Source organism: Mytilus trossulus, unplaced genomic scaffold (genome assembly GCF_036588685.1).
Source record: "Mytilus trossulus isolate FHL-02 unplaced genomic scaffold, PNRI_Mtr1.1.1.hap1 h1tg000062l___fragment_2___debris__unscaffolded, whole genome shotgun sequence".
In the NCBI taxonomy this organism is placed as follows: Eukaryota; Metazoa; Mollusca; class Bivalvia; order Mytilida; family Mytilidae; genus Mytilus; species Mytilus trossulus.
Genome location: NW_026963293.1, coordinates 312,715 through 384,803, shown reverse-complemented (window position 1 = coordinate 384,803; position 72,089 = coordinate 312,715). Strand labels below are relative to the sequence as shown.

The 72,089-nt window shown below is 31.8% G+C and overlaps 2 protein-coding genes and 1 long non-coding RNA gene across 7 annotated transcripts; all 3 read right to left on the bottom strand.

Moving 5' to 3' along the window:
- Positions 1-13,147: 13,147 nt before the first annotated feature.
- LOC134699405 (uncharacterized) lies at positions 13,148-37,554 on the bottom strand. 5 transcript variants are annotated; one of them, XM_063561009.1, is made up of 19 exons: positions 37,411-37,554; positions 36,132-36,214; positions 35,275-35,408; positions 33,449-34,250; positions 32,589-32,843; positions 31,798-31,960; positions 30,975-31,022; positions 30,554-30,598; positions 29,956-30,006; positions 28,628-28,672; positions 26,784-26,828; positions 24,313-24,522; positions 23,782-23,871; positions 22,897-22,947; positions 21,017-21,076; positions 20,718-20,774; positions 20,079-20,138; positions 18,333-18,845; positions 13,148-15,736 (listed from the first exon to the last, which is right to left on the bottom strand). In XM_063561009.1, exons 3-19 carry the CDS (start codon positions 35,337-35,339, stop codon positions 15,567-15,569), a joined length of 2,730 nt encoding a protein of 909 aa, XP_063417079.1. In that variant the 5' UTR covers positions 35,340-35,408; positions 36,132-36,214; positions 37,411-37,554; the 3' UTR covers positions 13,148-15,566. The 5 variants fall into 5 exon arrangements, with proteins under 5 accessions (XP_063417079.1, XP_063417075.1, XP_063417077.1 ...); XM_063561005.1 differs by having other exon boundaries at positions 37,321-37,446; XM_063561007.1 differs by having other exon boundaries at positions 24,313-24,495; positions 37,321-37,446.
- Positions 37,555-41,880: 4,326 nt separating this feature from the next.
- Positions 41,881-44,124, bottom strand: LOC134699403 (uncharacterized). Its single transcript, XR_010103573.1, has 3 exons — positions 43,541-44,124; positions 43,083-43,204; positions 41,881-42,556 (listed from the first exon to the last, which is right to left on the bottom strand). It is a non-coding gene; the product is annotated as an uncharacterized LOC134699403 (long non-coding RNA).
- An 11,995-nt stretch (positions 44,125-56,119) lies between these two features.
- On the bottom strand, positions 56,120-71,555 carry LOC134699404 (uncharacterized). Its single transcript, XM_063561004.1, has 3 exons — positions 70,989-71,555; positions 66,155-66,388; positions 56,120-60,815 (listed from the first exon to the last, which is right to left on the bottom strand). Exons 1-3 carry the CDS (start codon positions 71,506-71,508, stop codon positions 60,133-60,135), a joined length of 1,437 nt encoding a protein of 478 aa, XP_063417074.1. The 5' UTR covers positions 71,509-71,555; the 3' UTR covers positions 56,120-60,132.
- Between the last annotated feature and the right edge of the window lie 534 nt (positions 71,556-72,089).

Below are 72,089 nucleotides of genomic sequence, written 5' to 3'. Positions count from 1 at the left end.
CATTATAAAACAATTAAGTCTTCTGCATAAACCTATCAATCTTATTTTTTTTTATATCAGTTTGATTTACCATATTACATCAACACGAAGTGACATTTTCTAACATCGTTTTTTAAATTTCCTAAATTATTATTGAGGTGGAAAGACCTTCAATTGTTCTCTGAATAATTGGTTTTTAATTTTTTTATGTTGTTATAATTGTGTTTAAAAATGTTGCGATTCACAGTTTTACATTAATTTCAAACTAAACGTCTGCTGCTTTGTGTAATAGGTTTTCATTTTCATTCATTTGTTGCTACAGGTTCAGCAAAAGGTTAGTACAAATCACCTGCTTTTACCTCTTTTTTTTTACTATTAAGTCGAATATTTATAATCAAAGAATACCAAATGCACTTTTTGGATTCATGAATTCGTTATGAACAAAAATGTTGCAGCATAGTACATGAACGAGGTTAACCATCAACTACAGTTAGTCAGTTAAAAAGGCTAACCGATCACACATGAATCAATACAGAGCAATTGTAAAACAATGTTGAAGAAAAGACCAATATAATATATAATAGCAAACAGGTTGTTAATATAATTATCATATACTTAAGTAAATAACATAATTTTTATAATTTTACTGTATGATTGTAACACGCTATTTGCATGAATTCCATGTTTTCCGTTATCGCCTGGCATTCCGTCGTTACTAGGCACATTCCGGAGATCGCATGGCATTCCGTCGTTACTCGGCACATTCTGGAGTTTTGCACCTCAATGGTACGTTTTAAGATGTTGTATAATTTATACAATTAGCTTCTATTTTAAATACTCCGTCACATTCACATGTGAAACAAGATTATCACATACGATCATAGAAAGGAATAAAACAACTTTGAAATGGAATATATTAATAATCATTATACTTTATTATATTTTTATAACCAAGAAGATTTGGACTATTTGCGATTACAAATAAATTAAGATCAGACATTATATTTTAAGTGCTAAAGTGACAATTTGTTAATCCGTCTATCTAACCTTTTATATTTCTTTGTGTTTAATTAATTCTATTGTTAAATATATGTTTGTCGTGATGGAAATCACTCTGACCATGGCAAGTTAATCCGTTGGACACTAATCCTTTGCTATAGAAACTGTTTTTATATATGCTTTTGTATGTTATTTGGTAGTCAGTTTAGGTCTTAGGTCTGGTACTGTCCGGACCTTGCTAATAAAGTTTAAAGTATTGGTATTCCGTCTTTGCATTACTATAACACGGAAAACTCCCGGTTATATTTTCATTAACTTTGAAACGAATAAAGATACATTTTCTAGCAATTTTATTTTAACCATTGATATATATATGACGCCCGTCAAGCAAAAACCACCCTTATCGCATTTGACGTCGTTATCGGTAGTCAACGCTAGAATGTAACGTAGAACAAACCGATAAATTGCACGTTGAAATTGAGATATTTTTTCTAAACATAACGTTATCCATGTGAACTGAACAGTCTTTTCTTATATTAATACAATTAAATACTTCTGTAAAATAATGCCGTATTTACGATTTAAAATTTAATTTTGTGATAAATTTCTATTAAAACTTTTCAAATGCTTGTTTTGACACGCTGTATATTCGTACTGTCTTGAGAGGAATGATTTATAAACAATATAATAAAACCCCACACATCAGCAAGTCTCATTATGACATAGTACCACGATATGTGATGATTTACGTATTAACCTTCTACAATATATATAATACCAATGTTGTGTGAAAAAAAACACTTAGATATTTTCTAAAAAACACTAAAAGTTTTTTTCCGCAGCTAGATTTCTTTTATACTTTTTATACGGCAAGTTATTGTATGAAGAATGCAAGAAAATAATCTAATATTTGGCACAACATCATTATGCATGCCAACTGCGGACAATCTTATATGGTTAATCACACGAGAGAGTTTGCTTACAAGCAATTAAGTACGACAGAGAAGAAAGTCTGTCTGAAATTTTTCGTCTTTTATTTTGCCACACTTTAATCCGCAATATTGGCTACTGTACATAAAATGTTCAAATGAAGTATTTTATCAGAAAATATATCAAACAAGAATGTGTCCCAAGTACACGGATGCCCCACTTGCACTATAATTTTCCATGTTCAGTGGACCGTGAAAATGGGCTAAAAACTCTAATTTGGCATTGAAATTAGAAAGATTATATCATAGGGAACATGACTGTGTACTAAATTTCAAGTTGTTCAGACTTCAACTTCATCAAAAACTACCTTGGCCAAAAACTTTAACCTGAACTGGGACGAACGAACGGTACGACCGACGAACGAACGACGGACTTACAGACCAGAAAACATAATGACCCTCTACTATCGTAGGCGGGGCATAAAAATTTGCAATGCGTTTAAAACTGTAAGTATCAAACAAATATCAGTTCATAATTATATCATTCACTTTATAAAAAAAAAATGAGGGTATACTGTTTTGCCTCTGTGTGTCCTTAAGTGAATTCATCCTTAGTCCGTCCGTTTGTCCCATGAATATTTTCGTCGCATTACAAGGATTTCTATAATTCTTTTAATCTTTTATTCTTAAATGGTCTGTGTGGTAGGCCATGAAGAAACAAAACAACAAAGAAAGGAAGAAAAAACAACGAAAATAAAAGTGCTAGAGGCTTGAGCTTATTCGAAAAATGATTAACAATTTTGGATGCATACACGAGATTGCTTAAGCTGGTTAATCATTGTTACAATGTTGTATAATATATGTATACTATTTAATGGTCGCAGTTCAATTTCATTTGTCTTAATTTTCTTTGATTGTGAATAAAACGAGATGCGGGATATTGTTTAACTTAAATTGAGTTGTTGAAATAAATATGCAACTCCAGTACGAAAGGTTATACAACGACGAGAAGACAATTTTTAAATTGATGTTTTTGACTTAATGATCAGAAGTCACTGACTGTATCACCTATCGTGTAAATCTCTTAATTCACGGATAGATAAGGTTAACAATCCGATAATAAAATTTCAATGGAATTTTTAAACGCCATGTAAAAATCAGAAATAGAAACAGAAACAAATGCAATTTGGCAATGTTGCGTTAATTTTCAAAAAAGAAGATGCTGGATATATTACAATGATCTGTAAACATGAAGCAAGGACTAATTGATGCAGCGCAAGCTGAAAAAAACACCATATAATTAGATCACATCAAATAATCTTGTTGTTCTTCATATTTTTTGTCAATCTTGAAATGTCATACTTTAGATGTTAAAAAACGATCTATTTTACTTTTGCATAATATTGAAATTTTCAAGTCCACTTCGAATCCATGGAATCGATATCCAGCGAAACTTATTATAATTATAGTAATACATAAAAATAGTTAATATCTATTACGAAGACGGACAGATTGAAATTTCTCACTCGAGATATATTTTTAATGTTATTTAATAAAGTTTTTAAAAGTTATTTTTCATTTAAACCACTTTTAAATTAACGTGCGTTATAGTTTGTTTTGTAAACATTTACATGCGTATATATTTATTGCAAGAAATATATCTGAAACGGACGAAATTGCACATGCAGCTGCAGTTCTCATTTAACGATAACATTGAAGATAATACATGTAGAAATGAACTACCCAAACGAAGGCAAAGATACGTATTTATTGGGTAAATGAAAATAAAAAGGTGCAGATAAATCCCGTTCTAGATACGGAGAGCGAAAGCGAACAAAATTTTACATAAACTTTTGACAACAGGTAAGTTTGTCGAGATGTATTGCTGTTACCTATATTATTCGAGAGTCCCGTTTAAAATCATTGATTAAACACATCAACAGTAATAGAAATACAAAGAAAATATCAAAATTTTAATAGACATTTGAGGGATTTTTCAAATATGGTACAATATTTGAAAAAAAATAGGCTAGTCTGCATGGTTTACCATAAACAGTACCTCATAACAGACATGACTCTGAACCTCAGATTGTTTTATCTTCTTGGGAATCAAAACAGTCGGTTTTTGACACATATATACCAGCATTTCAGACAAATGGAGCTGGATGTAGATATAAGAAGATGAGCATGAGCATGAGTGTCAATGAAACAACTCACCATCCATGTCATAATTTAAAAAGGTAAACCCTTATAGCTCAAAGTACGGTCTTCAACACGGAGCATTTATAGACTAGATATGTCCACTGAACAGAATGAACACATGTCTGGTCGCCTTCCTGTCCGCACATAATGTTTGCATCTATATATTCTTATGTCGTAGGTGGGACTCCTATACTAGTATAATAGTCCCATGTCGTACGTATATGCCGTCCACATTTAGATAAAACATACCGTATTGTCGGCTATAAATGACCCCGATATGAAAAATCTGAAACAATTAAATTAATTACAGCCGATTCCATTGAGTGTGTAGGCAAGGGTAATAAATTTGGTTAGCTAAAGTATTCGACAATCCTTTCGGAGTAGCCTGGTCTTATAACAGACAGATAGATTGGTTATCTGTCGGATGAGTTTACATTTAAAGGAGTGTAGTTCACCAGAACTAAAAATGACTTCACGGTTAAGCTAGTCGCGAATCAAGATAACCAAAGACATTACCTTTGCCTTCACACTCAATAGAATCGGCTGTAAGTTAATACCAGTATTAAACGCCCTATTGGCAAAATGCATTCCACTCCTTTAGATTAAATGTTCAAAACACTGACCTTCCACGACAAATTCCCACATTGAGCTCCTTTAATCTATATTGTATTTTAATTTTATTGTCAATTTGATTTTGAATGGACAAAGTGTTTTAACTGGCAATATGAATTGATTCAATCTCAACCCGAGAAAGTTCAAATAAGAGAAAAAATAAGTCAAGTTGATCCTTAATATCAAATAAATATAAACATACACCACGCGTGCAATCATAAATTATAAACAGAAAACTCAGATGACCATGTCTTAAAATCAAACGAGTGATACAAAAAATAACACAGAGAAGTTTGAGCAACACGAACCCCATGAAAAATAGATAGTGCCCTGTAAGAATCAGGAGTTCACACTTCAGTGTTGTTGTTTTTATTACATTTTAGATAACACTGAAATTTCTACCAAAATAAAAAGAATTCTTTTATATTTGAATTCCAACAAATGAAAGTCTTTATTGTTCTGTTATTGTAGGAGAAAAAAATCGGTATATGACTGACTATCTTGCTTTGTGTGTGCTACATGTAACTGGACAATATTAGAAAAAAATAAGCCTTTGGTTATACTCAACGTTTGGTAGATTTTGTCAAGCTAAAAAAAAATTTGACGATCAAACTGTAATACTGTATCGCATATGACAGAATTCTTCAAAAAATCATCATCAATAAGTTAAGTCGGTTAACATTGTAAGCAAGAGAACGATGAAACTACTTAGAAAATTGATAGATTATAAACCAATTTTATCTGTTTAGATTAAACCTATTCTATGGTATCAGAAAGTACCATTATTTCATCGTTGCTCATGATAAATCAGAAATTAATTTTCCAAAAAATAATGCACAAAATAAAAGAAATAGATTCTCTGCATCGTCCTTGATAATAGTTCGATAAGTTGGCTCGTCCTGTAGATATTCATGCAGCCAGAACTGCACGTGTTAGGTAGGAACATCTATACATGTATAAAAAAAATCTTCCATATTCTAGGAAGGGATATCAGGTTACATTTTGTCAAGCACCAGCAGAAGAGTAAAGTAGTAAATTGCAGCAAACTTAAATCGACGTCAAAGTGTATGAATTCAACGTTACGTTGAAATTTACGTTAGAACACATTTCATGTGTTACCAAAATTGAAATTTCTAAACTAATTTTTCACCGATCGTTTTTAAATTTTTTACATTGTGTTGGCATAAGTATTCTCTGTTTAATTAATTAAAAATCTGATAATTCATAATTTTTGTCATAAGGGTCGTTTTTGCTTGTCGGGCGTCATATAGTAATCCTTTCAGTTTTTTTGCTGCACTGATATGATTAAAATAGTATTCTCGAATGTGAGAATTTCCGATATTTTTTACTGAGATTGTATTGCATTCTACTAGGTAATGGTATTCATCACCAATAACATTTAAAAAAACACCAATTGCATATCCTCTGGTCGTTCAGAATATTGTCCCATCTACCCATCTCTACTTGAATTTTCACATTACAGCATCTGAATTTGGAAATATATTCAAGTTCGCTTGGTGATAATTGTACCAGATACCTTTGTAAACCGAACATTGTTTGGCTTTTACTAAAAGTTATGTTTCAAATGACTTTTTTATGGTCAATATAAAAATATATTTTACTATTTTTTTTTTACTTCTGTTGGGCATACGATCGAAAGATTACATATCTTATGTATAACCTTTGCGTCGACGTCCGTAAACTTTACACTTTTTGAACTTCTATTTGAAAACCATTTAAAATGATCAATTTATCAAACCATAATTTTCTCCAATGTTGAAGCTTATAATTAAAAGATCATAGCAAGTCATTTTTCATATCAGACCACGGTCAATATGAGGCTTTCGGAATCTTGGGATAATATTAAACCTTGGGCTGTTAACACATCTGATATGAAAAATGCCATGTAGTAATCTGATAAAATAACCTGTCAGTCATTGATAATTAATGACGATGAGAGCAACGGTCACACTTGCAGCTACTTTAGTGTAAATGCATAACAAAAATGTTACCGGAGTGCAAACTATTATCGGCGAGCTGATGACAAAAATTTGCAGTTATTCTAGCATAGATATGTATTATATACTATCTGAGTGCTAATTAATTGTGGTGAGAACAGTGATCACACTTAAACATACATATCTATCCTCAATGACATCAGACGTTTGTATAACTGGTCTCTGAAACAGAAACAGACCCAACTTTAAAGTTATATATGAGGATTTTATCGCATGTGTACAAATATGGGCAAGCAAATAAAGTTTATGTCTGCATTTTACAAAAACAAATCAAGACGCTATTTGATTTGTTTAAACAATGAGAAATTATAAAATTTCGAAGTTTTGATATTGCCAGGAACGAAATGAAATCAAATTCTAAAAAGAAAATCTTTGAAAAATACCATTATTTTCAAAGTAATTTAAACTGATTAGTTCAAAAGAACAATTTACAGTAGATGGGCTATTAAATAACCAGAATGGTCCACTTATAAAAAGATGGAGGGGTGGGGGAGGGGGATGAATAATTATAACGATACGAATTCATTACGACAGTTTTGGAAATAGAATACAAATATGTATATGTAATTGTAGGCCCATTCTAACCTCAGGTTTTCTTAAGTTAAACAAAAAGTGACAGCCATTTCATGTTAAAAACAAATATTATCATGATTTTTGCAAAAGTGCAATTGTCTAAAAAAAAAAAAAAAAGGGAAGGACTTATCAAAAAAGATAACAAATAAAAATAAAACAAGGAATCGAATGGCTGATCTCTGAAATTGCTGTTAATGTTATTCATTTGGCTGACATTAAAAAAAGAATTGAATACTACTTTTTGTAAACTCATCGGGATGTAAAAGCGTTCACCGAGGTACATTTTGAATGAAGCTCGGAAAAGATTCTTTAAAATAATGTTCGCACAGTCATCGCTATTACAACCCTTTGAAATTACTAAAAGAAGTATTCAATACTTATAATTACCTTAAACGGACTGCAATAAATTTTGATTCACTGCAATTTTCATTCTCAAAATGGATTGTTTTGAATCATTGCAAAATGGCTAAAAGTTTAGGTTTTTTCGCTAAAAACCAGTGTTTTAAATTTAATATATGATTACTTACATATATCTTTTTAAATAACCATTTCATGGAGAGAAACAATTCGCAGCCATGTTGAAAAACCTTAATTTCTTTTGAGCCAGAGATACTGCATTCAGCTTTTTAATTATTCAGCTGAATACAATTTATCTATTAAAGAAATAAGATAAGAAAATTCCGAACTGGTTTAGTATCATCCTGCAATAAAAAGAAAAGAAATAACATCTTTGCTATAAATTTAGCAGTCCCTTTTTATATATAATACACAATACATTTATATATTAAAACTAAATTTTTAGCCTACCGAAAATTTTAATTCAAAACTCTTACGGCTAAAATTTTAGCTGCCAAAAAAAAAAGATTCACTTTATGAAACTAAAATTTTAGCATTCTTCGAAATTTGAACAAGTTCTTATAATAGTAAAGTTACATGATATAAAATGCTAAAGTTTTAGTTTTTTCACGAAATTGTATGATGATTCATTACATGTAAAATATTTCACATATGAGGTGTTATGTATATTATGTCTCGGCGGCGGATAAGGGAGGGGGTATATTCCTGGAACTTATGCTTTGACCCCCGTTCCCCCTTATGAAAATGGCTGGATCTGCCCCTGTATCTTGATTAAAGAATACTAAGTAACAGATACTTATTTACATGTAGGTTTCAAAGAAACACAATAGCTGCATTTGCATATTTGTGACACGGTATTATCGCTAAATGTTTGTTATCATCCTCCTTTTGTATACTTCAAATTCATATTGTATACTAGGCAATACTGTTTATTATATGTTGTGTCCACATATGTTATACGTTGTTTGTTTTAAAAACAATATATAAACCATTAAGATTAAGTCAAGACAAGACAAACCTAACGAGGAGTCCGTTTGGCTTTGGACCGGCGATTGAAGATGTCCAAAATATGAATAAAAGAATACTTGAAAAAAATGTATAACAATCAACAATTGACTGAGCTGTTTGAACATATATATCAGCTATAGAACTTGTACATGAGCATATGGGTCCAGTAGATACTTTGTTTACATTTTGTTATACAAACAAAAACTAGATAAACAAGTCAAATATAAGGAAATACTCACGTAAAAGATTCCTGATGTTTCCTCCTGTTTTGATATTATTCTTTCTATAAATAAAATTCTCATTGCAATTTATAAAACAGACAAATTTGATGTTTTTGCCATTTAACAATAAATAAAATATAAATTTGCGCCATTTTGAAGTCTTCAAAATTCGTTATCTTTCAAACGCTTTAGACAAGGGATAAATCAAGGACTTTTCAAACGTTCAGGTGAGTTCAGCATTTAAAGCGCTTTTATGTTTTGACTTTTGTCTCCTAAATGCTTGAATAATTGTATGACCTTTATATTATTTGTTTTTAAATGGTGTTTCAACAAAGAAAGCAATTATAATATATTTCCAATTTAATTTTTAATAACTGTTCTGATGTTAATACTTGATTTATTTCACTTGACTGGCGGTGTTTAACCGGTTTGCAGGAAGGCGTAACAGGAAAATCAAAAATAGCCTTTCTAGACGGCATAATCTTCTTCTTCTTCTTCTGTAGGTTTCTAGCGATCCTTCAATTATTGAAGATTATTCGCCGGGCGTCGACTATAAAATTTAGAATTTACATTTTAGCAGGAAAAAATCAAAAATAACAATATCAAGAAAAAAAACCAAAATAACGTATGTACATTCAAAAAAAAAAAATTTTGATAAAACTATATACATTTGATAACAGAATAGTTAGGGATAGAATATGGGGATGAGAGCAGATTCTGTGATCATACTCTTAAATCCCTCTACTGTACTGCATGATACTATTTGTTGTGGCAGATAGTTCCAATTTATAATTGTTCGTGGATAAAAAGAATATTTATAACTGTCTTTAGATGTTTGTATTTGCCTAAATGAGTGCGGATTGCTATGTCTGGTTCTATTGTCTAGTGGTATCAAAAGGTTATGTGTAGGGACTGCAACAATTTCATGAATAATTTTGTAGAAGAAACCAAGTCTGTAAAGAAAGCGCCTAATTTCAAGTGGGTACCATTTTAGGTCTGTCATCATTTCAGTAACTGAGCTGGTGTTATGGAAGCGATTACATGAGAAGCGTGCTGCTCTTCTCTGAACTTTTTCGATTTGTGTAATTTGTTGTTTTTGATGCGGATCCCAGATTGTTGAGCAGTACTCTAATTTTGGTCGTACAAGAGCTTTATATGCATGTGCTTTAACTTTTGGAGAGGCTATTTTTAGGTTTCTACGAATAAATCCAAGGGACTGATATTTGCTTTTGATGTCATGTTATCTATATGTTTGTCCCATTTTAAATTTGATTGAAGAGTTAGGCCTAAATATTTTGTAGAGTCAACTTTTTCTAGAGAGTGATTGTGTAATTTATAAGTGAAGTCTAAAGGTTTGCGTTTTTGAGTTACACTGAGAATGTTGCACTTATCAGGATGAAAATGCATGAGCCAGTCCTGCTCCCACCTGCTCCAATTATTTGGACTATCCGTATATATACAGGTGTTTTTGGATAAATTCTTCGATTAGTGTTCAGCTATTTGTCCCATACTAGTATCATACCGTCCGCTCTTTTGTATATCCGTTTTGTGACACTGATAATAATTAGAAATCAATTATAATTGTAACGGAAATCATCCTTATTGCACACATCTTCAAAAAGACTGTTTTATGTTTAACCCCGCCGCATTTTTTGCGCCTATCCCAAATTAGGAGCCTCTGGCCTTTGTATTTAATTTTAGTTTCTTGTGTACAATTTTGAAATTAGTATGGCGTTCATTATCACTGAACTAGTATATATTTGTTTAGGGACCAGCTGAAGGACGGCTCCGGTGCGGGAATTTCTCGCTACATTGAAGACCTGTTGGTGACCTTCTGCTGTTGTGTTTTTTTATTTGGTCGGGTTGTTCTCTTTGACATATTCCGCATTTCCATTCTCAATGTTATGTCCATATTCAAATTAAAGCGTAAGATCAGTTGAAATTACATTGGAAATAACATATATTATATCGACTTTTTTTATAAACCATGCCAGCAAAAAAAGGAGTTTTGATTATGCAATTCCTTCAAATTCCCTTCAATTGTCCAATTATTAATATTTAAATTAAAAAAACCTAAGATTTCAAGTCCACCAGGTGCAGCTGACCGTCAACTATGTTGTCTTATTTTTTGGTTCTTTTGGTCGAATAGCTCTTTAACTGTTTCTGTTGGGGTTTTTTTACATCCTCGTCTTTCAAATCTGAGGCTCTGAGCGTAAATGATTAAGATTAACCCTTAAGAGCTTTGGACGCATGCGATATATACCGTATTTTAATTTTTTCTAACTAATGCAGAAATTTTTGTTGTCAACAGTTATCTTAGTCTGACCTCAGTCTCAAACTGTTTTTTATTAATGCTGTTATATGAAATATATGACACAACGCAGAAGAGGATATAAGGTAAACTTTGTTTGGCAAAAGAGGGGCGAAAGATACTAGAGGGACAGTCAAACTCATAGATCGAAAATAAACTGCATTTACTGACATCGCAATGGCTAAAAAACGAAAAAGACAAACAGACAAACAATAGTACACAAGACACAACATAGAAAACTAAAGACTAAGCAACACAAACCCCACCAAAAACTGGGGGGTATCATTTGCTCCGGAAGGGTACGCAGATCCTGCTCCACATGTGGCACCCGTCGTGTTGCTTATGTTATTTCAACAAACCTGGTAAATAGTCTCATTCGGTAGGTCACATTCATGAAAAGGGAATGGGGTTGTAGTAACCACGTAAGGAACATATCTGATATCATCTGTGAAACTGTTCATCAATAGCGGTTATTAACCAGCTCTTGATATCGTATCAATTTGAAGATATATACTCCGTATGCAGGCGCTGCTGGAATGTTGCTACTTAGATCCTCATTGTCAATGTGTAGATGTAAGTCAATATATGAGGCCGACTTAACTGTATCTGTTGTATCCTTTATCTCGTGTTCGATGGGATGGATGCGTTCAACATAGTCACAATAGCAATTGCAATAGTGGACAAATTGATACAGTGGTATGTGTTAACTCGTGCAAAGTCGTGATTTTTGGAAGGAAATACCGATGCTTCAGTATGTATATATAATATGCATGATTATTTATTTGTAATTCCGATTCTTCCACTTAAGCATGTTAAGCTAACTTTCTCATTCATTGGTGTAGGAAGAATGTCAATCATTAGAGAAAAGTCCGAAACAAAACAAAAAAAATAAGTCGACATTTCAAAATCAGAGATCAAGCAGAAGCCGCTGAAGAAGCATTCACAAAAGTACTCCGAACACGCATTGTTTATGAATTGTAATGCAAGTTCTCCATGCTATAAATGCTAACAAACCCTTCAATTTTCGGCCAATGCTTTTAATTTTGTGTGAAGGTTTGTAAAGTGAGCTGATGTTTAATGCTAGTACCATATGGCTTATTTACTCGTTGAAATTTCTAGAGAACACTTGTATTGATGACAGAAATTATAGGGTTCTGATATTTTGTGTGATTTGATATGCTAGAATCTTAATCATTTACACTAAACTTGATCTCTGCTTTTGAATAATCTCTTTGAACTGTTTGGGAGGCTAAATGCTATTCCTGACTATACAGCTTCAGGTATGTTCAACTTGGCGTTTGTTTTCGTTGTAGTTCAGTGCTTTTGATGTTGTTTTCATCTTATAATTGATTGTTCTGTTTTGGTTTGTAACCCAAATTTGTTTTATTGTTTGATTAGATTAATGACTATTGAACAGCGGTATACTACTGTTGCTTTAAATACAATCAAAGAGTTTTTTCATGATGAAGACTATACTGTAATATTCATATCCTTGTGTCTTTGGCTAGAACATTATGGTAGAACATTGGCAATCATGAAAACTAATTACCTAAACATAGAAGTTATTCCATGTCTATGGTTAATGACTTTGTAAGGAGGAAAATAAGAAATAAAACTGTTACTTTGAGAAACTTTAAAATACCCCAACAGTTTTTGTTTGCAGCCTTGATTTGTTTTCTTTTTATCAAATTATGACTGTTGAACATTGGTTGCCTATATTTGGAAATTTATTAAAAAATTAAAAAACACATTCCCATGAAATATTAAATAATCAATAGACCTTGAGACCTTAAATGCTACAATATTTTGAATGTTCATTCAAAATATGGCCTCTTCAAATCTTTTTTTTTCTGCTTATTATTTTTCAGTATGTTTCGTCTATGAATAAATCAACAACTACTAGTAACTAATATATGATTAAAATAAAAACAAATAATATTCAATTGTGTACTAATCATTTATTAGCATAATAAACAAATAACAATGTGAAAGATGTAATACTATGGAATAACAGAATAACATTATCCAGGTCTGCCACCTGTTAATTGTTGTTGTCCTACTGGTAAATTACGGAAAGGGCTATTTGTAATAGGACCATGGTAAGGTGTTGCATAGGTACATTCTGAAAGTTGATTAAGTCTTTCATGTCTATATTCAGTGCATCTCAAACAAATGCAAACTGGTAAAATGTGCACCAAATAATGAGCATGACAGGTTTTAAGTTCGTGCAATAACCTCATAAAATCTTCTGCACTTATATGTCCCTGTGAATTTACTCCATGTAAATTAAGTAAATAAAACTCATTAATGACAGAACGATACATTGGTTTGATATAAAGTGAATGAATGGCAACAGCATTTTTTGCTCTGATTTTTCGTGGCAGAAGCAGTTTAACAAAGTCTGTTTCAAGTTTGAACTTTTCAATCAGTGGAACAAGATGACCTGTTTTGCCCTCTCTACATCTTTTTACTTCATTATTGTCATTTAATAATTGTTTAAATAAAAAGCCTAATGTAAAATTGTGATTATACTCTGATAAAATAATTTCTATTTCTACAATATCATTTTCATTTTGCATTTGCATATAATTATTAACAACATCTAATAAAAACTCACTCCTTTTTAGTGCTAAATTAACTTTGGCCTGGGGCGCAATGGTAACCACACTGGGTTCACCATCATGACCAAAGTTTAAATGAAGAATTAGCTTATTCATGATAGAATTGCGATATCCTTTTTCCTTTTTTCCCAACTATTTAATTATAGTTCCCTATTAAGAATTATATTCTTACCCACCCCAAAAAGGAAAAAGGATAAAAGCAGATATGTTTTCAAGATGCTTCTACACCATAGCAAACCTTCAGACAATCATGTGGATATTGTTTTCAAAACACTCTTTGAATGTCCAAACATTTGGTCTTTACCCTTAAGGGTTAATCAATAATCAACAAGAGACGATTTGGAGCATAACCTCTTCATCCTGGCTGAACGCTAACAGTATGAAGATCGTTACACACCAATATTTGTCTTTTATTCAATTCAATAATTTGACAACTTGTATATCCGAGCAGAATGATTAGGTAAAAAGATTATCTCTATATACATTATGGTACATATTATGCAAAGAAAAAGAAAATTAAAGATGCATGATGCATGAATATTTTTACATTTATGTTGCACAAGATTATCCACAAATTCTGAAGGTTCACAAAAAAGCTGATAATGTAACAGAATAAATAAAGACACACAATTTATTAAAAAAAAACTTAACATATTGTTTAAGAAGATTGTTTAAGCAAACAAGAACAATAAAATATTAAAGTCACAAGATAGACTTTATTTATCTATCATTATCCTCGAATCATAACAAAAATTAACTGTGAGATTCCATCTCTATCAATGAATCTAGAATGCACTTCCTTTTTTTATAACTATAATAACTCAATCCAATTGGAGCATAACCGCTTCATCCTGGCTGAACGCTAACAGTATGAAGATCGTTACACACCAATATTTGTCTTTTATTCAATTCAATAATTGGACAACTTGTATATCCGAGCAGCATGATTAAGTAAAAGTATTATATCTATATATAGTATAATGTAAAAAATCAAGTTCATATTTGACTTGAACTTCTTTATATATATAATAATAATTTCTTGCTGAAAAGATCGGGCTTTAGCAAAACTTTACAGAATTTGAACTTTTTTCTCAAGTTTCTTGGCCAATATACTAGATATAGGAGGGTAAATATTACACAGTGATAAAAACAATACTTATAGTTATGACTTTTTTGTGCATAAATGAATACACATGACCTTAATGGAAAGAACTGTGCAATACACTCTTTTGTTTGTATTGCAGACTCATTTACTTGATGGAAAAAAAATTTAACATTAAAAATATTAGTGTAGAAAATTTGCAGACATGACATACATTAACACTATTGAAAAACTTTAGATAAATAATCGCAAGTTCCACAGAATTAATACACAACAATGTGTTCTCTTTCCTGATTTCTATTATTTGCCTAGCATTTGGTCATACTTATATTTAAGTTGCTACTTGTACATAAAACAAGTTTTGCTGTCATAGAACTGCATGACTAAGCTAAAGGTCAAGATTTTCTTCGAAGGGATTTTGTTATATTTTAATATATTAACACTTTTTTCCTTATTCTATTACTGATTTTCATAAATTAGACAAAAAAATATTAACAACTTTTTGAAATATCATAGTTTTATCATAAAAGTAGACATCCATTCAACTTATTTGAAATATGACACAAAGTATCCTGAATTTGTTGTTTCATATCAGATGAACTTATTTAAAACTTAACATATTACATATATTATTTTACAAGTTCTTTAGACATATCTTTCTTCTTTTTCTTTTTTTCTCTGTCTTATCAACATATGTTTTCAAGTTTTTAATAGTACCAATATCAGTCAGTCTTACTGTGCACTTCTTTGATTCTGTTGCATCCACTTTTTCATTTTTTGAAGAACAACTTGTTCGTTTTCTTCCTAAAAAGATAAATTTATTATATTAGCAAAAAAACTTTTATATTGCTTAAATCACATGACATATCAGGAACAGATAACTTTTCTTACTTTGTAAATACTTGGAAACTATATCATAATATTCAGATCAACTTATGCTTAGATTATCCAAGTACAGTTCAAAACAACAACTTGTTTTAATGAAACAAATATATTGTCCAAGGCATATAAAATATATTTTGGATCTTTCACTTTGATCTGCATAAGGATGACAAAAACACAAATTCAGTCATTCAAACTGACAAAAGATTATTTCTGATTACCTTAAAAAAACAGACAGCATTCCAATACCTTAGAAGAGATAGACAAGGTGTCATCACAATGTGTCTGCTGTCTCTTACATTTGTATAAATGAATTATGGTCAACTATGCCCTTCAGTCCCTGGCATTATTTTGTGTATGTTGTTTCTTTCAGTATAATAAAAGTCTTACTGAATTGATATTTGTAGAAAAATAAGTTTATTGTCCTCTCAGATACAACTATTACCCTCAGATTTATCTCAGGGTACAACAATTTTCTATTCCCCTAATACCTTGTTAGGGGAATCCCAATCCTCACCTTACCTGGGACACTAATTTGTTTAGTTCTTTTATATGTTTTGGATAATAATAGTGTGGCGTCAATTTTCACTGCACTAGTACACATTTTTTATTAGTTGCCAGCTAAAGGTGTTGGATTTTCTCTCTGTGTTGAAGACCCAAACGGGGTCTTCAGATGTTTCTGCTCTTTGGTTGGATTATTGCTTTTTTACACATTCCCAATTTCCATTCTCAATTTTGTCATTATTTCAACTTCTTTAAATTTTGCATTATGAAACTGAAATTTGTTTTCACACACCTTAAATCTGTTTTATCAGTTATCATTCATTTCAAAAATAACTATCAAAATAGCAGCAAAGCAACTGAGAAAGATTGTTGCATAAGGAAACTAAACTACCACATTCATAAAACATCTGCCCTATGGTAAAGTAAATATCAGTGAGATGCAAACAATCTCTATTGGGTCTATTGTATTATATACTAAGAGATATTATAAAACCTTCAGCCTTACACAATCTTCCAATTTTAAGTATATGGTGGCAATCTCAAAAATTGGTAGAGAAGCCACAGTCACCAATACAACCTTTGACTGATTTGATATTGTAACAAGGGCTCTCAAGAGCCTGAATCGCTCACCTTAATTTTTTTGGTTAAATCTCTCATCAATGATTATTTTGGCTTTTCAATTTATTTAAATGTTCTTTGAATCGTCCTATTTTCTTCAAAAGCAAAAAAAATATCATGTTCTCCTATGTTCTATTTTAGCCATAGGAGCTATGTTTCTTGACATACAAGGAAATGAAATATAAAATTTATACTAAATACTCTGAAACTCATTTAGCCTAAGTTTGGCTGAAATTTATACAGCAGTTTCAAAGGAGAAGATTTTTTAAAGTAAGTCAACATGATGAACAAATTGTGAAAAAAGTCTTTAAAGGGCAATAACTCCTTAAGGAGTCAATTGACAATTTTGGTCAAATTGACTTATTTGTAGATCTTACTTTGCTTAACATTTTTGCTGTTTAAAGTTTATCTGTATCTATAATAATATTCAAGATAATAACCAAAAACTGCAAAAGTTCTTTAAAATCATCAATTCAGGGGCATTATACCTGAAAAACCAGTTACCCAATTCAGCTAAAAATTTCAGGACAGGTAGACCTTGACCTAATAAATACTTTAACTTCTTGTCTTATTTGCACTAAATGCTGAAGTTTTTGAGATGTAAGCCAAAAACTGCATTTTACCCTGTGTTCTATTTTTAGCCATGATGGCCAAGTTTTTTGACGAAATAGAAAATAAAACACAAACTTTTTTTTATACACCCTATTGATCATTCAGTTGAAGTTTGGTTGAATTTGGTTGATTAGTTTTAGAGGAGAAGATTTTTTAAAGTGAGAAAATATGATGAACAAATTGTGAAAAATTGTCATTAAAGGACAAAAACCCCTTAAGGGGTCAATTGACAATTTTGGTCAAATTAACTTATTTGTAGATCTTACTTTGCTGATCATTTTTGCTGTTTACAGTTTATCTTTATCTATAATAATATTCAAGATAATAACCAAAAACTGCAAAATTTTCTTAAAATTACCAATTAAGTGGCAGCAACCCAACAATGGGTTGTTTGATTCATCTGAAAATTTCAGGGCTGATAGAAATTGACCTAACAAACATTTTTACCCCTGTCCAGTTTGCTCTAAATGCTTTTATTTTTAAGATATAAGCCAAAACCTGCATTTGACCCCCATGTTCTATTTTTGGCAATGGCGACCATGTTTGTTGATAGATCAAAACTTCAGATACAATTAATAAACTAGATACCCTAAGGAAAATTCAATTAAAAGTTTGGAAGTATTTGGCCTAGTAGTTTCAGAGGAGAAGATTCTTGAAATAATTTACGACCACAGACAACAGACAACAGACGACGGACGACGACGGACGACTACGGACGCCAAGTGATGGCATAAGCTCACTTGGCCCTTCAGGCCAGGTGAGCTAAAAACTTCAGAATATTTACCATTTTCAGTAGTTTCACCAATCTTTCCACCTTGTCCAGAAGTTTCACCTATCTTTTCACTATCTCCAGTTATTTCACTAATCTTTTCACATTGTCCAGTAGTTTCACTAATCTTTTCGCCTTGTCCAGTAGTTTCACTATTTTTTTCATTTTGTCCAGTAGTTTCACTAATCTTTTCACCTTGTCCAGTAGTTTCACTAATCTTTTCACCTTGTCCAGTAGTTTCACTAATCTTTTCATTTTGTCTAGTAGTTTCACTAATCTTTTCACCATGTCCAGTAGTTTCACTAATCTTTTCACCATGTCCAGTAGTTTCACTAATCTTTTCACCTTGTCCAGTAGTTTCACTTATCTTTTCATTTTGTCCAGTAGTTTCACTAATCTTTTCACCTTGTCCAGTAGTTTCACTAATCTTTTCACCTTGTCCAGTAGTTTCACTTATCTTTTCACCGTCTCCAGTAATTTCACTGGTCTTTTCTAAAATTGGGCACACATCTATAGCATCATTTAAATCTGAAAAAGTAAAAATTGCATATGGTTAATTATCTTTTTTTAGATGATGACATTCCTTTTCACCATCATATGGTGTTTATATTTCAACTTTTACAATTTCGCTTGTGTATGTAACAATGTACTAGATTTTAGCGATAGAAATCTATGTATTGCTGAAAAATAATTACACAAGGATTTTAGATATCATAAACTAGTCAAAACATTTACTAAATCTTATCATCAGTACAAGGTCATCATTCATAAATAGAAATCAGCATGCAGACTTCCTATACTTTCTAGTGTTTCAAATCCAATACGGTTAAATTATTTACAAACGCAAAAAATGTCAGCTTTCAACTCAAAATCTTTAAAAAGACCTATTAAAAAAGGGATATATTTACGATTCTGTTTTCATGTTATTAAAGATGGCAAATTTTAGCTTTAATATTGATTCACTAATGGGGTCATTGCAAGAGACAGGGTTATGTACTTCTGTAATGATACTTAATCACTAACAGGAGGAATTGAGATTGATATTCATATGATGAAGACATTAACTTTCAGTCAGTTTAATCCAAGTTTTGAGCTGGCCTGTCAGTAAATGCTAGTATTACTTTGTTAATTTATGTACCATTGTCATTTTTTTTAGTTTCTTTTGTTACCTATATTTCTTTCACTGTGCATAATGCTGTGTGTTTGTATTTTCTGTATTGGCAAGAGGCATAGGGGATATCTCAAAATAACATGTTTAACCAATCCCATTTTTTCACCTGTCCTAAGTTAGAAGCCTCTGGCCTTTGTCATCTTGATTGATTTTTAAGTTTAGTTCATTAATATATTTCAGAGTTTAGATTGACATCAGTTATCACTAGACTAGTTCACATTTATGTTTAGGGCCCAGCTGTATTGAAGATCAATTGTGGCCTTTGGCTGTTTTCTGCTCTTCGGTCATGTTTTGTCTGTTTGACACATTTCCTATTTCCATTCTCAATTTTACTTTGAATAAAATAACAATCTTAACCAATTGTTCAGAGACTTATATAGGTCTTTACATTCTTAATTACAAGTGGTATTAGTTGAAACGAAACATAAAAAAGGTGAAAAGTAGACAATGAAGGTGTCAAAAAACAGTTAATCTTACCCTGATACTGAAAATATATGGTTTCTATGTATTTTCATTAAAAGCCCAGAAAAAAAATTGTCACATTGATTTAATCCAGATGTTAAAAATGTCTAGTTAAAATTCATACTCACCATATGTTGGTTTTACTGGAGAACTTTCCGCACTTGGTAAAATATTCAAATTTCTTCTCCCTACAAAAATCATTATCCAATAAAGTCCTTCAAACACATGTATACAGACAGTATACTATATATTTTATTTTCAAAACTTTGCTCTGAATACTGTCAGTTGGTCATAAACAACCTTCTTTTCAAATTTCATAAAATTTCAAGAAGGTTTGACACAATGTTTGATTTCTCAAAAGACTGTAACCACAGATTGAACCTTAAAGAGGGGCGAAAGATTCCAGAGGGACAGTCAAACTCATAAATTGAAAATAAACTGACAATGCTATGGTTAAAAACAAAAATTACAAAAAGACAAACAATAGTACACAAGACACAACATTGAAAACTAAGCTTAGCAACACAAACCCCACCAAAAACTGAGGGTGATCTCATGTGCTCTGGAAGGGTAAGCAGATCCATATAACTGTTGACAACGAAGCCAATAAAGCATGTCTAGGATCACTTTGTTCTATAAACTAAACTTCAATCTAGTATCTGACATGCCTTATATAATTCCTTTTCTTTGAAGTAGGCTGGACACATAGTTATCTAGAACAACATAACACTGTATATATACATACTGAAATAAGAAAATATACCTACCATCTGTTGCTTTTAATGGAGATCTGTCACTTGTTGAGGAATTTTTTTCTGTTTTTCCTACAAATAGGTCATAACTTTAATCTTCATTACCTATAAATTATTAAGACAACTACAGAAAAAAATTAAGCTTCAGGTTTCCAAATGGTTTAACAATTCTTTGGTCTTAAGGACAGCCATTAAAATGGATATAAGAATACGTCATAGTTTCAACTTACATTGTCCCTATGAGTAAGGTGAGCTAAATATTGATTTTTCTAAAATAAAGTTAATTTGAATATAATATTTTTTTACTCACTCACCTTCCATTGCTTTTAGTGGAGAACTGTCTTCACTTGTGAAGGAATATACATTTCTTTTTCCTATAAAGTAATCAATTATTAAGGGTTAAATGCGACTGTGCTGAAGAATCTGACTAGTCACACCATTACATTAGGGGCTCAATTGTAATACAATATATTCTAAAAATAAGTATCTTATCACCAATTACTTCAGATGTAACTTGACTTAGCTAGCACATCTAATAACTGTAGCTCATTGTGACCCAAATATTCTAACACAAGTAAGATAAAATTAACCTTATCCACCAACAAATTAAACACATGACCTGCTAATGACTTGTTGATCCTTTTGAAAAGTATTGGTTTTATCAAATACTATGCTCATTCATGGTGCGCTTTTGTGTACAATACTGACTGTGTAAATATATTGCTAGAAATTTAGAAAGCAAAACTTTATCCCATATTTTACTAAGCATAACCCACTCATTATTCAAAGTAGTTGACAACATGAAAATGCGCTCGAACTAGATGAATGGGTTTTATTTCGCTGTTCTGGAGAAATAAGTAATAAAAACATTGAAGTTCAAACATCAAACTGAAATATTCAAAGTATCTGCAAACAGGCAGTGGATGTCTGTCAGATACAATTATCAAAGAGCTGGGCCATGAGGGCATGATATACACCTCACCACCCTTTCAGCTCTTCATTGTCATTATGCTTTAATGAAATAATCCGCTAAAAATACTTTGAGCACTGCTTAAATAGACTTAAGCACCCAACATGGTAAATTGTGAGACATGAAAACACAGTGGTATCCATTTCATTTCAGAAATTTATATTGAAACAAGAATGTGTCCAAAGTACATGAATGCCCCACTCGCACTATCATTTTGCATGTTACATGGACCGTGAAATTTGGTAATAATCTAATTTGGCATTAAAATTAGAAAGATTATACTATAGGGAACAAATGTCATGTATGTACTAAGTTTCAAGTTGATTGGACTTCAGCTTCATCAAAAACTACCTTGACCAAAAAACTTTAACCTGAACAAACGGACCCACAGACAAACGGACTAACGGATGCACAGACCAGAAAACATAATGCCCCTATACTATCATAGGTGGGGCATAAAAAGGGTGGTTATACATGTAATCAAGTCACCAGGAAACCTGCTCAAAGTGTTTTGAATAAGAGTTAGAAAACTTGAAAATCCCTCCTATTTTATGAATAAAATCCCAATACTCCTTTTAAACATAAAATCAACAAAATTTCAAATAAGAAAAGGGAATGCAATTAAACAACTCACCAAAGTTAAGTTTACACATTTTTATTTATAGTGGATTGGGAATCAAGTTTTGCAACTTATATTAATTTCTTTCCACTTTGCGGGTACGAGTGCTGCTCTTTTTCGAAATCTCCAAGAGTGTCTTTTACATGCAAGAGCTATGGCTCTCTCTTAACACCGGTCAGCCATCTATTGTCCCCTTCCAACGGACTATCATCTTTTCCTCAAGACTATACTCGCGAATGGTGTCAAGGGAGAGCTGACAATTCAAGTCCTGAAATTTTCATCCCAACTGGGAATTGAACCAGGAAACTTTGTGATAGTAGTCCGATGCACTCACCACTACACCACCGCTCACTAAAGTTTCATGGAAATCCCTCAAAGCATTTTTAAGTTTTAATCAGAATTCTATCAAATTTTTATGAATAAATTCTCATAAATCAAAAACGTAAAATCAACAATATATAAAACTTGAGGCTCTCAAGAGCAGGTTTTTAATTACATATGATTGACACCAAATAAATGGCAATACCCAAAATGACCTTTCAACCAACAAAGGACAGTTAAGTATTTGAATTTTCCTTTTTTTTCTTCTTGAAAGAATTAATTACCTGAATCAATCTGGACTGATTTCTTTTTTAAACACTTTTTAAATATTCTTCCTACAATAAATTTATAAACTGTTTGATCCTGAATTAATAAAGTTTACAAAGTGAAATTTTTAAATATTTTTTTTTAATGCTACAAATGTTGTTAACAAGAATCATACATGAATTTGCAATTTATATCATATATAATAACTATTGTTGACCATCAAAACTGGTTCACGGATTCAGACAAAGCCAAAGCTTGGTCATATTTCAAACACAATGACATTCTTTAAATGGAATTAGAATATACTAATTGTCTTAGTAACATGCTAAATCATGGTTCACTATCTCAACCATGATATTTGCTCAAATTATACTTCTTTTCCCACTTCACAATGATGCTTAATCAATAGCTTGCTTTATTAATTGTGACTTTTTTTTAGTAATGCCTTGAAGAGAAAGAACAATTGAAATCAATAGCAATTGTTTCACTTTCCCATCTGTATTAAAGTTATGTGTTATTAAGCAGAAATATCAGCAGGGTTACAAACGAAAAATATCTTTCTTTTTTCATTGGCAAAATAGCCCTTCAGAACATGCTATATCTAATCAGAATGAGATAACTCGTATGGTTGTTTTTATAGTCATGTCACTGATTTGATAAAAAGGTTTTTTTTTGGTTCTTGACAAATAGAATACCAATATTTTTATTGTTGAGGTCTCTTATACTTTGAATACTCAAGAAGGCAAAGGTTTTTCTTATTGTATTATTGTTGAAGACCGTACAATGGTCTGTTTGTTAAAAACTTGTTTAATGGGCTTTTCTGAATGGTTGTCTCATTGACTATAACACATCATGTCCTTATATTTATATTTCTTTTCAAAATGATTTTTTTAATGACCAACCTTTAGCTGATCCTATTAAAGCTTTGCCTTTTCTTGTCCGAGATGGAGAAATCATATCATATTTCTTCTGAGTGTTAACAATATACATATCTAAAACATAAAAAAGTAATGAAAATAATCTAATTGAAGGTTCTTTTTAAAATTAACACTATAGTATAAAATCATTTAAAAAAAAAACTAGTCATTCAAATAAGTTTTGAAACTGTGAATATCTGCATCATGCTCTGATATTTGCTATTAAATGTTTTTCCTATGAAAATCAATGCTTCCTTTTCACATGTGACATGATATTCTCAAGAGCTAAACATGCTTAAGTAAAGGAGATCCCAGAAACATAGGTCTGTTTAATATCTTGGTTGATATTATTTTGAATTTTTTTCCTATGTTCTTTGCTTTATGGTGGTTTTTTTACTACCTTTCTGTACCTTTCAATATATTTTCAACCATTTAGATTAAACCTTTTATATCATTTGAAAAATCAGTTCCAAGGGAATGTGTCAATGCCATATTATAGATATTCAGACTGATTACCTTCTAATACTTTGAGAGTATTTAAAACAAGCTGCCATGCATCTGTACTAAAGTATGGCTCTGCTGCAGTTTGTGTTTCTGGACACAACAACACATCAGTATAACTGATCAACTGTTCTGGCTTTGCCTCCACTTCTTCCTCTTCAATTAAGGACATTCCTGATTCTGCTCTTAAAACAGCATCTGAATCAGCCATGTGATGTAAAAACCCTTGAACAATATCATTCAAGTTTATAGGTGAACATTTATGAAACTGTCATTTCAAATTATTCATTTACAATGTAGAAAAGAGTAGCCTTCCATAGTATGTTTTACTTCTAGGCATCTATACACAACACTTACTTATTCAAGAGAAAAGTGTGGTAATACCAAGTTTTCCAAATAAATAGTTATAAATGTTGATATGACATTAAAAGTAATCCAAATGTTGAAACTAATGTAGCAATACTTCTGCAAAATATTTAAAGTCAATGAACCATGACCAAAAGTGCAATATGCCATTTCATCTCAGTGAAGATGAGATAACCCAAAGTTAAAACAAGTGAAACTGTGAGCTACTGGAAAATCTTAATAGTGTAAAAATATGTAAGTGTTCAGTGAACAGGAAGTTGTTGAGTGATAAATTTGAAAACGCAGCACACGGTAAAGCTGACTCATATCAACCAAATTTCAGAAATCCTTGCAGTTGTAAAGCAGTTCCTTAGAAAATTCAAGGAAAAAATATTCATGGGAATGACCGACAGACAGAGAGAGGGAAAAACAAATTGAAAACAAAATGTATCCCTTAACTTTTTTAAAGCAGGAGTATAACAACTGCGTACTAAAATCTTGACATAAGTGGTTCCCAGAAAACTTGACTAATAAAAGAAATCAAAAATATTTCAAAACATGTCAAGTAAGTTTTTATGTGTTAAAAGTATTTTCACTTCAATCGCGTAGTGGAATTAACTATTTGTGGATTCTTATAAGTTCTATATAACTTTTGGACTATTTTAAATCTTGGTCGATTTCTGAAACTTTATTCTTGCATACTTTTGATTTTTTAACCCTGTATGCTAACATTGCATATGTGAAATTTTAAAATTGTTTGTATGTACATTGAAGACAAACATATGTGACGTATGAAATTTTCTGCATCAGACATGCAAATCAATGAATGTGTTTGTAGATAGATGTTTTTGTGTTCTGTTAAATTGTTCAGTTTAAAATGGTTACATGAGGATGACTGCTGTACCCATATTTTGACTATTTTATTGATTGTGTGTCTGTTTAGTTAACGCATCATTGTAAATATAACGGAATTTGATGAGACTGTCATCAAAGTGAGGGGTAGCACTTTAAAACCAGGTTTAATCCACGATTTTCTCCATTTAAAAATGTCTGTACCAAGTCAGGAATATGACAGTTCTTGTCCATTCGCTTTTGATGCGTTTTGTTACAGTAAAACCTGTATAAACCGGCCGGCTACGGGACTATGAAAAAGGGCCGGTTTGGACAGTGAGCTGGTTTATTCAGGTTTCCGTTTTGACCAAAAGATAATGACTTGTGACGTCCGACATTTTGCAAGTAAAAGTTCTCTCTGATTGTAAATTATATCTGATAAATTAAAATACTTTCACTTCGTTTTTCATTGTTTGCATTTGCATCATAATGCTCGCGTTGTTTGGATTGTAAGACAAGAGTTTCGATTTATTCCCATGATCAATAATTTGAAATGTTGAAATGGCTGATTAAAAAGCCAGAATATTATCAAACGTAATTTCATCACTTTCGAAACGTTGTCGTACAGTGTACAATATCCATTGATTGTTGTCATCCGGGTGTTTTTCATTATCAAGGTCATTTGTTTAGCGGTTCACAACAGGGAACCCAGGATTTCGAAATCACCATTTTTTTATACTCCGCGATTTTAATTTGTTTATCCAAGTTAAAACGGAAGTTCAATCCGAGATATATTCGGTGTGTCTTTTAATTGACACGTTTATAATGTTTTAATTAATAATACAGCTCACTACTATACGATTGTAGGTTCACAGTTTGACACCTGATTAATTGATTATCAAATATGTTTTGATTGCATATCGATCATTGAAATTAATTAGACAAACCGGTATTGACAGGTAATAATTAATGTAATTAAAAGTATTGGGACTTCATAATTAGACCGGAATTCGGAATACACAGGGTCCGGTTTACATAGGGTATTTTCACAAAGAGTTTGAATGGAAAAATATGGGACTTTCATTTTCGGGCCAGAATGGACAGGAAACCGGTTTATTCAGGGTCCGATTTAATCAGGTTTGACTATATTTGATTTTGCCATGTGATTATGGACTTTCCGAATTGATCTTCCTCTCAGTTCAGTATTTTTGTGATTTTACTTTTTACACACAATTGAAAAGAAAGCCATGGTTGTGTAACTGTAATATTTTTAAAAGTGAATCTTGCAAGAATAATTTTACAAAACTTACCACTTAGTTTCATTGAAAATGATATACCCAGGGAACTTTTGCTACCTGCAATTACAGAACTGTGTATAATAATAGGGATAATATTGTAAGCCTGTCATAAGGAAATGTTTCTCCATAAAAAATAATAATAACATTGCATCTTGTCTGTCTGCAGAGTTTTAGATACAGCAAATTTGATGGACAGCATCACTACTTATTAATTAAAATCACTGTACCATGACTAAGGACAGAGCCATAAAATAGTCATCATTTTGATATGTACTGATAGCAGTGGCAGATCCAGAAATTTGTGTAAGGGGGCCTGCTGACTGACCTAAAAAGGAAGGGGGGCTCCAGTCATGATCCAGTAATGGATCTGCCTATGCATAGTAATAGATGTACCACATAAAACTATGCAAAATATCATTTATTTTATCAGTAGTTCCTATCAAACTGACTTAACAAGAAAACTTAACATTCAAAAGCAGCAGGGCCTCTAAAAAAATTGCAAAACTGATATTTTCTGACAGACATGTAACTTTATACAAAGTATCATTGATCTTTCACAAGAAGATCCTGTCAAACTGACTAAAGCAGAAAACTTGACACTGAAAATTTATACTTAATTCAAAGTCACTTAACAAGAACCTTCAATTGATGGCATGGCCTTGAAATAATCTTCAATCTGATGTGTACTAATAGTCATGCAAATTCAAAAAAAAATCATTGATGTATCTAAAGTTACTGTTATCAAAATGACTATAAGACAGAAAACTTTACAATGACCTAAGGGCAGGGCCTGGAATAGTGTACTGCTATGTACTGGTAGTAATACAACTATAGATAATAACATCGATCTTTCAGAAGAAGTTCCTTTCAAGCTTACTTAAGCAAAAAACTATAACTGAAAATTTCGCATTAATTGAAAGTCTTTTTTCTTCAAAATACAACAATAGACTCCTATAGAAAGAGAGAGAAAAACAGAGCTCACAACCTTTTAAATTAATTAATTCAACTTTATATACAATAACTGTACTTAATGAGAAGCAGTTCTTATCTTACTAACTTTGTTTCAGATGCGACAATTATCATAATCACTAAAAATAAAGTGTTCCTAAAAAGTGATGACTAAGTAAAAATAAAATATAGGGTTTTAAAATCCCATTTATCAAAAAAGAAATTGTTACTCTGTTTTTAATATTTGAAAATTTAAAAATTAGAACATTTCAAACATGCATGTAAACTTGATCACAGACAAAAAGATTATATTTGATATTGGGAACTCTAAATTAATGCTAATATACTGGGCACGAAAAATAGAAGGCTTTCCTGGAACAAAACAGTTTTCTTCATGAAGTATTTCAATTTACGTGGCCAGGCATGTTGAAAAAAAGGAGTGAAATATAAAATAGCAGACTTAAAAAAATTGCAAACTGTTTTGAAATGTGTTAATACTGAAAAAAAAATTCTGAAGGGTGTAAAGAGGAGTACAGGTAGAATACACAATAACAGTATATAAATATTAAAACATTAAAACATTAAAACAAAAAGTTGTCCTTGATTACTGTTTATAACCTACGACATCCTTGTACTCAGTCGATTAAGAGCAAGGTTAAGAAGTTACATCAAATATTTAATTGGTGTGGTTTGAGGGGAAATTTTACTATTTACCAATGAGTTTGTCGTGTAAAGAGAATATAAAGCAGTATATTTCCCCTAAGAATTGTACAGATTTAATGTTTGATGTTACTTCTTTACTTTTATCTTAATTGACCCAGTACTTGGATGTCGTAGGTAACCTGTCGAACAATAATATAAACCAGTCACAAGTCGGTAATATGAAAATAGTATATTGTCTTACATACCATTAGATGAAAAACTTGTAGTTCCCGGAAACGAAGTTGTAGCTGCTAAAATAGAACATATTTCAGTATATAAACATGTCTATAACTGTTCCAGACCGTATGAGTATTTGGACCGTATGCGTACTTTTTCAAAATACTCATACGGTCTGACTAATATTAAAAAGTTGGTCAAGTTTATTAGATACAAATGCATATAGCAGATCAACGTAACTTAACTATCAAATTAATATTAAAGTTCAATTGTAATTGAAACAAAAAATTTGTATTTTAACTATTTTTTAATTCACGTTAATTAAATATGTTAATATCTTGTATTAAGCATGGCGATCAGTAATACATTAATTGCATTATGAATTGAAGATCTCGGAAGTAAACATAAAGCGTTTTAGAATATTTAGCAACTTTACCAAAAATGCAAATGCAAAAGAACATGACTGAACTGGATACATGAAAATGCTAAAAATATTACGTTACTTGAATTGTGTCACCTTGGGCGATCGTACCAAAATAGGATACAATTAAACAAATACCTAATTTAAATTGTTTGTTTGTTCATTTTATCTATCTAATTGTAATAAATTATCAAAACAAATTTGTAAAACTAAAAATAAAGATTGTTTCAATGATATCCATATGATCAAATAACATGTATGGTCATCTCTTACTAGACCGTATGAGTATATGTATACGGTCTGGACCGTAGGCGTACGGTCCACATACTCATATGATCTGGAACATAACCACCAACTGACAAATCATTTTTATAGTTCATTTTTATGTTGCACTGTTACACCACTGTCCCCGGTTAGGGGGAGGAATGGGATCGGACTAACATATTAAACCCCACCACATTCTGTTCCATGTTTTTTACATTAATTAGGCAGTTAGTATTCTAGTTTTGATTATTTTACATTTGTAATTTTGTGATTTTTTTTTATAGCTTATTATACGATATACGGTTTGCTCATTGTTGAAGGCTGTACAGTGACATATAGCTGTTAATTTCTGTGTCATTTGGTTTCTTGAGGAGAATTGTCTCATTAGCCATCATACCACATCTTCTTTATTTTATAAATATACTGTTCAAAAGTTTCAAAGTAAATTTTAGAAGTACAATGTATTACAACTTGGGATGGCATCTACAGGGAAATAATATATGCGAACCCAAGAAAAATGCATATCATATATTGACTTACATTTAGTGATATACTCCTTAAATTGACTTACTGCAAATTTTCACAACTGTTGAAAAGCCAACGACAGATAACAATATCAGCATGTCATAGTTTGACTTCAGTGACATTTATTGTAAGTGAGACAAAACTTACCACATTCTGCTCCTGTCAAAAATTGATCTGTTGAATCATGTGAATCAAGGTCTGAAGAAAAGAAAAAAAACTATGTTTTTAAAATAACAAGTAAAAAGATATGCAAACAAACTTTTAAATTACTAAGGATTTCATTTTAATTAATGAGATTAATCATTTAGCAGCAATATATGATATGGCACATTTCTCCAATCAACAATTTTGGTGTGTTCAAATCTCTCTATTTCTTTAATATTCAATGAACAGTTAACATATTATTCTGTTAAGAAAGTGAATCCTCCCAATAGAGATCAATTTTACATATAATTAGGTAGCAATGAGAACAAACTTTTTTGAATACTGATGTGATTCTTTTCAACTGATTGTTAATGAGTTTGTTCTATCCTTTCAACGTTACACCAAGTTAGGAGGGTGTCAAGTGCTTACAAACATGTTAAACCCTGTCACATTGTTTAAGTGCCTCTCAGGAATTCAAGAGCCTGTAATCCAGTGAATTTCATTGGATGCCATCTACAAAAACTGGTGTTTTTTTTTCTTCTGTTTATTGCTATAACCCTTACTCTGGTTGCTTGTTATCTATTCTAATCACAAAATTTACCACTGCTTCTTTGAGATGAGAATCTATCCAAAAAATCTTGTTCATCTGAAAAGCACATTACATTTCTTTTAATTACTTATTGTTCATATACTCAAAATTAAAAATTAAATAAAAATGTTTCCATGCTCCCACTTATAATTACAGCAAACTCTGCAATTTAGTATTTACAATGGAACATAAACTTTGTCTGCATTTGGTTGAAGGAAACTTAAAAGTTAAAGAACTGAAATAACTTTTGGGACGGACAGACTAACAGAGGAACAATGGTAAATATAAAAGATCTATCAAATAATCATTATTCTCTTGTCTTTCCCTAAATCTTAGCTGAACAAAAATACAGACATCAGTATTATATCAGTTTTTAGGGTTAATATGGAATTGTAAGAAGAAAAAGATGATTTAAAATAATAATAAAACTTACCATCCAAATTTGGAGTTGAAGAAATAGGAAGCCTCTTGTCTTTTGATGCTGAAAAAAATAAGATAATGATAATCAATCAATTCCAATTAACTGTTAAAAGATGCCATAGATCAATATGTCAATGCTGAAGGCTATAGTTCTAAATATGTCAATATTTCTTTATGACACAGATCTATATGCCAATGCTCTATGTCATAGATCTATATGCCAATGCTCTATGTCATAGATATATATGCCAATGCTCTATGTCATAGATCTATATGCCAGTGCTCTATGCCATAGATCTATATGCCAATGCTCTATGTCATAGATCTATATGCCAATGCTCTATGTCATAGATCTATATGCCAATGTTTTAGGTCAGAGATTTATATTTCAATTTTTATTATAAAGAAATAATGACATGCAGCAGAAGAGATAACACAGGAAGTACAAAAAAAGCAGTACTAACACTAGAATAAAATTTGAATGGCCAATCATTTGATTGTCTTGCAGCAACCAGTAGCATGTATAAATACAGTGGACAAAATCAGATCTTTTACACTGCACGTGTTGTGTATTTAAATTGAAGAAAAGTATTATTCAACAAACCATTCTTATAGAAAAAAAATACAAAACTTTTGATTTTTTTTTTTTCAATGAATATGCAAAAAAGGAGACATATTTGGAGTTCGCCTGATTTTGGATTGAAAAATTGTACCATATTAAAGGACTTAATTGCCAAAGTTTTGTCCAGAAAATCAGTAGCATTTGGAAAGTGTTTAAAACTACTTATCATTAAAAAACAAAAACAAATATTTTAAAAAATAAAGAAAGAACTTACAAAACACCAGCCTTTCCATTTCTTTATCAGTTAAGCGAATCTGCTTGTTATTACAATCAGTGAAATGAAACCAGGTGTAATTCCCTGCAAGTTGTTTCTGTCCAACAAAACCCTGAGTACACTTTGTTTGGAACTTTATATTTAGTGTTACATCTTTCCTCAACTGAAAAAATTACAGACATAAACTAATAAAAATTAAATGTTTAACATAATTTTAATCTGTTGTTAGTATTCTATTTCAGGTTTAGGGGTCATTAACAATATACACACCAATAGATCATACTCAATTCAATTGCAAACTTTCCTTTTCTATGTAGCAAAAAGTAAAATCACAAAAATACTGAGCTCCCAGGAAAATTCAAAACAGAAAGTCCCCAATTAAATGGCAAAATCAAAAGCTCAAACACATAAAAATGTCATAATCCTGACTTGGTACAGGCCTTTACTTACGTAGAAAACATTCCAGCATGCATATGGAGCATATATCTCCTAGTTGATAAAATATTCCAGGGCTTGTTTTTCCTATCATGAGTTGCTGCACTATTTAACTGAGTTCAAAATGGTGAAGTTAGAATTATTCTGTTGTAAATTGTATGGATGCCCTCAAGAGTTAATTGACTGTTATTGAATTTTTGTTTCAGATGATGACAGATTTGTTCCAATTATTGTATTAATCCTAATCCTGTCCTTTTTACCCTAGAAATGTAGACTGCATGTACAGGTTTACTGAAATAATTTGTTATGCATAAACTATGCTGCATCTTACTACATTATAAAGTTTTAAAAAATACCTTTTTTGGCTTTGATTGCTTGCTTTGACACAAGTAGTTAAATTTCTGCCAATCTTTTCTTTGAAGGTTGCTACTTGAGAGATTGATGAGACAAAATAATGCATCTTCTTTCTTCAAACCCTTTATTCCATCAAATTTTGATGCCTGAACCTTTCCAGTGCTTTTTGAGCATATATTCTTATACAGTTCATAGCATTGATAGGAAAGTCCAGTTGCAAGGAACCTCAGCATGCTTTTGTTGTCTACTTCTTTTTTCTGTGAAAATACAGAACAGTCATTGTAGTTAATTACAAATGATTACATACATGTATATAATTTTTTCTCATGGCAGTTTCGTAAATTCATGCATGGAGAAGGCACTTCAGAATTTAAATATTGGTGAGTGTTTTCATACAGTTAAATGCTAAATCTTATAATATAAACATAAATTGTTTACTGACTAGGTTACATGTAATTTTAAATAGTAATATAAATTATCGACTCATGCTTTCTAAAATATGTTCTGGACATAAATTGTAACCTACAAAAATTTCAACTTGTGATACTTGTTTGAATTGGTGTTGTTTTTGATTGAAAATCTGATGACAGAGATATCATATTTGTCTTACCTGTATGTAGTATTGCATGCATTGAGTTGTTTTATGTTTAAAGTTTAAAACTTTGATTTGATTTGGCTTGATTTTAGACAATTTTTTTGATTTCTTATAAGGCAGATTACTTCAATTGTTAACACTTCCCCATCAACTTTGTTTTGTCAAATAGAGCATAAAGATTTTCTCCATGCAAATAAACCAGATCCATTCACATTTCTTACTTCAACTTTTAAAAGATCTATATAGATGCAATTAACTGTTACTTACACTTTGCAAGTTAAGTAGAGTGATAAATACATCCTTAAATTCTTTAGGAACTGTAGGTGGATCAGCGTGGGCTGGTGTACCTGTCATGGAATACAATCGACGCCTTAATACATCAACCTTCTGAAAATCAGAGAACTTCACAAACGATTCAGTATCCTCATTTCTGCTGATTCCAAGCAGAATTGCTTCATTTTCTGTTAAACCACAGTATACGAAAACTCCACGATGCCTGAACAGTTCGTCTTTTGTCTGTATGTATGCCTCTTTTTGTGCTTTAATACTGTGGTTCCCATCCACTATATATACCTCATATTTAGAAAAGTTTTCTTCTTTATAATCAACCTTATTTATGTCAATAAGGCCAATTATATTTGGAGCATTATCAACACTTACAGAATTTTTTTCAACCATTACTTTCGCTATTTTTTCAACAAAGTTTTCATCAGCTTCTCTGACTTTGAACCTTTCTGGTGGATCTTTTAAATTAAATATGTCTAGGAATTTGAGCCCAATTGCCTTTAAACTAATACTTTTCATTAACTGTCTTCTGTTCAACCTTGTGGACTCATCAGTTAAGCTTTCATCCTTTTTTTTTGATTCTTGAGAAAAATTGTCTACAGCATGTTGAACTTCCAAATGTTTTATACTGATAGCTCTTTCTGGTAAAATTTGTGACAGTTGTGTAACAAAGGGGTTGTCTTCATTTGAAAGGTTATCAATGTTCTGGACCGGCTCATTGTAATACTCATCCTCTCCTTCTGATTGCTCACCACTAGAAGAGGATTCTTGAACATATCTTTCCCTAAAACACACCCAGACATATATAGGAAACAAATAAGGCTGAAATACACCAAAAACATTGATAACTGCGAAACAGTGAAACCAGTAGGAAACTATGGAAAACATTTTTTGAACAATTTGATGGTTTAATAGACAAAATGAGAATATTCATATTGAATATGAATATATCATGCATGTTCAGCCTTTTAAAGTGCAAAAATCAAGCTTTTGGTTACCAGATGTAAATGACAAGGAAAAGTAACACCCTTCCACCAAATGGTTCATTTTTGTCAAGCTTAAGTGGTCAAGTGGTCTAGACCACTAGGCATAGACCATCGCAGTTTGGTGCCACGGTATCTCAGTAGCATGAATTGGAATCCCAGCCAGGGAAGAACAAAAATTGGCCTCCACTAATTTACAGATCTAACATTGTTGGGCTACTATTTAGACGAATACTATAAGCATGTTAGGCAAAAGTCATAAGCAATGAACCTCTGGTTTTTAATACATGCTTTACTAATAAAGATAAACACAATTCGACCAAAAAAAATTATAAGCATCGCCCTTTTTAAATAAACAAAGCCTTAAATATTATGTTTCTGATATTAGATTTGACAGACTTTATTGTTTCTAACATAAAACTTGATAGACTTTATTTTTTCTGACATATTATGATTTGACAGACTTTATTTTTTCCAACATAAGATTTGAAAGATAAATTGAGTTTGTTTAAGCAGTCAACATGAGCATGATCGCTTTTTTGAAAATTCTACACTGGATGCCACAGCTGGATATGGTAATCTATTAAATCTAGAATAGCATAGCAACTTTAATTGTGTTCTGGTTAGCAGTTGCAGTGTTACAGACAAGACATGATTTGTAACATGAACTTGGAAGCACAGATGGATGCTTGAAGCCCTTATAATTTGTTTCTTGTTAAAAGACTAAAAATTAGGAGTCAACTTCTTCATTGTCAAAGAATGGTGCGCACAACTATTTATTTTAAGAGATTATATATATATCAAAATAATAATAATTATAATAACCTGTCTTTTAAGAATTCTCCAGTGTCGAGCCAGAACTTCAGCAGTTTCTTTGTATCATTTATCATGAGACCAAACAAAGTTGTTCCTTTGAATTTCTTTTTATTAAGCTTTAATACTGATGTCCCAAAATTCACCTAAAATCATATTGTAAATGGCTAATTTAATCAGTTTACTGTTAATGCCTACTCATGAAAATAAATAACAGGATGTCAGATCACATGAGCCTGAATTTGCTCACCTGTTATTTCTATTACATCTTTCATCAATATAATAAAAATAAGAAGTTGTGGTATGATTGCCAATGAAATAAACTTCTACAAGAGACTAAATGACACAGCAATTAAAGGCTATATGTCACTGTACAGCCTTCAACTATGAGTAAAATAATGATAGCATAGTTTTACATATCCATAGAATATTGATACTTGTATATATGTTTAAATTTCCATCATATGTTTCTATCCATTACAGATTTTTGGTAAATCAAACTAAGAAATTAGCTTAAAATCATCTTTTAAAGGCAAAAACTCTAATATAAGGGTGAGTTTCAGTCATTTGACTTATATCTGTAGATCTGAGGTAGCAATACACAACTTTGCCGTACAGTCCTGAAATTAACACTTTAGCTCAATCTTTAAAAAAAAAAAAAGACTGATTTTCATAAAAAAAATAATCATAATGAATACTTGGCCTAGCAGATGTGCTTAAATAGTTATTTCTTAATTTGAGAAGCATTAAGACATGCACATTTTAATGGAGAATTATGTTTTTGAAAACAGTACATCATGATCATATTTCACGATGACAAATTAGTGAGTGGTTTTCTTTAAAATTTAAATTGTCAATATAAAATGTACCTGTATTTTCTTTATATCGTCTGTACATTCTGATATACATGTTATATGCTGTACATGTGTTTGTAAATTAGGAAGAGACTGATCTGAAATTTAAAATATATATGTGTTATAAATCAAAATAACATTATTTTTATTGACATGATAAGAAAACATTATTCTTTAAAAAAAAATACTTTTAACACTGTTATATATTACATGTATATATAGATTCTACCACTGCATCGAGTGTAATACGATATTTAAACACTCGAGACAGTTAAATTTTCAAATTTAAAACGCGAGGTAATACGAGATTTTGTGCCAATGGTGGTGGAATCTGTTTCTCTAATGATTTTCTAACATTATGCAGGTAAACTTATTCCTTGTTTTCGAATGATCTACAAAAAGATGTGTTCTTTCTTTGTGACGTCATCAGGCATGGTTGCCTTTTTTCATGACATCACAATAGGAATTTCAGAGGAAAGCAAGAAATTTCGACGTCCTACATGTCATAATTGGATTTTAACCATGTTAACCAATGAAGTTCTAAGATCAAACAAACCACATGTTGATTAAATTCTTTTTATACAATGGGTGCAGAAAGGGGTAAATTTACAAAGAATTAGAGAAAAAAGGTTATCAATTCAAGACAATGATTAGATCATTGAATAATGTCTTATTGGTATAATATTGATTTTGTTATCAGTAAATTAAAAGGAGACTAAATATTATTGTTGTAAACATATATACATTCATAGATCTACAATCTGTTCATACCTGTATTTTGCTCAGTATTGTGGCATTGCACAAGGTCATGTTTTTCTTTGTCACTGTTTATTACCTCTTTACACTAAATCCATTGGATGTTGGAAATTGTACTTAACTGCAATATGTTTACAGTGGCAGATTCAGGGGAGGGGGTTCTTGGGGTTGGAACCCCCTTTTCGACGATCAATGCCTGATTTGAACATGTTGAATGGGGACATGTGGTTGAAACCCCACCCCCCTTTTTAAATAGCTGGATCCGCCCCTCATGGTCCTGGTCTCTGTTCTGCCTTCTATATAGTAAACGGCAATTCATTTAAATAATCTCCAGAAATACAGAATAGAAGTCCAAAGATTATCAACGGGGAATGTGTCAAGGAGAGTCCGAGACAACCCCACCAGGATTCGGGGCAAAAAACGGAAGATTGACCTGAGTAACACTTACAGTACAAGCTTGTGTTAACATATTTAAAACATAAATTAGCACAAATATAGTACAAAGACAGTGACATGTCGTCTTTTGAAGATGAAATACATTTAGATTTCACCGAGCAAAGAGCATCTGTAGTTATAGTCCAAATAATTATGACGTCTGGGACGGCTATTTTATTTTTTTTACTGGGACGCCTTCCTACGTTGTAGGAAGTCGTCTCAAAAAAAATTAAAATAGCCTAAGCCCTTGCCAGACGTCATAATTATTTGGACTACGGTAGTTATAGAACACTATAAAATTCGGGGGAGAGAAACCAACTTTCTGATCCTTTTTGTATACTATGTTTACTCGCCCCACAACGATTCGCCCCACTTTTTCACCAATTCGCCCACATTCTAAAAGGCACCCGGCACCAAAAACTTATGAAAAGAATTAAAATACCGCTGAATAATGGTCTGCGATTTCATCCCACCTAGTATGAAAAATACTGAAGAAATAGACGATGAACTTAAATTTATGATCTTAAACATGCCCCACTTTAAATATCAGTGAATAAAAAAAAAAAAATGTGGTATGATTGCCTATGAGACAACTATCCACAAAAGACAAAATGACACAAACATTAACTACTATAGGTCACCTTACGGTCTTCAACAATAAGCAAAGCCCTTACCGCATACATAGTCATAAAAGGCCCCGATAAGACAATGTAAAACAATTCAAACGAGAAAACTAACGGCCTTATTTATGTAAAAAAAAATGAACGAAAAACAAATATATAACACATAAACAAACGACAACCACTGAATTACAGGCTCCTGACTTGGGACAGGTACATACATAAATAATGTGGCGGGGTTAAACATGTTAGTGGGATCCCCCCCTCATCAGATGGGCTGACAAAAAAAAACTTCAAGTGGACGTTGTGAAGTTCGATTTTATTGACTATAGCAGAGACATATGTAATATGTTTCTGACTATAGTAACTGTTTATGACGTTTGTTTTCAGCTCTTCTGTTAAATATTTTATAATCACTGTTAATCAAGATTACGGTTGGTATAAAAATGGGGTTCGCTCCACATATGATCACAGATGCACATTCATTACGTGCAAAACAACAAAACAATTTCGATTGTGAAGAAATAACACGTATTTACATTTAACTAGACGCCTCTCAAAAGGGAGACCGTATTTTTTTTTGCCATTTGCACATTGTTTCACATGCTCTAGGGGGTATTAAGACCCTTCTCTTTTATTTTTTTCATAACAAATTCCAAAATATATTATTTCATCTTATGTTCACTTATTGTATAAAGTGCTCTTTGTTTTGTCAATACGATATTATAATAACAGTGGATATGTACATTTACTGTCTTTTGGTGTTGTAAGATCTTGTAAATATGTTGTTTTATTGACTTTTGAAAAACTGATGTTCACTGAGACCAACGGCCGAAGTTTATATTAGATTTCAAAATTCAACCACACATTTATCAAAGCAAAAGACAGTAACTCTTTTATTACATATTCCGAGAGAAAACAATATTTGTTATGAAAAATATTTAAAAAACTAAATATTTGTACATCAATCATTTTACTAAAACATTACATGTAAAAATCACCCTGACGATAAACGCTGTGATCGTCTCTATACCCGGTGAAAAATGTTATAAATTTAAAAATCAAATAGAGAAACCTTCTAAAATGATACCGATATGGAATAAATATTTTTATTTTATGGAAAAAGTGGGTCCATTCCCAAATAGCATGTGCTTTGACAATTGTAATTGATTTTTAACTTTCCTGTAATGAGTTCAAAAAAATTGACTTTATGCAGGTTAAAAAACACAATTAAATTGCTAAATTTGAAAACAAAACCATGTTAACGTTTACTTTTAGAACAACATATTCGTAATACTGTGTATTTGAAATGCTGAATAGTTTTCTTTTTGTTTAAAAAATCTTTCAAAAGTATTCGCGCTGCTCCAAAAACGAAATTAAAATTTAAAAACTGAACATACTTATTAAACAATATAAAACGTACCTGCACAGTACTGTCCAACATCTTTTGAATCTAAAAACAGATGAAGTTCAATTTCATTAATAAGTTGAATCGTCCAATGTTTATACGTCGGCATATCTTTCGTGTTGAAATTGCGCAATCACGCTTCTTGCAGCACTCTAATTCATAAGTTGCAAGAAAAGATTTAACAATAACTAAATTATTAGCTTTTATACTCGACGCTGTTTCACAAAAAGTAATTTGATAATAATTGGATTATTAACACACGCCCAGTTGCTGATCAAGCACATTTTTAGCTAACATAAATCATCATGAAGTAACTTTAAAATAATGTCATTACAGGAATGATACCATATTGCGTTTACAAAACAAAGAAGAAAAAATAACCTAAAAAATAGTGACTCAAATTGTCCATGTATATATATGTTACAAATAGCAAACGCCTCAACGGGATGAAATAAACATATTATTTTTTCAAAACATATCAAAATTGTCCTTTTTAAAAAATGGTATTGAATGATAGTACTATATATTTTTTCATCACACGCTTTATGTTTCAATATCTTCTATACCTTCTATAAATATAGTTTAAACATATTTCATTGTCCAAAAACATTTCTGTACAAATTAAAATTGTTTAACCATAAGAAAATATTATTATTTCAATGTATTTTCACAAAGAACCTCCTCCTTTTTTAATCGAATTATGACATTACAGCACAGTTATGTGTTCAAACAAAATGTTCTACTTCTTTGTATACTTCAGTGTGTCATGACAAATAAAAGTATGAATTTCTTGATTAATAATAAAATAATTAGTTTTAAGTTCGCCGTGATGTGTTATAGATATAGATATACTTACCTACTAAATAAAGTTTTGCTGTTAATTTTCTTCAGTGAAGCTTTTTAAGGAGAAATCAAAGGATGTTCGCTAAGTTCTCTGTTTAAACAAGAGTGCACACACTGAAATATCTCGTCTCCTTTGCTAATCATTGATATTATGTTTATAGTCCTAAGTATAAAGCTTTATCAAAAACTGTCATATAAACTTAACATTAACCAAACAAAGACCAATGAAACATGAAAATGAGGTCAATGTCATATGAACAATGCCAGGCAGACATGTACAACTAACAATGCTTCCATACAACAAATATAGTTGAATTATAACTTATATATAGTTTAAGAAAAATAGACCAAAACACAAAAACTTAACACTGAGCAATGAACCGTGAAAATGAGGTCGAGGTCAAATAAAACCTGCACGACTGACATATAGCTCATAAAATATTGTCATACACCAAATATAGTTGACCTATGGCATATAGTATTAGATAAAAAGACCAAAACTCAAAAACTTAACTTTGACCACTCAACCATGAAAATGAGGTCAAAAGTCAGATAACATCTGCCCGCTAGACATGTAAACCTTACAATCATCCCATACAACAAATATAGTAGATCTATTGCATAAAGTATGAGAAAAACAGACCAAAACACAATAACTTAACTATAACCACTGAACCATGAAAATGAGGTCAAGGTCAGATGACACCTGTCAGTTGGACATGTACACCTTACAGTCCTTCCATACACCAAATATACTAGCCCGATTCCTTATAGTATCTGAGATATGGACTTGACCACTAAAACTATTCACTGATCCATGAAATTAAAACTGTCCGACGGGTATGAGGACATTGCAAGGTACGCACATACCATATATAATTATCCTATTACTTATAATAAGAGAGAATTCAACATTACAAAAAAACTGAACTTTTTTTTTCAAGTGGTCACTGAACCATGAAAATGAGGTCAAGGATATTTGACATGTGACTGACAAAAACTTCGTAACATGAGGCATCTATACACAAAGTATGAAGCATCCAGGTCTTCCACCTTCTTAAATATAAAGCTTTTAAGAAGTTAGCTAACGCCGCCGCCGCCGCCGCCGCCGGATCACTATCCCCATGTCGAGCTTTCTGCAACAAAAAGTGCAGGCTCGACAAAAAACCCAAGCGTTTTAAAAGACTTATAATTGATAGTTGATAAATAACAGAAATAAAAAAGGAGAAAAAATGATCGGGCCGTGTCCTTCACTGTAAATAAAAGTGTTAAGAATCTGAACACTTTTTGAACACCCTTTTGTAACACTTCTGGAACGCGTAACAGTGTTCTAAATATTAACATTGGTGTTCCAGTTTTTAATAGTATGTGTGCATCTTTCGAACGCTATGTATATGTGTGTTATTCTTGAACGGATAGTGTGTACTCCTTGAACGCCGAGTGTTTGAATCTGGAACGCGTAACAGTGTTTTAAATATTAACTTTGGTGTTGCAGTTTTTAATATCATGTGTGCATCCTTCGAACGCTATGTGTGTTATTCTTGATCGGATAGTGTGTACTCCTTGAACGCCTAGTGTTTGAATCTGGAACATGACCTTGTGAGCAAAATTGTATGCCGTTACGCGTTCCAAGCCTTGTAACACTTCTGGAACGCTCGGACTGTGTTCCAGAAATATGTGTTAATATCCAGAACACATAGTGTATACATATGCATGTATTAGTGGAACACAATTTTACATGTTCCAGAAAAAAGTGTTCTATTCTCTGAAACATTATTGTGGTCTTGTAAAACAAATAATTAAATTGATTAAAAACATCTTTAATTGATTAAAAGAGGCAAAATTAAAAAAAAAAAGTACAATACAATGTGAAATATTGAAGCAACTTTAAAATGACAAGTTAGACAAATTAAAAATATAACATTTGTAATTTGCAAAAATTAATGTATCCAAATATTTAACCATAAACAAATTGTTCGTCATATTTAAAATTAGTATGTAACAACAAAGTTTAGTGACTTATGAACACAGTTTAAATCATCGTTTGCAACTTCTCAAGTCAAGCACTGTCCTGAATTACAAAATACTTATGTCAATGACTCGTTTATCACCAATATTTTCGATGATCCACAGCTTTCATAGCACTTAGATAGTCAATATCAAACATAAAATACCCTGTGTATATGCTGCTACTAGTCGAGTCGGTGTTCATGTAACACTGCTACCTTAGGTACTTTTGATTATGATTTGAGTCGTCTACAACTGATTTTGAGCTGCCATTTTTTAGAACATTCGTCTTTTGAGCTTCCATTTTTTAGAACATTCGTCTCCTTGGGTTATAACTACTCTTTAACCTTGTTATCCATCAACTGTGAGTTCTAAAATATGAAATATAAAGTGTATGAGTAAACAAATTATGGATCATGTCGATATTCCTTAAGAATTAGAATTAAACTCTTATTTCGTTTTTTTTAATTCCATTATACTTGTCAGTATTATTAGATAAGATACATTTGTTAAAGAGTGGTATACATGCATTTTCAAGTATATGGGCTCTCGTGTTCTATAGCTTTTAAAAAAAGATGGTAGGAAGTGTCCAGCAAATGCTTATACAGTAGGTGTTTTAGGCAAAACTTTGTCTTTAGACTTGTCACTAAACTAACTGCTCACATTTCTAGAAACTATAACTACCTTTTGTCTCTTTTTTTTGTAAGATATGTAGTAATTTCACTTATGATCTGTATACGGTAATTCCAATTTAAATTGATGTTATTATATCGAATTTAGCTCAAATAGTTTTCTGATTATAATGTACACCAGTGAATGGTGCACATTTTATTGATAAATCTGCAATAACAAAACTTGTAAGAAGTCAATGGGCACTCCTAAAATTCTTAAACTTACATATGAAAGTACTTTTATGGTGCAGGATAAGTAGTCATCTCTTGAACTGCGAAATTTTCTCTTCATTCTCGGCGAGGTATGCACGAACAATTACCCCTCAGTACTGTAGTTGTGTTTGTACCCTATAAAAGTAACATAAGAATACATAACAATACATGTATGAACTGTGGACATTTGCTAAAATGAATTACTAAGATTTAAGTATTTAAGAATGAGAAAGCTATCAATATAACATAAACATAAGAAATTTAAAATTAGTGTTGCAGTATGCCTTTTTACAAACTTCTGTCTTGACATTGGAACACATGGTGTTCAGAGAAAACGATTAGCTGGAACGTTTCATGTTCGAAACTAGAACACATTTACAATAGCAACGATATCATTAAACATTTACGTATAAATTTACATTGGTTATTTTTTTTATAGCATGATCATCTAAATATATTCTCTCAACGAACCTCCTACTTTTTAAATCGAATTATGGCATAACAGCACCGTTATGTGTTGACACAAAATGTTCTTCTTCCATTTATACTTCAGTGTGTCCTGTGAAAGTAGAAATTTGTTGATTTAATACTAAAAAAGTATCAGGACCCCTCCTACCCCCCACATGGCGTTCGGGGGGAATGGTAAATTTGAACGCATCATGTTCGACGCCAGAACGCTTTTACAATAGCAACGTTTTCATGAGCATTTACACATTTACATTGTAAAAAAATATACCCAAAGAACTTAAGTCCTTTAGAAAGAAGATTTATACTAAAAATCAATCATTTGCACGCTTATATAAATACGCTCTTTCATTTTTTTTACCAAACTATAATTTGCTTATGTTGATACAGCTAAAATACATTTATCGTCAAATTATAGTGCCAATCACCCTTATTCATCGTCTGTTTGACTCTGAAGCGATGAAATATTTTTTCACTCCCCATTACAATATTAGAACATTTCTAGTGTTCAATTTAGAACACTTGTCTTGAACATGTGCGTTCAAAGACTGAACACAATGTGTTATATTCTTTAACGCTGGATGTGTGGAACACGAATGTTAATAACTGAACATATTGTGTTTAAAAATGGAACGCGTCTAGACGCGCCAGGAGTCCGCAATATTTGCAGTGTTGTTTTTAAGATATAAGCTATTTAAACTTTGGCAAGTAATGATTCTCTCTAGGTTTTTCGAGGGTTTTTCGTCAAACTGTCATTAGTACCTGCATGTTTGCTTTCAAAAACTATGAAAAAATAGCAAAGATTTTATGAGAGTTTCCGTAATATGGCTTCTTAAAACATGTAACAAAATTAGGAAAAAGTATGGGTTTGCGGGCAAAATGTTATATTTACATAGATAAAACCGGATAGAATTACGAATATCTGACAAAAATTTAAAAAAAAAACAAGTTTTGGCTTTCTAAAAAGCTGTGAACTGCTTCGCTCTACCAACAAATGGAAGTTTTTAACGACCTTTACCCTAATTTAAGGTATAGATATGTATGATTGTGGTTATTGATAATTATTATTAAGGTGGTATTTTTATATATTGATAGATAAAAAAATGAATGTACTTTAAGAGTATGCGTTTTACACCCATGCTTTTAAAAAATCTAAATTTCTAGTTGAAAAATAAAATAGATTATACATTAACATGACTTTTGAGGTGGGCCTTTTTGGAAGTTTGCCTAGATTTTCAGAAGTTATAAACTTCAGATAATGCATTTTTGTAAACATATTGTATATGAACAGTGTGTAGCAAAGCAAATCGTGCAAATTGCAGAGTATCAAAGCAAATAAACACGTATTAATAATTGATATTAGAATATTGAATTTATCTGTGAAATATATGCATAATGAAACGAACATGCATTAATGACAGTTGATCGGAACTGAAATACACAGACAATTTTCCGGCATTTGATGTCAAATTTTGAACTTGTTACCTTTTGTTGGCTGTGATTCTCTGTCAATTGTGTTCTTCCATTTTTTTATATTGTAGTCCTGTGGTGTTGTGTTGTCATTTTGATGTTATATTTCACATGGCCGTAAAAGTGCGAGGTTTGGCATGCCACAAAACCAGGTTCAACCCACCATTTTTTCCTTTAACAATGCCCTGTACCAAGTTAGGAATATAGCCATTGTTATATTATAGTTCGTTTCTGTGTGTAATACATTTTAACGTTGTGTCGTTTGTTTTCTCTTATTTTTTAGTGTAAATTCAAATTGCGATGAGACGTGTCTCGTTTTTTGTCTATCCCAAATTCATGTATTCGGTTTTGATGTTATATTTGTTATTCTCGTGGGATTTTGTCTGATGCTCGCGGTTCGTTTCTGTGTGTTACATTTTAGTGTTATGTCGTTGTTCTCCTCTTATATTTAATGCGTTTCCCTCGGTTTTAGTTTGTTACCCCGTTTTCTTTTGTGTGTTCATGGATTTATGAGTTTTGAACAGCGGTATACTAATGTTGCCTTCATTTATCCTGTCCGCGAAAAGTCTGTAATTCTTTATCTATTTTAAGACAATAGCTGTTGCTGTATCTCAGCCGCATCCAATCAGAATATATACGTGATAAGTAATTTACTCAAGATGGCGTTACAACGCAAACATAGGAAGAAAAATGAAAAAAATGTGTGGCGCTAATATGAATACGCTTCCGTATTATACTCTTTAACACTGACGTTTAATGTGGAACACTAATGTTAATGACCGAACATATCGTATTCAAATTGGAACGCGGCCGGAAGCAATATTTTTAGTGCGGAACAAATGCATTTATATATTTCGTGCGCATACTTTATAAATATATTTATACTTTTGTTTGTGGTCACATATGTAGAAAAAAGGAGATGTGGTATGAGTGCATCCTTGAAGTCACAATGTGTAAAAAGTCAAAGTCAAAGTGCATCCTTCATTATCTGTAACAAAGTACAAAGAATTTCAGATAATCTTTTAAGTTGTCTGATACCCAACAGCAAGCCTTAAAGAACACACAAATGACTAGTGTAAAACAATTCAAAGAAGAAAAGAGACAGTCTAATTTATTTAAAAAAAGAGTAACGAGAATCATTTACGAACTACACCAACAAAGGTCCGAACAACAGATTCCTGACTGAGGGCACGCACGTGAAAACAAATGTACGTAATAAGTAATTACAGTAACACCAATGTTTTTATGCGTGTGCGCTTTTTGTGTGTGTGTTTGTTATCTCTATTAAACACTTTATGTATCCAAATTGATACGATAGTCGGTGCTTATATTTCCTATCATGATTTTCATGAAAGAGGGTTGATGCTCACAAAGAAGCTATTAAACCAAGAGTTCCAAATCATCACTTCGTAAATTTTACGGACGCCATCACGAGTTGGTTGACCGTTATGGAATAATCGTTTCATAGATAATATCGGATATGTTCCTTACGTTGTAACTACAATCCCCTTCCATTTCATGAATGTAACCTACCTAATTAGACTATTTACCGGGTTTGTAAAACTTACCCTTTCGGAACACCTGAGATCAACCCCCAGTTTTTGGTGGGGTTCGTGTTGCTAAGTCTTTAGTTTTCTATGTTGTGTCATGTGTACTATTATTTGCTTGTTTGTCTTTTTCATTTAAGCTATGGCGTTGTCAGTTTGTTTTTCGATTTATGAGTTTGACTGTTCCTCTGGTATCTTTCGCCCCTCTTTTATGCATACATCCATACAATTGATAATGGAAATGGAGAATGCGTCAAAGAGACAACAACCCGACCAAAGAGCTATATAAACAGCATAAGACAACCATGCGATTCAAAAGGTTTTCAACAGAGCGAGAAAACCCCATACCCGCATTATATAGGAATGATCTCTAATTAACCTTCTCTTAGTTAAATGATCAAGATTAATTAACCTCGAAACAAATATCAAGTCAAAACCTTGGTTATAGTCGTCATATCGACTATTTTGTTGTTGTTGCTTTTTTAAGAGAATTTATGGAAGATCGCTCCATCAGATTTGATGACTACTTTTTACACCCGCTTGAACTAGTGGGCGGTTGTTTAACAGTACAGAATATCGGAAGATGGATTCTAAACGCATGTGTTTTATTTTTATTTTTTCTGTTAGATTGCTGTCTCAGTGATAAATTCGTTACATCTTTTATTTCCAAAAAGTATCATATTTTTTTAATGGATTTCAAGCGACGTACCATTATGACAGCTTCTTTTTTCCAGAGAAAAGACAACCGAATAGGTTTCAGAAAATTAAATATACAAGTATACGTTTCAAAAAAATAAAGTGAGTAACAAATTTAAAAGGAAATCCCACTTTGCTGAATAAGCATTTGACATTTCACACACATCAACAAGGGATATGCACCTATTTTAAGTTTTATCATATTTTTGTTCACCTTATTTGTTATGGTAATTCAATGTGTCAGTTTTAATAAAGAAATGGCCGTATGGTACGCCAATTTCTAAAATTATATAATTAAAATGCCGACATTGCGTAGTAAAACACTAATCAATTTTGACAGACAAGTGCATGGCTTGCAGAATATGGAATTTACAAACAAATATATTGTGTCGATGTAATTTTAATGTAATAAAATGACTAAGAATGTGGTACATACATCCGTTGAACTTTAAACAAATTACACTAACTGTTGCTTTCAACGCTTTGTAATTTCGGAGCGAACTCTAGAAAGTTTCTTTAACAATCTATAGTGACCCTGTCTTTTTCAAAAGAGCAAAAGATTGACTTTAATTGCTCTCTTTTTCGTTTAACTATAACATAGAACATTTTTACAATACATTATGTCCTAGCTGTAGCCCATAAGGCTTCGACTCTAACTTCTATCGAGCATCTTTCAAACGTCCGTAAAATTTTCATTTTCATTTTCAACGGCCTATATCATTATATTCGTTAATTTTAAAATACGAAACACATAAAAAAAATCTGATCAAGAAAGCTTCAACATGAACATGTATAGGAGACGGTATGTAAAAACGTGAAGACACCACAGTACAAACAGTGACAGATGGGATTGATATATAAGTGTATAATGTTCAGTGGCAAATATTGCATACAAAATAGAACAAGACCTTATAGAAAGATATAGGAAATGTGGTATAATAGTCAAATTGCCGACTCACGGGATTCTCAATTTAGTTAAACACACCCGTAGAAGTAGATAGCTGTCAATGATCGAGACAATTATCAAGCAGAGATCAAATGATAGGAATTTACACAACTATAGGTTACCATACGACCTTCTACGAAGAGCAATAAAAAAAAACCAATGAAAACAAACTGATGCACGATAAAGCCTCGCGAAAAATTAAGCCGGCTTAGTTTTAAGTGATTATGAAATTTTCTACTCCCCACCACCCCAACCCCCACCCCCCACAACCCCCACCCCCTAAAAAATAATCACCGAATATCAAATGGTCGTCCTAAACAAAATTGCTATGTCTGAGGCTGGCCCTGAACATAATTATACACCCCTTACCATAGAGTCAGAACTTAAGTCGTGTATATTTCTATATAATTTGTCTAAAAAAATATACAACACTGAAAAATATTATTATTTCAATTATGAAATCCAAAGAAGGATGTTTTTATATGCATTTAGTGTTCCATAGAAATGCGCTACGTGAGGGGGAGGAGGGTCGATACGCAAAGTGTGTCCCTCTTACCCATCCTTCTTTAATTTTTCCTCTTTCACGGTTGTCCTCTATACTAGTTCATATCCCATCTTTTTACAATCTACTTTTTGTAACCCCTATATCCCACTTAAAGATCTTCCAAAGAGCGTGTTAATCCCTTCAATTGAGTTCTCGGACTATTGCAAGTTTCATTTTCTGAATATAATTAAATTCTATTGGGTTGGCATGACTTTATAAAGCCCCCGTTCTTTAAAGGCCTTTCTCAATTACTCTTCTGCGATACTTTTTATACGGCTATTTTTTCGAATTGTAGTTATCTGATGAATTACCCTTTAGTTTCCCTTTCCCTCATGATTTCAATTATCTTTTAATCATTTTTATAAAATTAAATCTTTCTTATAAGTTCATACTATCGTATTTGAATATCAAATTCTAAAAACTGGATAAAGTGCAAGAAAATCGGTACCGTTAATTTTATTATCACGAATTCTGATTTCAACATCAGTGATCAGATTACACGCGACTTCTGGTGCTTCTCAAGATAATATTGCACGCACTTCCACACGCACATAAAATGGCATGTGCACGTACTTAAATAGCCGGACAAATAGTCCTCACACTCTTCGTACGGCTATAGCCGTAAAAATAGCCACTCTTGGCCACGGAGGATTTTTCAAATATGAAAGTAATTGTGCAATTAAATTCATTTTTATTAAGCTAAAGATAAATTTAGCCTTCAGAGTGTGTTTATAAGAACATCAATATCATTTTTCACCCGTTTTATGGGGAAATCCTTGTATTGTAGTTCCTGAGAAAAATGTGACGAAAATTTTCAACTTGGCTATCATGTGTAAAATCATACAAGTGTTCGGTAAACGGGAAGTTGTCAAGTGATAAATCTGAAAACGCATCACACGGTATAGCTGACTTAGATAAACCCTGAAACCAAATTTCAGAAATCCTTGAATTGTAATTCCTTAGAAAAATACGACGAAATGTATTCATGGGACGGACGGACTGACTGACGGACTGACGGAAGGACAGACAGAGGTAAAACAGTATATCCCCCTTTTTTAAAGCGGGGGTATAAACACTTAATTCACATATTTTTTTCACTGACCCCCACATCCCTCTCTTAACTTAATTAGGGAAAAATTGATTTACCAATAGGGATATATAGGGTTCTTTTATTTCTCTTTATAAACGCTCTTAATAGCTTCCCATAAATATTTTTTTGATTAAATCAATATTTACAATTGAGTCCAAACAAGAGACAGTTAATAGTTCAGGTCTTGCTTCAACTTGTTCCTCGGTTATTAAAATGTTGTTATTAGCAGCATGTTTTGCTAAATAGATTCCAACAAACCGTCTAATAAGAAAAATCTTTTTTATTCAGTGCCGGCTAAATAGCATGTTTAAATGTTTCTATGAAAACCTCTTGTTTCACCATCGCTGTGACAGAGGATTACTTTGTTGTTATTGTTTTCTGTTATACCATTGTATCCACAAAGGTTTTTGGAATACACTTACTTTCTGCATACGGCAAAATAATTGAGAATGGAAATGGAGACATTGGGGCAAAGATTCAACAACCTGACCATAGAGAGAAAATAGCCAAAGCCCACCAATGGGTCAACTCATCGAAAAATTTCGAAACAGGATGCTGGCTTCAACTGGCTCTAAATAAAAAAGTGTACTGGTTCTTTGAAAATGGACGTAATCTAAACTCCAAAACATATAAATGAACAAAGATATATATAAAAAAAAAAGCATACAAGACTTACAAGAGTCAGAGGCTCCTGACCTGGGACTGGCACAAAATGCGGCGAAGCCCAAATGTTAACAAACATTATTTTTTCACACGATCCTTTTGACGCAATTTTACAAAAAAATGAGACAAACGACAAATATTTTTTTTATTGGATCTCTTGATAAATATATATGTAAACAGTTTCAGACAAGGTATCACTCCAAAGAATTGAAAGTCTACTTTTGATCAAATTTGGGGGTATATATCACATCTTTACCTCCATTTTTGCAATATATTTTATCAAAAACATGTAGGTTGTTACCGTGGATACGCTAAAAAGAAATTGTCTTGAACCAACCAACTTCTGGATATCAAATCTATGAAAAATACTGAAAAAAATCCCAAATATATATGCACATATGAAATAAACAGTATGTTATGTCACTGCTGCTGGAGATTTATTTCCCCGAGGGTATCACCAGCCCAGTAGTCAGCACGTTTATATAAAAAAAAAGATGTGGTATGATTGCCAATGAGACAACTTTTGTCTGTTTAACTTTTTTGGATGCGAGCGTCACTGATGAGTCTTTTGTAGACGAAACGCGCGTCTGGCGTATGTACAAAATTTAGTCCTGGTATCTATCATGAGTTTATTTATATAAATTTCTATCTAACATAAGTACCAATCTGGTGACGAATCTCAGTTGGTGGTGTCATTTTCAAGAAAAGAGCAGTGAAAACTAACATAACATATCAACGTCCACTCAGAGGAAGTTTTTATAACTATGGGGATCTTCTTTGTTGATCTCCTTCAAGTATCTCACTCTGGCCATACAGTTGTCGCCGTGTCAGCCCGACTGTCTCACCTAGATTTCTTGGCTCACGTTGTTGTCTACGCCTTCTTGTTCGTCTTCTACGCTCCATTTAAGTTCCGTCACAGCTATGAATCTTACCTTGCCAACAAATCTTTTTAGATTATTAAGACGTACATATATATATATACAATACATCTTCATGCCTTATATATCATGTACTGTAGTACGCCGCTAGATTAAAACTGACATGGAAAGGTAACACATGCCCACCGAAAGCTCTTTTTGAGAGCCCAGGTGGTCGTACAACTCGTCTAAACATCAACCCAACAATGTTAGATCTGCAAAATTGCTTTCGCAAATTTATGGTTCTTTCCTCGCCGGGATTCGAACCCATGCTACTGTGATATCGTGACACCAAATCGCCTGCACTGCAGCCGTCCCGCGAGACCACACGACCACCTGGGCTCTCAAAAAAAGAGCTTTCGGTGGGCATACAACTCGTCTAAACATCAACCCAGCAATGTTAGATCTGCAAATTTGCTTTCGCAAATTTTTGGTTCTTCCCTATATTCAATTGCTCTACGAGTTATATGTTTTAGTCTAGTAGTACCTATTGTAAGAACCGGTTTGAATTTCGCGGGTATAGTGTATAAGAAAATTATCTCGTTTTCTTTTTCAGTTATCGAGGTTAGGCGGTGAACACATTGCTTACTACATTGTAGACACATTTACAGTTGTGTATAATTGTAATGAAAATCAGATATCAATTTGACGTGTACTAATAATAATATTTAAAATTGAGAATGGAAATGGAGAATGTGTCAACGAGACAACAACCCGACCAAAGAGCAGACATAAACCGAAGGCCACCAATGGGTCTCCAATGCAGCGAGAAACTCCCGCAACCGGATGCGTGTTTCATCTGGCCTCTTTGCAATAAACTGCTTCGCTGAGCGCAGCTGGATACGTCCACAGAGGTCTAACCCTGAACAGTTGGGTCAAAAATGAACTTAATATTCCTCTCAATATTCAAGCTTGATACAGGTCTGAATTTGGATTGTACAAAATATATATTTGACATATTATAGGGTTTTGAATAAATGAATAAAAACTTGAAATTGGTTATATGAATTGAATTTATATTCAATTCAAGATTTCTTGCTGTTATGCAATACACTGTGCTGTTGCACAATACTTAGTAAATCTGTTGTCAGACTATAAACAAATAAAGTTCAATTAATTCTCAAAGTCATATTAGAAATTTATGAAAATCAAAAGGGAGCTTAAGCTTACATCAATAGATATATAAACAATTCACCAAACTTTCATGAGAATTGCTGACAGCATTTTTGAGTTATTGGCCGAAAACTGGAAAATCACCCCTTTTTCATGAATAAAACCCCACAACTCAGAAATGTAAAATTTAAATTTATAAAATTCTAAAGGGAGCTTACATCAATAGATATAAACAATTCACAAAAGTTTCATAAGAACTGCTGAAAGCTTTTTTGAGTTTTTGTCCGAAAACTGGAAAATCTCCCTTTTTTATGAATAAAACACTGTATTTCGGAAATGTAAAATCTAAAATTAATAAAAATCAAAATGGAGCTCATGTCAATAGATATACACAATTCACAATTTATTGCAAGTTGGTGAAAGCATTCTTGAGTTATTGTCCGAAAACTGGAAAATTCCCCTTTTTTTAATGAATAAAACTCCATTACTCGGAAAAGTAAAATCTAATATTTATTAAAAACGAAAGGGAGCTAACGTCAAGATATAAACAATTCACCAAAGTTTCATGCAAATTGGTTAGAGCGTTTTTTTAGTTAATGTCCGACATGTTGACGATGGACGGACAGACGGAAAACGGTATACCATAATACGTCCCTCAAATGTACGTATAAAAATGAATAAAATATATGAGAAGAACATAACCTGTTTCGTGCCAACAACTGATTTTTAGAGTACATGTGTTTATTTCTGATGCAAAGATCTTTAGGATAAGTGAATCAATATCAAATCATGCAATCTTTAATGACCTGACAACAGTATCATAAATATATCCCTTCTTAATAAGTCTGTTTAAAGGTTTTGTTAGCTTTTGAGGTAAATGTTGACACTTTAGTGCTTTGTAAAGAATATTACCATAACAATTGGATGTGAAATACCGGAATGTGCTAGTATAAGAAGTCTGTGTGTTGAATTATATTTGCAAATGATGTCCTTGTACAGATGATAAAATTTAGTAAATGTTTTGACTAGTTTGTGATATTGAAAACCCTTGTGTAATAATTTTTCATTAATATACAAATTTCTCTGTCTAGAGATTTTTAGATAGTCTGTCTGCAGTGTATTTAGTGTACATTATTTCATGCGGCATATGTAGTGAATCCAATGTTTTTGTAGACAGTAAAAATGATGCTCGAATTAGCTTGTATAATGTTTAACTAAATTACATACTAGTAGTCACCATGCTGGACAATTTCAGATATGTGATTCTTATTTTATATTAAGAATGATAAGAGTATACAGTTTGGGTTTGAAATACCAGTAAGTTTCAGAAATTAATTAGCGATTTGCACATATATTCTTACAGTTCGTTTGAACAAGTGAATTAGACCATAATTAAATTTCTGATTTTACTCAGACCTTCTGTGAACTACTGAATATAACCAAATAATGGATATAATGCCCCTGCTTACATAACATTTGAAAGGAGGGTCATCACTCAAGAACGATAAAAGTGATGCCATCAAAAAAAGAATTGTCCAAGTCAAAGGACCATAACTCTGCACGAAATCATCAGACCTGAACAAAATTCGAACTTTGACCACTGAACCATGAAAATGAGGTCAATGTCAGATGACACCTGTCAACTAATCATGTACACCTTACAATCATTCCATACAACAATTATAGTATACCTATTGCATAAAGTATAAGAAAAACAGACCAAAACACAAAAACTTAACTATAACCACTGAACCATGAAAATAAGGTCAAGGTCAAATGACACCTGTCATTTGGACATGTACACCTTACAGTCCTTCCATACACCGAATATACTAGACCTATTGCTTATAGTATCTGAGATATGGACTTGACCACCAAAACTTAACCTTGTTCACTGATCCATGAAATGAGGTCGAGGTCAAGTGAAAACCGTCTGACAGGCATGAGGACCTTGCAAGGTACGCACATACCAAATATAGTTATCCAATTACTTATAATAAGAGAGAATTTAACATTACAAAAAATCTGAACTTTTTTATCAAGTAGTCACTGAACCATGAAAATGAGGTCAAGGACATTGGACATGTGACTGACGGAAAGTTCGAAACATGAGGCATCTATATACAAAGTATGAAGCATCCAGGTCTTCTACCTTCTAAAATATAAAGCTTTTAAGAAATGAGCTAACACTGCCGCCGCCGCCGGATCACTATGCCTATGTAGAGCTTTCTGCAACAAAAGTTGCAGGCTCGACAATAAAACTATATACCAAATATCAAATCAATATCTTCAAGCGTTTTACCCCTATGTTCTATTTTTAGCCATGGTGGCGATGTTTCTTGATGAAAATGAATAAAAATCACAAAATTTATACTAGATACCCTAAGGATCATTTTTCTTTGGTTTGGTTGAAATTAGTTCAGCAGTTTCAGAGAAGATCTTTAAAAAGGTTACAACAGACAACGACAGACGCCAAGTGATGGCAAAAGCTTACATGTCCTTTTAGGCCAGGTGAACTAAAAAGTGAAATCAGTACTTTTAATTTTCTCAACTTGTCAATTTTGTAAACCACTGTAAAGACATTTACGGGTTCTGATTTGTATCTTTGAAGCTAATGTCCCTACATGCTTATGTAAAATACATAAAAAAGTCTATCAAGCAAATAAAACAAGTGAAACTGCGAGCTACTGCTCACTGATGATACCCCGCCGCAAGTGGATAATATTAATAGTGTAAAAATATGCAAGTGTTTGGTAAACAGGAAATTGTCAAGTGATGAATCTGAAAACCCATCACACGGTAAAGCTGACTTATATAAATCCTGAAACCAAATTTCAGAAATCCTTGTATTGTAGTTCCTGAGAAAAATGTGACGAAAATTTTCAACTTGGCTATCATGTGTTAAATCATACAAGTGTTCGGTAAACAGGAAGTTGTCAAGTGATCAATCTGAAAATGCATCACATGGTATAGCTGACTTAGATAAATCTTGAAACCAAATTTCAGAAATCCTTGTATGTAGTTCCTGAGAAAAATGTGACGAAAAATATTCATGGGACGGACTGACAGACAGAGAACAGTAATTCCCTCCCCCCCTTTTTTAAAGCAGGGGTATAAATATTTGAATGCAACTGAAATCAGTTAATAAGATATGGAGGAACTGTAAGTGTCCTTACTGCAATATTCCTTTGTAATGAAATTGAGTCTACTTATATCATTATGATTATGTTATTAATGATTTTATTATATAAAATTTCATATATATTTAAATATATTCCAATAAATTGCATGTACATTGAGATAACATTATTGTTTAAAAACTTCAGAGTAGAAAAATAATGCAATGGACTGACATGGATTGATACTTGATAAGTAAAATAAAAATTATATATAAATACAATGTGTGACGACAGAATCAACATTAAAAACATTTCAACAAATATTATCAAATAAAAGCTGAAATACAATGAAATAATAAAATCATTGTTTTAAACATAGTCGTTAAAAACAGGTTCAATATAAATTATAACAGTGTGTATACACCTTTTGTTTATGTATTTACATGTGATTAAATTCATGATTTTTTTTTATTTAAACTATACAACATTCTACCATTTTTCAAACTTAAAGAAGTCTGTAATATCTGATAAGGTACAAAATAAATCCAGAAATTCAGATGTTGATGGAAATGACATCAATGATTATTTACAACTGGCACCATTTTATCATCAATATATGAATTCAGTGTATGTAATTGTGCACTTTTCATGACCAAAATTATTTTGATTTTCTAAACTACATCTACTGAAAATCTTCCTAAATTTGGCAAAAATCTTGCTTTGAAAAGATTTTATAAAATATCACCATAGAATGTTGAATGATCAGATTTGGAAAATAAAAGGCTATGTAATATGTGTCCTTTTTTAAGAAAAAAAAATATGAGAGTCATCCTGAAGAGAAAATCAAAGGATAAAAAAATACATTTTTTAAAAGAAGTCACTGAACAATGAAAATGAGGAAAAAAACAATGGGCATATATGCCAGATGGAGATTTAGACCATAACTTGCATAAGACATCTGTATACCAAGCTCCTATTCCTTCTGAAATACAAAGCTTTATTACAATGAGCTAACATCACTTCTACCAAATTTTCATCCTAATGTATCTCTTTGGCAGAACAAATATAAATTATTTATTATTATAGAAAATATGTAAGTGTTATGCAAAATTACAAGCTAACAACCTCGACAAGTGGTTTCCTGAAGATGAACCAGGCTAAGTGAAAACACAGTATTTTATAAGAATTTTTACCATAAAAAAATCAGACCTACTTACCAGGGTATACTATAATTTTTAGGAGAGTTTGTTTGGCTTTTCTTCATATGAAAGAGATAGACTTATAACTTTTATAAGAACCTTTAGTGAGCCAGCTCACATACCCCATGCCCAAGATAAAGAGGAAAAGCTAATATTGACCTGATGGCAGTTTTTTTTCTTCTTTGCATTAAAATATGATTTTGGTTTATGATTTCAGACAGTAATATTGTGTTACACAATACCATATTTATTAACTTTGACCTTGGTGACTTACAAATCAATAGGGATCTTCCTCTTATTATATGTGACCATATATCCAAGTTAGGTTGCAATCCCATATACCAGTATATGAAGCATCCTGAAACTTCTTTTCTGCACAAAATTCAGAATTTCTGTAGTAACTATGACCTTGACTATAGACATAGTAACCTCAAAATCAACAGAGACCTTACACTCATTATATGCCACCATATATCAAAGTATGGTTGCAATCAGGCCTGGGCCATTACATTAATGCAATGTAAAAAGAAATTGATAAATATTAGCAGGGTATAATAGTGTTAGAGCATGGATTTCAAAAACTGGTTAATCAACATGTCCATTGCACTTTATCATCATAAGTGTTTCAAACGTGCTGTCATTAAGAGAAGGCGATCAGGTCTGTACACCTTTCTAGCATTACTAAAAAGCCTTTCGAAAGGAGTTGATGTGGAGGAAATGGCTAAATATTTGATAGATGTATTAGCCAAGGAAGAAAGGTGCACTGAATTTGACATCAAGTATTCCAGTGGATTGATTGACATTTCTTTGCATGGCTCAGACAAGTAAATGTCAAAATCATGTACTGCACCTGACCTGTGTCTTCTCTATGATGGAGTAGGAGAAGGCATGAAACTGAAAAAGTCACTTTCAAGTTTCTTAGGTGGTGGTGAAAAATAAATAAATTATCATATAATTTCGTTTCTAACATTGCTCACTTAATTATCAAGACATCATAAAGGGATTTCTCAAAGAAATATAATAAATGTGTCATTAAAAGAATATCTTGCTAAATGCCTAAGGGCTCAAGACAAACATAAGTTGAGAAGATTTGATTACTTTTTTTTTTAAATTATTTTTATAATGATTCAACATCTTTTTTTTATGCCTAGTTTAGACAAATTAAAGTTTATATTCTATAAATAGTTAAATTTTTATTTTATTTATTAGACAATGTGATTCACGAACTGATATTCAATAATTTATGGAAATCTTTGAGAATTTTTATCATTTTTGTGACATAAGCATATGTTTTATATAAAACTAATTATAAGAGTTTTAAGCTGAGGATTATTTATTTTGGGAAAAAATGTATATTATTTTTAATATTTTTTTCTTACGCTATTTTAATTTGTAAATGTGTAATTGGTATAACAGTGTCTCGTAAGTCAGTTTTGCCCTGGATATTGGTTATTTTATTATGTATGTATATTGTGTATGAATTATTTTTATTGCAATCAATATGTGACACTTTAATAAACAAATTATTTATTTAATTATTTATATTACAATAAAAACAATTTGATATTAATCAGGACACAAATTACAGTTTGGTGTAAAAATGTCGATTGACATATTCAATCTTTCATTGAAATACCTGTAAGGTGTGTATGGCATAATGAAATTTAATCTCCATATTTTTTCTTTTCATCAATATAATTTTGTTTTATATTTTTTTTAGAAGATTTTTCATGGACTACCAAAATATTCCCAATATCATTTATACAAATATCAGAAACAAAAGATCAAGACTTGATAATTTTCACCCCATTACATCATTACATTACAATACATGTAATTGTAATGCAGAAAATGTGCATAACAAATTACTTTACATTACATAAAAAAAAATGTAATATAACAAGCATTACAATTACAAATTACCAAATGACGATACTCAATAACGGATAGCACAAACATTATATACCCCTGCTACTTTGTTGTATGTGATCTAAAAAAAATTATAGATCACTTACCATCTACAAGGGCTACAGGAATAACTTCTGTAGCCAGAAATATGACACTTGGCAGGGTGGTTTTAATGTGTTATGCAACAATTAACCAACTTTTATAAAGTTATCACATTTAAAAAAAAATCAAGTTTATCATTTTTTTTCTAATATCAACATTCTCCCCCTGAAAAATTCCATTCTGTCAATTTAAATGAATTCTAACACCATTTAACTATCAGTATATGAAGACAGAAATAGAGATTGCTTTGATGAGTCATTTTCTTTAGCATATATATATATGTTTAACGGAAAATCTAAATAATTATTAAAACCACTTTTTAAAAATGAGAAAGTTATGAAATTTTCTGTAATAAACAGTTCAAAAGAAACAAATTTTTTGTAACACCATCCATCTTAATAGAACACATTTTTAACTCTTTTTTGGGACGTAAATCAAATTTCACAAATTATGTTTTATACCTTTTGACATGTGTTGGAATTATCAACTTCATAAAACTTTTTAATGAGTAAAAATGAGTTGTCAATGATCAGACAAAAAGATGTTTCTCTGTGTCACTTTTAAGACCAAGGCTGCTACAGAAGATTTTCAGACAGGAGTTTTTAATATTTTTGTAATGGAAAGTACAAATTGGTCATGTTGGTGGTACTTAACATTTTTTGCTGAAAATATAATATGGATGTAAATATAAAAATAAGGAGATGTGGTATGATTGCCAATGATATATAAAAAAGAAGATGTGGTATGATTGCCAATGAGACAACTTTCCACAAAAGACCAAAATGACACAAACATTAACAACTATAGGTCACCGTTCGGCCTTCAACAATGAGCAAAGCCCATACCACATAGTCAGCTATAAAAGGCCTCGATAAGACAATATAAAACAATTCAAACAAGAAAACTAACGGCCTTATTTATTTGAAAATAATGAACGAAAAAAACATATATGTAACACATAAACAAACGACAACCACTGAATTACAGGCTCCTGATTTGGGACAGGCGAATACATAAATAATGTGGTGGTGTTAAACATGTTAGACAACTTTCCACCAGAGTTCAAATGAAATAAAATTGAGAATGGAAATGGGGAATGTGTCAAAGAGACAACAACCTGACCATAGAAAAAAATAACAGCAGAAGGTCACCAACAGGTCTTCAATGAAGCGAGAAATTCCCGCACCTGGAGGCGTTCTTCAGCTGCCCCTTAACAAAATATTTACTAGTTCAGTAATAATGAACGCCATACATGTAAGCAATTATACCATAAATGTAGATTTGTCATTTTTCTTCATCATTACTGCATGTACTGGGTAGAGACTTTTGTTTTAATGAAACACTAGGAACATCTAATTCCAATTCCATCTCCTTTAATGGGAGAAATTTTTTTTGCATAGAAATTGTTTTTTCAATCAAATGTAAGCGTTTTGGAGCAATACGACCTAAAAAATCACATGTTCCTTTTAAACTTTGAATCTCATCTACTAAAAGTTTAGGCTTTAAGGTAAAATGATTCAATGTCATCCAAATTTTTAAAATGTTTGATAAATTTAATGTTTCACCCTCTGCACTAAATTTATTCTTATTCCAAATAGGAATAGGATCTCCTTTATTTCTTAACAGGATGTCATTCTGTGTATCATACATATAAATATCAAAGTAATCAGAACTTGCAACAATAGTAGGAATTAAAAAAGCTTGAGGAAGTGTTTTGCCTTTTTCTCTTTGACGTACCCTCTGGTACATTGAATAAGTAATTGTCTGTGCAACAACTTGCTCAATTTTTTCCTTTTTTCGTAATGTTGATGATTTCAAATCAATTTCAATTATCTGATTTTCTGCTTGGTCTGCATCAAACTCTTTGTCATCTGCACTGCAGTCTTCTGGATATATAATATTACAGCCACCTCCTGCCATAGTGAACAACATGATGTCTGGTCTTCCATACCATAAATATTCACTCCCTTAAATAACATAAACAATGAATTAGAATGATTAGAATTTAAATAATCAATTCTAATCTAGGCAGCTGTGCGGAAAAAAATCAAATTTAAAAGCGGCAGAAGAATTACATTTCGCTTTCTTTGGTAAACAAGAGGCTCTCAAGAGCCTGAATCGCTCACCTGCATTTGTTTGCTCAATTCATTCATCAATCATGATTTTTATTTGCTTTTTAATGTATATATCGGGTGTTTGCTTAAAAATGCCACTAAAAAATTCTTTGTTATGGTCATATTTGCTTAAAAATTTAAAAAAAAATTAATTCTGCAATCTCACTGCAGATACATGTAGATTTTAAATTATTGATCATATTTATTCTGTAAGGTTTGTCCTTGGTGCTTAAGAGATGAAATATACTACTATGTTCTTTCTTGGCAATACATGCAATAGCAGCCCTGTTTTACAATGCATTATATTCAAGATATAATTTCTAAGCTAAATACTGAATAGAAATTTAAGGTATAATTTCAAACAAGCATACAAGAGTGGACATGGATAGTATCTGTAAGCATTCTTAGATTATTGCATAGAAATGTGAGTCAATTCACTCAAGGATCCCACATCTCATAATTAGTTCAATTATTTCTTTTGAAGTATTTCAGACCAGGATTTTTAATTATGCACATCAGCAGGTTGTATACTATATGTGGAGTTTCATCAATATCAATTGAGCTGTTAAGGAGTTGTGCTTCTGAGAACTGTTGCCACATGTTGTAATAAACTAAGTGCATGCAAGTTCAAATATCTCCCTAGAAATACTTTGGACCAGGATTATTCTCCTTAATGGACATGTACATACTCAGGTTTTGTACTGCAACTGTATTAACATGATTAAGTTTCATTTGTATTTGTCAATACATTAAGGAGGAGTTTCACTTACAAGAAATATGGACAAAGGGACAGACAGGGTGATTCCTACATTGTATATATAATTCTTAAAAATGTGTTTGTTTATAAGGTATAATTATTTTTGCCATTTCATTTCTGAGGGTGATTTTTTAAATTTTTCTGCTGTCGGATAATTGATCCTAGAAAAAAAACTGTAGATATCAATTGTTTTAATTGATCTGCATAAATCAATTTGTTACATGTAATTGTGTTACTTGAATGCAACTCTTTGGCTGACAACTATCTCTATAGTACCGAAAAAAAGACCAAATCAGAGAAGTTTAACATCAACCAATGAACCATGAAAAATAAGGTCAAGGTCAGATGAAACCTTCCAGACAAATATACACCTTAAAATCATTCCATGAACCAAATATAGTTCCGGACACCTTATAGTACATTTTTTGTATCTAAAAAAACAGACCAAACAATAAAAAATGTGCTTCGCCAAGCGCGGCCAGATATGACTGCAGAGGTCCAACCCTAAAAAGTTGGGGCAAAAATGGACACAATATTCAAGCTTGATACAGGTCTGAATTTGGATTGTAACTACATATTAAATATTTGACACATTATAGGTTTCTGATACAGATTAGTCAAAGAACTTGAAATTGTTTATATGATTTGAATTTACATTCAATTGAAGATTTCTTGCTGTTATGCAATACTTAGTAAAATCTGTTTTCAGACTATATACATGTACAAAGAATTAGCAAAATAAATTGTGACCTCCAATTTTTTAAATCTTCTGAAAAAAATTGACCCCTCCAAAAAGAATATTTTTTAAATAAATATATTCTTGTTGTAAAATGTGATACAATTAAAGAGACATCCATCCACTTTAAAAATACAAGTTATTGTCTGAAAACTAGAAAAATGCTTCTTTTTGGCCCCTTATTCCTGAACGGTTTGGGCCCTTACCCCCAAAATGAATCCCAACCTTTTACTTGTGGTATTGAACCTAATGGTACAATTTCAGAACAATCAAAATACTTATACACAACTTATTGTCTTGAAACTAGAATTTTTTTTGTTTTGGACCCCTTTTTTGCCCCTAATTCCTAAATGGTTTGGACCATCACCCCCAAAATCAATCCAAACCTTCCTGTTGTGGTATACAACCTTTTGATTAAATTTCATAGAGATCCATACATTTAAACTAAAGTTGGTCCCCGACGCCAACCTGATAGCAATATATGATTATGAACATAATTTGTGTGCAGTCGTATAAAAATCAACATTTTGTTGCAGATAGATTTTAATCTAATATTCCTGTCACTTTTGCTGTAACTGTTTTTGGTTTGTGAGATATAAGCCAAAAACTGCATTTGTCCCCTATGTTATGATTTTAGCAAAACAAATAACGGTGGCCATGTTTGTTGATGGAGCAAAACTTTGGATACAATTTATAAAAAAAGATACTCTAAGGAACATTCCATTAAAGTTTGCAAGTATTTGGCTAAGTAGTTTCAGAGAAGAAGATTTTTGAAAAAGTAATAGACTCACAAAAAAATGTAAAAAAATTGTGTTTTAAGGGCAATAACTCCTTAAGGGGTCAATTGATAATTTGATCATGCTAAGTTATTTGTAGATCTTACTTAGCTGAACATTTTTCTCATTTACACTTTTTTTATATATCTACTATAATTTAAAAGATAATAACCAAAACTGTAAAATTTCCATAAAATTATCAATTCAACAATGGGCATGATGGGTTGTCCGATTCGTCTGAAAATTACAGGGCATGCTGACATATTTGTAAATCTTACTTTGCTGAACATTATTGCTGCTTACAGTTTATCTCTATCTATAATAATATTCAAGATTATAACCAAAAACTGAAAATTTATCTTAAAATGATCAATTCAGGGACAGCGACCCAACAATGGGTTGTCTGATTTGTCTGAAAATTTCAGGGCAGATAGATCTTAACCTGATGAACATTTTTACCCCATTTCAGATTTGCTCTAAATGCTTTAGTTTCAGAGATATTAATGCCAAAAACTGCATTTGACCCCTATGTTCTAATTTTAGCAACAGCGGCCATGTTTGTTCATAGATCACAAATTCAGATACAATTTATAAACTAGATACCCTAAGGAACATTCAGTTAAAGTTTGAAGATATTTTGCTCAGTAGTTTCAGAGTAGAAGATTCTTGAAAAAGTTTACGACAACAATGCTGTTGCTGACAGACAAGGACGACGACCGACGCCAAGTGATGGCATAAGCTCACATGGCCCTTCAGGCCAGGTGAGCTAAATAGTTTGATGAAATAGAATCTAGTTTAAATGAAAATAGACAAATGCATGTATTCTTCAGTTTACAGTACATAAAAAAGAATGTATAAAATATATGACCTGAGACTTCTGTCAAATGCTTTATTATTGTAATACATAAAAGATATATACCGGTATGTCATGTATGTAAAACAAACTAATTTACTTTATAAGTTAATTTGTTTGAGACATTTATAAACTAAAAAGTGTATAAATTTGATAAAGTACTGGTACAGCATAAACTCTTAGATATATACATGTACATGACCACACAAAGACCTGATAGACAAACTTTATGTGAAAAGTTTACTCATAAAGATTATAGATGTATGTAACCCTCCTAAACATAAATTGCTATTCTGTCTAAATTGGTCAAACTTGAAGCCAAAGTCATTTCATTTTTATATATATATATACTTATATTAACTTAAGAGTTATCTTTTAATTTTGGTTAAGGAAAATTGTCTAGAACATTAGAAAATGTATACACAATTTTAGAAAACTTACATGTACATTACTAATTAATAAGGAATTATTTAGATTATACTAATTTGAAAACAAATTTGTTTATAGTATTATAACAATAATTTAAGCCTTTTCACATTTACAGGTGTGGGTGATTGGTTCCCTTACGTTTTGTTTTTTTACAGTATTGAATTGGTAACCTTTTAGAATAATTTTACTTAAAGGATTGATAAGTTTAACCTGATTGTATCTAAATTTCCGGGCACGGTAAACAACATCACCGCAAAAATTAGGACATGTAGCTATAGGATGTGCTATTCCGTTTGAAATAAGTTTTCTACAGGTACAGCCAAATTTTTTTCTTCCAAACTAAATCTTTGTATCTATGGAAGAATTTAGTAAAGGTTTTAAGTTTTAATATGTTAGTGAGGAAATATCTGTTTGTTTGTTTATAGTTCAAATCAATAAATGCAAAATTTTACTTACAACTAAAATTTATTCCAGCACTTTACATCAAATACTATTTCATTCAGTGAGGTAACATGTAAAAGGAGTAGGTTCAGTAAGACCCATTTTTGGCCCCAAATTATAGCAGTTTTAGAAATATTGTGAAAATGTAATCTTTAAGCTATATTTTGCCAAGTAAAGCGCTTTTTGACAATGCAATGCACAACTATCGTATTCTAGCATCATTAAGTCATGTTAAATTACTGAAATCTTCAAAATTTTAGCATTTTGGTTAATTTTTAGACGGTTTCCGTCTAAAATGAAAGTGAACGCATTCATGTTCATTCATAATATTGAAATGTAAGTTGTATTTGATAATAATACAAAATACAATAATACAAAAAGACGTTTTTTGGCATATTTGATAGATTTTTCATATTATAGCTTGAATCAGAGCCTTTTTAATGACTAAATCAATTAAAATCTTTCACATAATTGAATCAATTGAAATAAACACTTAAGTGTTTAAAAAGTGCCCAAAAACTTTCGTTAGATGAACCTGAAATTTGAGGCCAAAATCGACCCTAATAACGGACCTACTCCTTTCAATGTTCAAATAAAATGCCTTTTATATGAATTTCAAAGGTTTATTTAACCTCCTGTTTTAATTGCATCAGAATATTTGCAAATACTATTTTTACCAACCGCAGATCCAGTATCAGAGTTTTTGGATAATCGTGTTCTAGATAAAGATTGGAGTTATAATATTCAATTCTAAAACAAATTAACAATTAAACAATTTCAATCATAAATTTTATATTTTCAAGCTGATAAATATGCTTTGGGCAGCTATCACGCATTTATAGAAATTCTTTGTTTTGAACAATAAGTCATGTAAGTAGGCCTAAACAATAGGACATAAGAACATGATTTACATTCATTCTTAAAACACATCAAATCCTACAATTTCATAAGTCAAGAGCACTTTGCTATATATAATATTCAAAGTTTGTATGTATACATGTTAAATTCATGTTTATTTGTAAAATCATACATTTCATTGGCTAATCACTGTACACTTTTGTACATGTAATTACATCGATTAACATTTTTAAATTTAAAAGGAGGAGGGTTGGCATTTCAGAAGATCTGGTTTAATCTTGTCACATATTCATGTGGCTGTTCAAAGAAATATATACATGCAAATTATGACAAATAACTCACCAATTCCAGTATTCCGATATCTGATCTGCTGACCACATTTCATACAAGGACAAACATCGAACTTATTGTGATAGTCATTTGTTAAAAAATAATGATGTCCAGAGAACCGAATAGTTAGCCTGGAGAACAGATGATTTGCTAATAATGTGCAAATATATGATTCATCATTTTTTATAGGTCTATCTCTTTGTTCAGGTATTCTATGCATGCATCTTAAACAATCCTCATGGAAATCTGCAAATATAAATACATGTTTGCATTAGATATGTTAAGAAACAAGAGGCTCCTTGTACTTATTTGTAGGTTTTACTTTTCTGAACTTTTTTGCCATTTCAAGTTTCTTATCATAAAAAGTGCCCTGCCCCTTTTGATTTCTAGCTGGAGCACTGTGACTTATTGTAGGTCTTACTCTGCTAAACATTTTTGCCATTTACAGTTTCTCTCTATCTATCATATAGCTTCTGCGAAAAACTTTTAAAATCAATAAAATAGTTTTTCAAGGGCAATAACTCCTATAAGGGTTCAATTGACTATTTCCGTCGGTCTGACTTATTTGTATTATATCCTACTTTGCTGAACATTTTTCTGTTACTGTTTCTCTCTATCTACATTTGTATATATATATTATATTCAAGTAATTTCAAGATAATAACCAAAAACTGTGAAATTTCAGGGGAAATAACCCAACAATGCCATAATGCACCTGATTTGTATTAATATTAAGCAAGGTCTTAAGAATTGAAATTTTACAGAGATTTTGTTTCCCTAGAACATGTAGACAAGAGTGCACACACTGAAATGTCTCGCCTTCTTTACTAATCCTTGATACTATCTTGATAGACCTATTAAAATATAAAGCTTTATTACAACTGTCACATAAACTCAACATTAACCAAGAAAAGGAAACATTAATCAATGAACCATGAAAATGATGTCAAGGTCAGATGAACCATGCCAGGCAAACATGTACAGCTAACAATTCTTCAATACAACAAATATAGTTGACTTATTGCTTATAAATAAAGAAAAACAGACCAAAACACACAAACACTTAAAACTTAGCAATGGACCGTGAAAATGAGGTCAAGTCAAATAAAACCAGCGTAACCGACATAAAGATCATAAAATATGTCCATACACCAAATATAGTTGACCTAATGCATAAAGTATTAGAAAAATAGACCAAAACTAAAATGAGGTCAAGGTCAGATGACACCTGTCAGCTAGACATGTACACCTTACAATCATTCCATACACCAATTATAGTAGACCTATTGCATATAGTATAAGAAAAACAGACCAAAACACCAAAACTTAACTATAACCACTGAACCATGAAAATGAGGTCAAGGTCAAATGACACCTGCCAGTTGGACATGTACACCTTACAGTCCTCCTATACACCAAATATACTAGACCTATTGCTTATAGTATCTGAGATATGGACTTGACCAAGAAAACTTAACCTTGTTCACTGATCCATGAAATGAGGTCGAGGTCAAGTGAAAACGGTCTGACAGGCATGAGGACCTTGCAAGGTACGCACATACCAAATATAGTTATCCAATTACTTATAATAAGAGAGAATTTAACATTACAAAAAATCTTAACTTTTTTTTCAAGTAGTCACTGAACCATGAAAATGAGGTCAAGGACACTGGACATGTGACTGACGGAAAGTTCGTAACATGAGGCATATACATGTATATACAAAGTATGAAGCATCCAGGTCTTCTACCTTCTAAAATATAAAGCTTTTTAGAAGTGAGCTAACACCGCCGCCGCCACCGGATCACTATCCCTATGTCGAGCTTTCTGCAACAAAAGTTGCAGGCTCGACAAAAAATTGATATCCCAGACTTTTAGAACCATAAATTAGACATCTTGTTTGTTCAAGAATTTTATATTTATATTATTTAGTCATTTTTGATACAAATTTGTAAATTTTCTAGAAAATTGGAATGGAAGTGGGGAATGTGAAAGAGACAACAAACAGGCCAAAGAGAGGAAAACAGCATATTTGACTAGCTATAGAATACTAAGATTTATTTTCCTTGGAAAACTTATCCTGGGCCTCACTTTTCTAGTAAAATTGTGGTCATGGACGATTACCTAGGAAACAAAAAGACTGGGGAACAAATTTTACTACTGGACAGATTTTACTGTTAGTGCTGCATAATTAACTGGCTGTTTCTGTATTTATTAGCCCTGGTATAGATTCAAGTTGAGTATTGGCCCAGAGACTTGAAAACAAGAATGCAGCTTAAAGTAAAGCTGTGTGGTCAATCCATTCTTTTTCATACATTTTTGAAAAACATTGCTTAATATTAATACAAAGTAGGTGCATTAAGGCCCGGTTTGGCCCAAGAAAATAAAGTTTTTTAGAACTATTTCAAGTTTGCACATATTGTTTGGAAATGCATAAAATAAAAAAAAATGTAAATGAATCTGACACAAAAGATTTTTGATGTAATGTAGTCGCAATTATGTCATAATATGCACTGCTTTCATGAAAACATAGAAAACCCCTGAATTTCTACAGTTTTCCATCGTTATTACCAGTGTGGAAAAATCATGCGCAGCCAAGAAACAACAAAATAAATTAAGAGTATTTTTATTATAAATATTGACATACTGCATTTTTGTACTGTCACTAAATATAAAGTTGTTTCTTGGATGCACATACTTTTCCAATCTAATATATATATATACTTAAAAGATGTAAATCAAGGAAAATCAAGAAATTTTACAAAATACAAAATGTGTGTTATAGTTTGTTAATTGCAATACATGTATATATATACATGCTATATAGTAACATGTTAATGTGATGTGAAATGTGTTTTTATTTTCTGAAAACCTTAAGCATTGTTAAGCGCGCTTATACCTTATTAGAGTCAGGCCAAATTTAAGAATATGTATGGTAACTTTTCAAATTGCTAAAATATTTAGGCCAAATAAGACCTCTGCAAATTAAATATATATATATAAGGTGTTATTAGCTGGAGAAGTAGTTTTCATCATATTACTGAGGTTCTCATTGCTAAGCAATAATACAGTTTAATATTTCATTTATAAACATTTTTGAATTATGTTAATGATTTGATTGATATTATTGTAGCAAGTGTCAATCTGTTGGTTTACATGTATATTCATAGTATGTACAGTACATGCAGCTGAGTACATGTATCCATGAATAAATATAAAAATTTTGTGCAGATATTATTTTGTCTTCTTATAAATCTGACAGACAATAAATAGCAAGGTATTCCTTATCAACATGAGCCAAATCTCTAACTAAATCTTATAACTTACTAAACATAGTACAACAATCATGACAATTAATTGGGCACAATTAATGTACTTCTCTAAAAAACCTTCCTGATGGCTGATGCACAATTATCATAATTAATCTGTTAATCAAAATTTAACATAACTTTTAAAATTTGATCATTTCTTCTAACAATACTGGTATACATGGTATACATTGACCCAGTCTAAATACATGTAGTTATAAATGACTTCTTGAAAGACTACATTGTTGTCGTCACAGCAAAAAATTAAAATAGCCTTTCAAGACGTCATAATTATTTGGACTAGACGGCCCGAGAACACAGTTATTCCGTAGTGCATTTCTTTTAGACAATAAATTCAAATTAAAAAAATGGCACCTGCTCTTTCTCAAAAATATTTTTACAGTGTAGTGTACTACCAGTGAGACAAATAATATCAAAATTATAGAAACTTCTCCCAGCTTTAACTCAAAATATTGACAATTCTGTGTTAAGGGGGTGTAAAATTCAGTTTGACAGCTTCAGACGTGATAAAATTTGACCTTTTAGAACTGGACCAATTCACTACTTAACATAAAGTTTCAGCACCCAAATTTTTTTGACATGTAATTACACCCCCCTACTTAATATTTCATGCATTTAATATAAAGAAATAAATTGGGAAAGTGTATAAAATAAAACATGCAAGTTATGCACTGTTTACACTAGGGACTATATTCGTAGACAACGAAAACCAAAGGACGATAACTGTGTCCTTCGACCAGACTGCTAGAATACACTCATATTCCAGTATCATAGTATTTTTAAGAGAAAAAACACAATACTCAAATAAAATTTTATACCATTATTGTTATTAGCAATAAATGTGATCTTTAGATTGTGATCCCCAAGTTCAGGTGATCCCAAACTTTTATCAAGGAAATCATGATAGGAAATGCAAGCCCTGGAATAATGTATCAACTGGGAGATAAGTACCCATTATCAGATTATATGCATGTTGATATCATAAAATATCAGCTGCAATACATAATACGAAGCTTTTTGTGGAGTGAGCGTAGCGAACGAGATCAAAAAGCCTTCATATAATGTCAAGCAGCTGATATTTTACAATATCAATATGCAGATAATCGATTTATCGGGCTATATTTGCGTGTTTCAGAAGTGTTTTCTTTGTTTCACCAGCACACAAAAGATGACTTGATAAGTTGTTGTCAAACTTATCAACGTCGGTTCAAACATTATGACGTTGCTGATATGTCTGGGTCAAAGTTATTAAGGCCGGGCCAACGTATTTGACGTCACAAAGACATAATACGGAAGAATGAAATTAAGAGCTAAACAGAGTGATATAAACAGTGGGACAATCGGTAAATACTCCATATGCAGGGACTGCCTAATATTTACAACAACAACAAAAATAAAAATAAAAGGGGGGGGGGGGGGGGCATTCCGCAAGCACCTGTGAATCTCACATCATGAATTTTTCATTTGGAGTTTTGACATAAATCAAAATGTATACAAAAACTACAATTTTTACAAACCTTTCTCTTCTAAGAATCCTAATATAAAAGCGTCCGTAACGAACTGAAGACTTGGATCTGGACATTTCTTTCCTTCGATGTTTAGTTCAAGAGAACGGAAACCATCCTCAAACATGGACTTGAATGATACTCGTTTAGTGAAAACCCCTTCACCTGTTTTCATGACTTCCTGTGCTTCCATTATATCAAGAACTTTTCCGGATTTATCTTCCAGATACTGTATAGTATCAACATTAGCCCTGGAAAAATTTCTACCTAATGCATATCCTCTTATTCGTAAGGGTTGAAATTCTGTGTCTTCGAAATCACTGAGTGCTTCTCTTATAAGTCTGGAACAAGATGCGTTCCGTGATAATGCAGATTCTTTGGAATACAAACAAGAAACTGGGGTATACGTCAACTGTAAACGAACCTTGTTGCACAACCTCGAAAGAATACGTGTCGCCATTTGGATTCGACCTTTAACTTTTGAGACGTTATCGATAGTGGACATGCTAAAATAAGTCAGCAATTTTAACATGTTTACCTAAACAGTTTTCCACATAGAATGTGGCGCTGGACAGTTGCTTAATCATAAATGTATGTTCTAAAAAAAGATTGCGGGAAAACCAGGCTGTCTAATTCGTGAATTCCCTTTTGATGAATATTACTCTACTATACATGGTTTTAAGATTTAATTCAGACTGTCCTGAAGAATTTTCTGTAAATTCAGCTTCCTTTGAAATTCATTATAAAATATAATAATGTGAATAATATTTCAGGGGTTGTGTTCGATAATGGTGATGATGATGTAACCTGATACAGGCTGATTATGTCATCATCAATATTTGACAATTTTGACTTTGACGAAAACGAGTCTGCGGAATGTCACTATGAACAATATTTAGCTATTTAAAAAGCTGAGCCTTGCAGGAATTCACGACATATGAATTTAGTCGGGTTAACACACATGTTGATTATTTGGACATCCACATTTTCCTAACTGTAACAATTCATATAACGTGACGGTACCTAAATTGCACCCATTTTGACAGTTTTTTCAACTACGTTTTTTTTAGATGAAGAAAAAAATGTCCATACTGTGTTTATTTTGTAGCCCTA

Coding starts and splice junctions, on each gene's coding strand:
- LOC134699405 (XM_063561005.1), bottom strand. CDS start 37,387: ATGTCACTGTCTTTGTACTATATTTGTGCTAATTTATGTTTTAAATAT. Junction 26,829..28,627: donor TACAAGTTTTTCATCTAATG/GTATGTAAGACA, acceptor CTGTAATTGCAG/GTAGCAAAAGTTCCCTGGGT. Junction 15,737..18,332: donor TGGTGAAACTACTGAAAATG/GTAAATATTCTG, acceptor TTATCTTTTTAG/GAAGAAAACGAACAAGTTGT.
- LOC134699404 (XM_063561004.1), bottom strand. CDS start 71,508: ATGTTAAAATTGCTGACTTATTTTAGCATGTCCACTATCGATAACGTC. Junction 66,389..70,988: donor AGGATTCTTAGAAGAGAAAG/GTTTGTAAAAAT, acceptor TTATATTTGCAG/ATTTCCATGAGGATTGTTTA. Junction 60,816..66,154: donor ATATCGGAATACTGGAATTG/GTGAGTTATTTG, acceptor ATGTTATTTAAG/GGAGTGAATATTTATGGTAT.